At 35.5% G+C, this 58,364-nt stretch overlaps 2 protein-coding genes and 1 pseudogene across 5 annotated transcripts; 1 reads left to right on the top strand and 2 right to left on the bottom strand.

Moving 5' to 3' along the window:
- Positions 1 to 7,763: 7,763 nt before the first annotated feature.
- On the bottom strand, positions 7,764 to 15,022 carry LOC122295949 (TMV resistance protein N-like). 4 transcript variants are annotated; one of them, XM_043105236.1, is made up of 7 exons: positions 14,416 to 15,022; positions 12,483 to 13,586; positions 11,763 to 12,041; positions 10,024 to 11,663; positions 9,445 to 9,621; positions 8,815 to 9,376; positions 7,764 to 8,145 (listed from the first exon to the last, which is right to left on the bottom strand). In XM_043105236.1, exons 2-4 carry the CDS (start codon positions 12,756 to 12,758, stop codon positions 11,241 to 11,243), a joined length of 978 nt encoding a protein of 325 aa, XP_042961170.1. In that variant the 5' UTR covers positions 12,759 to 13,586; positions 14,416 to 15,022; the 3' UTR covers positions 7,764 to 8,145; positions 8,815 to 9,376; positions 9,445 to 9,621; positions 10,024 to 11,240. The 4 variants fall into 4 exon arrangements, with proteins under 4 accessions (XP_042961170.1, XP_042961171.1, XP_042961169.1 ...); XM_043105237.1 differs by having other exon boundaries at positions 8,815 to 8,905; positions 9,069 to 9,621; XM_043105235.1 differs by having other exon boundaries at positions 8,815 to 9,621.
- Positions 15,023 to 16,143: 1,121 nt separating this feature from the next.
- Positions 16,144 to 26,875, top strand: LOC122295948 (annotated as a pseudogene).
- A 15,397-nt stretch (positions 26,876 to 42,272) lies between these two features.
- LOC122297247 lies at positions 42,273 to 44,169 on the bottom strand. The gene is made up of 4 exons (XM_043107247.1): positions 44,007 to 44,169; positions 43,555 to 43,747; positions 43,349 to 43,418; positions 42,273 to 42,781 (listed from the first exon to the last, which is right to left on the bottom strand). The coding sequence occupies exons 2-4, from the start codon at positions 43,701 to 43,703 to the stop codon at positions 42,497 to 42,499; spliced, it is 504 nt and encodes a 167-aa protein (XP_042963181.1). The 5' UTR covers positions 43,704 to 43,747; positions 44,007 to 44,169; the 3' UTR covers positions 42,273 to 42,496.
- Positions 44,170 to 58,364: the final 14,195 nt, after the last annotated feature.

Here is a 58,364-nt window from a genome sequence, read left to right on the forward strand (position 1 = left end):
AAAAAAAAAAAATTCAAATTGGTGCTTCTTGTTGATATTGTTGCCCCAATTCAAATATGAAACAAGTGAAATAGAGTCTTTAGAAAGAACCAAAAAAAAAAAAAAAAAGCACAGATTAATGTTTTCACTCCATCACCATGGCATTTCCTAAGAAATAAAAGAAACAACAGCACAAACTCCTCTGTTACTCAAGCAGCTAGGCGCTTTATCAACTTGGTCTGAAGGATGGAGAAAATGTGGAAAATGCATCATGTGTTGCCCAATGATTATACTTTTGTAACTTTTTATTATATTTAAAGTGATTACTGACTTAGGCATCGGAGTCTCTCCGGCTGCCGTTATGGCTGCCGAACTTAAGAGTTTTTATTTGTGTTTGTAGGCCCAAGATCGAAGACTAGAGTTGCTCAGGGGCCGGCTTAAAGCATACAAAACATGAAATCAACAATACTTTTGTGACCTTTTTTTTTCCCCTTTAAAGTGATTGATTCGATCTAAAGTTCACACTGTAGGAAATCGATAAAGAAGAATCCAAAACTCTAAAGTTCACACTACTGGAAATTGATAATAAACCTAATGGTTTCTTGGCGAGTGTTTAATTTATGCATAAGTGATTAATTTGGTTTAAAAACCGTGTACGTTGATCCAAGTGATCCCCACGAGTTGTACGTGAGTAGTTTTATAAACATGTTTAATTGCTCTTTAACATGAGTAGTCTTGGGGTGTCACTCACTTTAAAAACAAAATATATAAAAAACTTATTTTTTAATAATAGAATTTACTATTATTTAAAAAGAGTATAAGGAGTTACACACTTTAAAATTGTATTTAGCATTATGCCGAAATAAAATATGATGTTTGACATTTAACAATAAGGAAAATATTGCTTGTATGCCCGAATGTGGTGACCCAAGCATGTGATCGAACAGTGCATTTGGCTATTTTTTTTTAATATTAAAACAACAATTAAATGTAATATTTTCTACCATATGATTAGACATGGTGAAGTTAATTATATCTTTATACTTTTTATTAGATTTATTTTTCTCTTTAAAAGAAAAGCGCTTCAAAAATTAAAAGATTACTGCTGATATTTAATTAAAAGATTAATTCAAAAATTGACACTCTCACTAAAGATGTTGGAATAGGTACTTAATGTCTTAAAGCTCATTTGGGGAATTAATTAGTGTACATGGGTACTGCAAGTTGGCTTCCCAAACATCCATGTAATGCATGTTTGTGCTTGAAGAAGATAAAAACAAGATTATAAGGTATTGATAAAGGAATTTTACAAAAATAAATCTATAAATAAATATAAATTTATATAATATGTTAAATCTACTTTACAATAAAATTAATTTTATAATTTAAAATAACATATCAATCTATGTCAGTTTATAAATTTAATTTTATAAAATTTGTTTATGGCTAAAACATTTGTCTTGACGTAACAGTTTCCAAGAAGACATATGGTATGGAGAATCTCACGGGGTTACAAGTCTAGGAGAAAGTGTTCAATATATGGGGACAGCTGCGCGATCTTCCAAAAGGGATGCACTCAATCATCGTTTGCTCCATGATCTAGCCAAGTCTTCAGACAGCAAAAAAGCCTTCCAGTTGATTCCATTGCTTTCTCACCTCCAAATTCCATGGCCTCACGGCCAGTCTGATAATATATAGCAAATCAATACAATAAAATTCATAAAGAATAGTAATTAAGAATTTTACAATTAAAAGTCATAAATCAACTCCAAATAATTCATATATTTATTAAACAATAAAGAAACTGCTTTCAAAGAGAAATAAAGAGATAAATTAGAATTCTGCCTTTTTAATTTTTTCTCAAAAATAAATATTGAAGAAATATAAAAATAATATTATAATCGTACGTCTTGTTGGATCCGGGAAAAAACCAGGTCCAATTGGTCAACCCGTGGGTCCAGATTTCACTGTGCAACCTGGTTCCAAAATGGGTCAATTATTGGGTCGGACTGTCATCATCAGATTCGTTTTTCTTCCTCCAAACGCCGGTAATAACAAAAGGAACGTCTATGGTCTCTCTACGTATTGCTCTCTCAATCGGCCATGGTCCGTGCTAAAACCCACAACATATATATGAATTTATCAAAACACGATAAAGAGGGCTAAAACTTCTGAAGAATAATATTATACATTACATTTTCATCCAACTACGTAAGATGTGACTCATTTATCATATATAATTAGATGATAAATAATCATCTAATGAATGATTATATAATAGTGATAAATATGTCACATCTTATATAATAGAATGAAAGTGAGATGATAGTATGATGTATAGAATTTTTCTAAAAAAAATTACGACACAAGATCAAGTTAAGGCAAAATTAAAGAAATCCTGCGAGATGAACAAAACATTACCACGTTCAAATTAACTCAATCTCAAATTATATTCTCATTCAAGACTTAATATCGAGAACATAGATTGTCTTTAACCATAAGCTCTCATACAACATGTAAAATATATTAACATGAAACTTTAATTTATAAAATGATCTTTGACAATCTATGGATCCACATTATTGAGTCTAATAAAATAATATGAAATAGAAAACCTACGTCTCTTGTAATTTGACCAAGAATTTATCTTAACATAAGAGAATGATCAACCTAACAATTTTATCTATGAGTATCTCCCAATGACTAGAAACACAATTATGTTGTTAGTGATGACCCTTATTCCTCTCTGTATTGAAATAAGTTTTGTCACTATCATGGAAACCCTAAAGGTATTTGTGTCTCTACTCATTAACTAATTGACTTAATTTTAGCTTGTACAAACCCATTGAGACATGGGCATGCGAGACATCTAATTTGAATAAAATTCTTACATACAGTTCTACGATAAAGTCAATGTGAGGGGAGGCCCTCCTGGGAGGGGGCCCAGGCCCAACAAGATGAGATCGCAGGAGGCAAGAAGGCCCCTAGGTCCCTCAGGCAAGAACCAAGTTAGGCCAGGGGGCCCGAACCTAGAAGCCGTGTGTCAAACCCATGAGGCATCTACCCATCTAGAGAGATTCAAGCACAGGGCCCAGCCCAGATGAAAGGCCCACCATGGGCAATGAACATCAGGGACCTCGATGGCAGACCGAGCCCTATGAAAGAGTACAAAAATAGCCGTCTGCCTAGAGCATTGGTAGTGGGCGCTCCTGGCCAACAACACGCTACATTAACTGCGTGTCAAGGGACCAGCACATGCAACGGCGTGTTGCCTGACGCGTTGTAGGACGGCACAACCTCAACTTGACACCTTGTCGTAGTAGGAGGCTGATGGCAGGTCTAACCCAAACACAACTTGACACCTCACAATCTTCCTTGGTAGCCATTTTCAAGCCAAGTATAAATAACCTGATCCCACCCAGGGGCAAGCTCTCTGAACTCTTCTTCTTCTTCTTTACTCACTTAGCTTCACCACTACTGACTTTGGCATCGGAGGGACCCCAGACACCACCGGAGCCCATTCTTCTTCCTTGCAGTAGGGTTTGGGAGTTTGTCTGTTGTGGTACTACTCGGGCCATGAAACACGACATCAATAGTAGTGCCATTTGTGGGATATTTTCCATAAAAGCGTGTACTTCACATGTCGATAACAACACGGTCCCAAACTAGGCAGAGAGAGGAGAATTGAAACGAAGCAATGGAGGCGAGACTTGCAAAAATGGAGAAGATGATAAAGAAGCGCATGGAGGTAACGAAAATGCTCTGCCAAGGGAATGACGCGTTGAGGAGGACAAACTAGTTGGAGGAGGCGACCCAATAGTAATGAGCATGTTAAGTCACGGCATGTCCCAACAAGTGCTGCAGCAGATGAAGAGAGGCACAAGATGGGCCTCAAGCACCAGGAGCTAGGGGATAAATATGTGGAGATAGCCAAGCAGATGGGTACGCCGTCCACCATGGACCAACTGCTCGTTAGTACTCATCTACCATGCAGTGCAGGAGTCATGGCAGTCCCCCTCCCGCCCAAGTTCAAAGTTCCTCAAATAGAGGTATACGAGGGGTCCAAGGATCCTTTAGAACACCTGGAAATGTTCAAGGCCCACATGACCTTGCACAGCTTCCCGGTGGAGATTGCCTACCAAGCTTTCCCTTTGACTTTGAGGGAGCTGCACGGACCTCGTTCAGATCCTTGCTATCCGGGACTGTAGGGACCTTCAACGAGCTGGCCCGCCCTTTCATGATGCAGTTCATGGCAAGCAGAATAGGAGACGACCGGCTATGTACCTCCTGACCGTGAAGCAATGGGATGGCGAGAGCCTGAAGTCGACCTCGCCCACTTCAATTTGGAACACATGACCACGGACGACCAGGAAGAGAAGATCACATTGGCAGCCCTGCTAGGGGGAGTCTACCCCCGAAACCCGTTCATGGAGAAAATAGCACGAGGACTCCCACCACACACTAAGGGAGTTTATGGATTGGATGAAAAAATTCATTAACACCGAAGACACTCTTGAGGCCCTGACGACTCCGCTACAGTCCAAGATAGAGCAAACGGATTGGAAGAAGGCCAAGCAAAGAGGAGGCCATGGCCATGAAGGGGGAAAAAGGGAACGCTAGATGTGAAGAGAAAGGGAAAAGCCCCAAGCTGGCTACGATGGGTGCCCCACGCTCACTCAAGTTTGGCAATGGAAGGGGAACGAGAATCGAGCCCATAGAGGGAGCAAGCTTGAGGCAAGGAGGCATGCCAATATTGTGAGTACCACATGACCAACCTACACATCATCGAGGATTGCTATGCCCTCAAGAGAAGAAGGGAGGAGGGAGGAACTATAAGGCAAGATGCATCAGCTAGAGGACCGACAAGACCGACGAGAAGGACAAGACGCACCTACCCATCTAGAGAGATCCAAGCGTTGGGCCCGACCTGGACGAAAGGCCTACCATGGGCATTGAACATTAGGGACCTCGATGGCAGACTGAGCCCTATAGGAGAGTACGAAAACAGTAGTCTGCCCAAAGCACAGATGGCTGGGCGTGTCCTGTAGTGGGCATGCCTGGCTAGCAACAAGCAACATTAAATGCAAGATAGGGGACTAGCACATGCAATGGCTCGCTGCCTGATGCTCTATAGGACGACACGACCTTGGCCTGACACCTTGCTATAGCAAGAGCTTAGTGGCAGGTCTGACCCAAGTAGGACCTGACACTCTATAATCTCCCTCAATAGCCATTTCCAAGCCAAGTATAAATACCCTGATCCCACCCAGGGGGAAGCTCTCAAGTTCTTCTTCTTCTTTACTCACTTAGCTTACTTCACCACTATTGATTTTGGCATCGAAGGGACCACCACCGAAGCCCATTCTTCTGCCTTGCAGCAGGGTTTGAGAGTCTGGCTACCGTAATACTGCTCAGGCCACGAAAACACAACATCAACATGCACTATGCAAGTTATGGTATCAACAATGACCAAGATGTCTCCAATAAATGAGTCAATAATGCTTGAAGCAAAGGTAATAGAAGTGAATACGTGGAGAACAAGGAGCTAAGTGCATGCTTGAGATTGCGATGGGAAGTATTGTTGATAATTTTAGGACTTATGACTTATAGTTTAATTAAAAGTTCTACTGTTAAAAGCTATATATTGTTTGGTAACCATATGCTTAAAGCACTTTCAAGCAGGTTTCAATTTGTTTGAAAAAAATTGAAAAAGTGTTTTATAAGGCATTAATGATGACTATTTGATTTTTAAAAAATTTGACCATATATTTAAAAGTTTAAAAGTTGTAATTATCTGAAAATTTTATGGTTATTTTTGCCTATTGATAGTCTTTTTAAAATTTAAATTACGTCTGCATTATCTATAAAAACACGTTTGAGGAAAATTATTAAAAAATAATACTTTTCGTGATATGCATTTTTTAGCTTATATGAGATTAACAAGTACTTTAAGATGTAACACTCAAACAACCTAATTTTTTTCTACTAAAAAAGTTTTAAAACTATTTAAGTACTTTTTTACGACTTCTAACGCAACCCCAAATAGGACGTAAGACTTAGAAAAATGCTAAACATACAGACGAAAAACGTGGACTCCTTGACATGCTGATGTGATAATGTTGTTAGCCTTTTATTTTTATTTAAAAATAAATAAAATAAAACAAGATTAGAGCCATCAAGGGATAAAAATGGAATTACAAAGTTTCTTCCTTGCACTTCATTCATCTCTCAATATCCTAATTTATTGCCTTTTCTCTTTGATCACAGACAAAGTTCTCCCTTATAAATATGATATTTCAATCTCTTGTTAAAACTCCCACCTTCTTTGCCCCTACAAGTTTACAACTATTTCTCCTTTCTAGCAAAATTCCCCTCAAAACCCATGCAGAAAAGGTAGGGAAACGGCAAGATGCAAGGGCTTTTCTTGGAGATCTATTTCGCTATGGAGCACACGAGCATGGTGCTTTCAAAATCAGGACCTTGTCCAAAACCAGATCAAGTCTTCTCTCGTCTTTCTCTCCAAGGAGTCGAGATAAGTGGTGGGGTTGAACTTGTTGACTGCCAGTTTGGGTGGGAATTAGCTAGGAAAATGATGGAGGATATTATGGAGAAATGGAGCATATTAAAGCTGATAGAGGCTGAATCCAACGTGCTGGAGTTGGATGGGGAAAGAAAGAGGGGAGAGAAAGAAAGGAAAAGAGAGAGAAGAGAAATGGGGAGAGAGAAAGGGAAAGAAAGATAAGATAAATGAAGAGGAAATTGTCATTTCACACTACTTCACCAGAAAGAAGTTTAAAGGGTCCAACTTGACGGCTCTTCATTACTGCCATGTCAGCACGTAACTCAGTCTACGTTTTTCATGCTTACAGGTAGCAGGACTCTAAGGCTTATGTCCAAAATCAGACCACCAGAAATTGATTGTGGCTAAAACATGGCAAAATCTAGGTGGAAAAAAAAAAGACACAAAGATAGATACAGGCTAATTTTGGAACATGGATACAAAAATTTAATTTTGGCAATGCAATCACATATGGCTGGAGCCACACCTGAATGGGTTAGCGGTTTCTTTTCTTTGGTATTGTAGCACAAAAGAAAAATAAGGTGAAATGTGACAGGGATAGTAGCTCTCTTTGAGGGGAGCGCCACCAGAAATTAGACGAGGAGGGAAATTAGGGTTTCTCATACATTCAAGGTGCCTCCAAAAGTTTTTCCTCATGCGTACAAATAAAAACATATACCTAAATACGCCTGCTGAGGCCATGGGCCAAACGACTAACACATACAGATAAGAGTGTAAAAAAAAAAACCGATAAACCAAACCGGACCAAAGGTGGGTTCAGTCCAGTCCCGAGTTTGATTTGGTCCAGTACCGGTTTTATTTTTCTTAAAATCGGTCCGATTCCAATTTTTCTTTTTCTAAAATCGGACCAGACTTGACCGGTTTATATATATATATTTTAATTTTTTTCTATTATATATAATATTTATATATAATATATAATTATATATAAAATATTTTTGTATTATATGATAAATTACTAATTAATATAATATTAAATTTAAAAATATTATTTCATTTTGTTTATTATATTAATAGTTATACTAATACTACATCACTATATATTATAATATACTATAATGTATAATATATATTATAATATAATTATAATAGATATTATAATATACTATAATATATTATCACTATAGTATTATCTACTATAATACACTATATTATATAATATATAATATAGTACATTAAAATCAAAAAACTGGACCGAACCGGATTGAAAACCGGTAAAACCGGAGTACCGATTTTGGAGGTTAATTGGTACATAATCGATTTTGAAAAATACAAAATCGGTGTATACCGATTCGGTCAAAAATTTTGTTCAAAATAGGACAGAACCAAACCGGTTAGACTCCTACATACAGATGAAATAAAAACAAGGAAATACTTTAAAGGCCACGGCCTTGTTACAACTAGTCTTCTTAAAATAGAAAAAGGGCCTGAGGCCCATTTAGACTTCTATGAACTATAAATGTAACAAAGTAAGAAAAGATAACTATGGGCCATGGGTGCTGGAGCCTTAACCCATCAGGATCTTCTTGAGGGCCCAGCCTGGGAACAAGTACACAGCAACTAGAAGTCCCTTCTTCACGTGTTACCTAGGGGTATCAAATTGTGTTAACGGGTCGTGTTCGTGTCGTGTCAAATCGTGTTAACGGGTCATATAGGTCAACCCTAACCCGACCCGTTAAGCTTATCGTGTCAAAATCTCAAACCCTAACACGACCCATTAACATAACGGGTCGTGTCGTGTCAACCCGTTTTGACCCATTAATAAATATTACGAAATATGTTTTTTTTATAAGTAAAAAAATAAATTAAGAAAATATTACAAAATAGGTTAATACGATACAATACAACTCATTTTAAACTATTTATGTAAATGAGTTGAATAGGCCCGAAATTAACCTTTTTAACCTGATTAAATTTAACATAATTTTATATAAATGTTAAAATTACAATATCTATAAAAATTATAAAACTAATTATAAGTCCAAAACTACAATCCAAATAATAAAAATATCGAAATTGAAATTCTAACAATTTTATTTTTAGATATAAGGGTATAATTGTAACTTTAACTTTCTTAACGTGTCATAACGGGTTATAACGGGTTAACCCGTTATCAACCCGTTAAGCAATCGTGTCTTAACGGGTCAACCCGTTTTGACCCGAACCTATTAAGGCTAAACCCTAACCCGCTATTATCGTGTCGTGTTCGTGTTGGGTTAACGGGTTGTGTGACATATTGCCACCCCTAGTGTTACCCTTGTACTTCGTTTCCTCTCGAACCATCTTCAGATCTCGATCCCTAGCAACGGTAGCCTCCCAAACTCTCACCTGTAGTTGCGTCGTCGTCTATTACAGGTATTTAGAAAGAAAGGGAAACAAATATAATACGTAGAGAGAAGGAACAATTATTAAAGGAAACAATCCCTTGAGAAGGAACAAATGCGTAGACTTCTATGAAAGGCCAGGCGATTCACAAAAGACATAGTACTAATAGGGGCAACCAACTTACTTGGGTTATCATTAATTCAAAATCGGTTTGGGAACCAATGTCTTTTTTAGTACTGATGATATGTGGTCAGTGATGGGATAAATTTACAAAATTTATGAGATGTGCAGATCTCCTTTAGTGATCACCTTATCCAGTTTTTTGTTGACTGCTTCAATGATTGCCAGGAGAGTTGGTGATTCTTCACCCTGATTTGGATGTATTGAATGGAGTCTGATGGCCCCAGAGTTGAGTTGTTTCTATTTCCCACTGCTGCAATTGTGCTTGTATGTTCTCTCACTGCTACATAAAACTTCAATATCTTTTCCTATCTGATTGATAATTGAACCCAGGTAAGAACTCGAACTAAAGGAATGGACCATATTCATGGAAATCTTACCTGAAATCAAAGGTCATCCAACGTTGGTTGCAGATGAAAGGGCAGGCAATTGGCAATCATCAGTGACCAACAAGGGCGACATGGGATGTCATTAATTCATCCATTTTTAAAAGCAGTGCGAGTCGAAATGAAGACCATTTCAGAGCTGGTTCATCCAACAATTTGTTTGGTTGTAGCCTGCATACCCATAACAAAACCGCACAATGCCTATTAGATTTCCACAGTGGCAAATATCCTTAGCTACTCTGTATTAGCAAGTTTGAAATCTTCTCAATATGAAGCTTGCTAAAACAAAAGGAAATTTGTTTATGCAGACAGTGTCTTAGTATTTTAAAATATAAATTGTAATCAACATGGTGTGAGACATCTCAAACAAAAAGTCAATATTGATTGAGCAAGGGTCATAGCTTATATCTAGAAGTGATCGATAAATGGAGTGGAACATCAGACACCAAGTTTTGGAAAATGCCACCACCGGTCACTTTCTGGCGGCCCTTTCTTCTTCTACCATTCAGAAAGAAAGGAAAACAAAGCAGAAAAAGACAGAGAGAAACAACAAAAATTCAAGGAATATATCACCTGTCATCCAAGTCGAAGCCTCTTTCTTTGAAACTTTCCATCTTCGCTGAGGATGGGTTCCATCCTCGTTTCTTTTTCTTCCTTTGCTCTCCTTTCATCCTTGTATAACACATTGGCTCCGCAACTTTTAATAAACTTACTTATATGATCATGCTCGATATAGAAATGAACTCTAAGATTGTTGATAACCTCAAGCTTAAAAGATTCTATTGATGAGTATGCCACCCACACTTTATATCTCATTGAATGACGATCAAGTTTAAGCAGTTGAACCCCTCTTTCAATGCAGCATACATGGTTTGAGATGTCACAAGATATATCAGCTCTTACCTTATTCAAAACCCAGTCATCTCGTTTAAAAAGCACAACACAATATAATGCTATCCCACTAATATTCTTCAAATAGTGTGGCCCCTCAATATCTATAACCCATGCTTTTGTTCCACTCAGTTGGACCTCATCAGGCCTCATAAAACGCCCACTATCTGATGACACTTTATGATATCCCTGTGAATCGATTGCCATCAATTTTCAGTCATACAAACTATAATGTTCAAAGGCAACCACAAGCATGTATGAGAGAGAGAGAGAGAGAGAGAGAGAGAGAGAGAGAGAGAGAGAGATACCTTCTGCATGAATAAAGGATTTGGCTTATGAAAATTCCATATATTCACGTGCATTTTGTCGCAGCCGGTCAAGTTAATCAATTGTAACGATCTGATGTCACTTCTATAGAATTGCAATATTTTTTATACTTCTGGAAATCTTTCCAATGACTTGCATCCCCAAGCACGTACTTCTTCTATATTTGGTGGAAGTTCTGGTATTTCTTTAAGTTTCTTACAATGGTTTAAGTCAAGCAAAACCAATTTGACAAATCCTTTGATGCTAGTGGGAAGGCTAACAATTGTACTCTTCGATATATCTAAGTGAAACAAAATATTGGCCAAGGACTTATACATTGTAAAGAAATCTGATAATGGAAAGAAATCTGATTCTGATTGGGAACAATTCGGAAGATTCAACACTTGTAATGCAGTGCTCCCATTGCTTGAATTTGTTGGAGGATGCAAATCATGGAGTTGGTCTTCACTTGACGATATGATCTTGTCTTCTATTGTTGTAGAGTCAATAGCTAGAACCGATTGTCTGTTATCACCCATCTTTCCAAAATTTAAATTATTTTGAAAACCATTGATGTAAACTTGGTCTAGATGCTACAATTGAAGAATGCAAGTTGGGAGATGAGTAAGATTTTGGCAGTTCATTAGACGCAAAGTCCTTAGCCCAACTAGATTCCCTATGGATAAAGGTAGTTCTTCAATTCCAGCGCCCTCTAAATATAATTGATGTAAATTTTCCATGTTACCCTCGATTTCAGGAAAATTACAAAAGCTTGGGCAACCTTCAAGAGTAAGGTAATGTAGAGATCTCAACTTGAGGCTTGTTGGAAATATCGAGAGGTTAGGGCATTCTTCAAAACCCAAATAAAAAAGATTGTCCAAGAATCCAACAGAATCATGCACTTCAACTAGACTTGCACAATATTTGACATCCAAGCTCTCCAAATTTGAAGCACTTGAAAGATCTGGAATTTTTGTTAAGAAATTACAATAGTTGAGATCCATAGTCGTCAAGTTCTGTAAAAAAACAAAAACAAAACAAAGAAAGAAAGTTTGAAGCTAGCAACCTTACTACATAGTTCAAAGAAAGAATTTGAAGATTATAATTATACATACCTTGAATCTTTGGCCTAACTCCATGATCAAGCTATTACGCATTCGAAAGACAATGAGTTTCTTTCTATTGAAATTGGGTGGTAAAGATTGCATAGGATATTCAGACCAATCGAGTACTCTTAACTCATTGGAAAGGTAATTAGGCCTTTCAGAAAAACGTGCATTACGATTTATAAAAACTCTAAGTCCTTTCATTGATACAAACGCATCAGAACCCAAGTTTATCATGTCTTCACCATCCGGCAAATCTATTACTATGCCTTCAACTCTGTCTGTTCCCTAGTAAGAGAACACAAAAAAGTGTCAGCAAAATTAGTGCATAAAGTTTCTCTTAAAACCATAATTTTTTATTTTTTAGTTGATGGGGTAAAAATGGTACTATGTTCTATCCTTACTATCTTTACATACTCTATTTTTTTGGTATGTTAAAAAGGTTTCCATCAGTTATGTATCACTTTTAACTTTTCACAAAACAATTGATTGCTAGAGAGTAGACGTAATATACATATAAATACATATATTAGAATTCTTGAAAAAAAAAAAAAAAGACATTTATACATGGCACTTTTATTGATTCATCTTAAGTAATTAAACGAAATCGATTTATAACTAAAAAAAACTCATTTTGAGATAAAGGAGATTTTGTATATATATTTTCCACACTGTTTCACTTAAAAAATGGAAATAAAGGTAAAACTACATTTTTTTTGTGACTCTTACCGTACTTTCTTCCAACACATGACGAATATCTTCATGAAACCACAATCTACTGCGTTTACCAAGTTCTTTGGGTGATTGTAGTCTAACAATTTCTTGACCCATATCTTGTAGCACGTCATGCATCCACAATGTACCTCTATTAGGTTTAACACTAATAAGACACTTGTCTATAAGCCTGTCGATACCATCATCTGGTGAAAAACCACAATTGTCAAATATTTTCATAACATTTGCCAAGAGTTCTCCTTTGAAGAAAAATGCAATATCAAGGAACATATCCTTCTCATTATCATCCAGCCCATCATAATTTGTTTGAAGTGCTTGTTGAATATTTCCGTTGGGAGTTTTTCTATACTTATCCAATGCACCTTTCCATTGATGTAAACTTCGACCTTTTAGATCTGAACCTAAAATTTTTTAAATTAGTGGAAGGCCTTGAGCATATTGCAATACTTGTTAGAGAGTTCCACATAATTTTCAATCGGTTCTTCTTTCTCAAAAGCATGCCAACTAAAGAGTCGAAGAGCTTCATTGTTGTTCAATATCTCCACCTTGTATATTGAATCAGCTTTAGGGTTATTTAGTAAATGTCGATCTCTTGTTGTTATGATAATCCTACTTCCTAAACCAAACCAGTTACGATCACCAGCTAAATTTTCTAATTGGATTAACTCATTCACATCATCAAAAATGAGGAGAACTCTTTTAGTGCAAAGTCTATGCCGAATCTCATTGACTCCTATATCAATATCACGAACATCCAAACTTATTCTTAAGATTTCATTAAGAAGTCTATTTTGCAATTGAATTAGACCACCCGCTCGCTTTGAAGTTTCTCTAACATCTTTCAAGAAACAACTCCCTTCAAATTGAGAAGAAATCATATTATAGATCTCTTTTGAAATAGTTGTCTTACCGATTCCACCAGTTCCAACAATCCCTATCATGCATGTAATATCATTCCTTCCAATACTTAAATGCTGATAAACATCTTGTGCACGAGAATCTATTCCAACTGGATACTTGGCTACGTGTAAAGATGCATGGTTTATCCTTCTTAAGTCCACCCATTGAATTATTGTTTTGATAAGTTCTGATTCATTCCTATCAATATAAAAGAAATTAAACAAAGTTAGAATTTTCACATTAAATGACATATGAATACGATATAGTTATAATATTGTTTTTCCTTTTTTTTTTCTCTGTTACAAAATGTCATCATTAGATTACGATGTCAAAGGTTGCCTTTCTCCTTCCTTAATCCGAATGTTTCAATAGATTGTGTATTTTAATATTTTCATTGTTTGTACACACACATATATATATTATAAACTTTTTATTTTTATTTATTTTTTCCCATTATCAAATCTGTCCCTCCCTCATAAGAGTATTTCTCAGTTTTTATATCTAGAAATAAATTAAAACTAAAAATCACTACTTATTCAGAGTAATTTATTTTTTCTTGTTACGGTACGTATTATTGCAAATCTTATACTTTATATAACTCAAAAAATGAACAATTCCCATTTTTTTCTTAAATATTATTTCTTTCCAACTATGATAAAGTTATTTTACGGACGAAATTCCATATATTAATTGCTCTATATATTCCTATGTTTTTGCTTGCAATTCATCAATAGATCACCACCCAAACGGGGGAAAAAAAGAAGTAGATTTTTATTTCTTTGATTCTCTTCTATTTACCCAATAAATCCCTTAATCAGAAAAGATTTCTAACTTGAGTATGTTTTGCATAAAATTCAATGCCAAAAATAATCATAAATATCCATTAGTTTTCCTTTTATATGGTATTTGATCTTCACCAGTTCTAGTCAGATGGCAGATTTGTCTCAATTTTCTCCATAAATATCTCAATAGCATCATATGCGCATATATATACACCCCACATTACATGCATATAGACAAAACTTACCGGAAGCTCGCTAACGGGAATCCAGACAAATCGGCTACTTGTTTCAAAGCTGCCTTCCACTCCAGCACCTTTACGTTATCCTTGATTCTCTCTGAAAGTTTGGTCAATACTTTTCCAAAATCTTCTTTTTGATGTCGTACTTCTGATGGATCTACGTCATAGAATATTGGGAGAACAATTTGTTTCATTTTTTCTTTGCAGTCAAGAATTTTCAATAGCTCTTCTAAACACCATCTGGATTCTGCATAGTTTTTAGATAGGATAATGATAGAAATCATTGATCCTTCAATAGCTTTGAAAAGTGCTGGCGAAATTTCTTCTCCTATTTCAAGATTGTTGTCTATGTAAGTATTGATTCCACTTTGATGCAAAGCTTGGTATAGATGGGAAATAAAGGTTTGGTGAACATCTTCACCTCTAAAACTCAAGAATACATCATGATTCCATGGTCGGAAGGAAGAAGAAGAAAAGTGTAAGGAAGAGGAAGAAGGTCGTCCTTGAAAGGCCATGGAAGATGTCATCCTCTCTAGATGCGTGATTGCTATTGATCACCAAGAGGTCCAATTATAGGTCAGAAGTGGGTGAAAGAAAGAAGATCAGAAACTTCTCGGCAACTATGTTAAATTAATTGTAATGAGAAAATGCAATTCTAACTGTGCATCACACACTTCAAAGTCTGGACAATCAGAAGTCAACTATGTGGTCTTTGGTATAATTATATTTAAGAAAATCTTTATTTAATTTTGTTAAAGGATATCTCTTTCTACAGTTTGAGTGCATAGGTAACAAAGCAACTTTTCCATCCACGTCACTAATAGTGGATACTCTTAGTCAAATTGTATTTAATATTTTGGGACGATAATAGTTTATATTATTTGCAAGAGCCATGCCATAAGGGTCTTCTTTCTCAGTCTGAGATTAGTTAAAATAACAATTTGCATCAATGAAAAGAGCACATGAAATAACAATCAAGGGACACAAACCCAAGTGCCAAATCTAATCTAATTGCTATGGATATAAATAAATAAAAAATAAAATTCTTTTTTTTCCCAATTCAGGTAGTTGAATGTGAGAAATCATAATTACACCATAGGATTTGGAAACTTCACAGAAATATTTTCCCATATTGACGCCATAGTTGGTACAAACTTGACCAACCTAAAACGGAAAGACAAGAATGATTGAAACCAATTAAAATATTTTAAACAAAAAAGAATCTGAATGCTTTACACAACATTGCATAGAAACACATACAGACTCCTCGTCTAATCATGCACGTGAATGGTGTAGGGTGCAAATGCTTTTAAATAAAATTATTCTTTTGGATTAGAGTTTCGCTACATATAAATATAATCACGTATTAATTTATATACCAATACTGATTTATTCATATTTAAAATTTAAATTAATACTATTTTTAATAAAATTTATTTTTTAACCAATCACATCATATTAATGTATAGATTAATATACAATTATGTTTGTAACTATATTTTTCCTTTTTATTGATATTTTGAACACTCCACGGTTGAAATGTTTCTCTGTCCCAACCATTGCACTCCCCAAAGGACGATGTTACACTTACCGCTGCTTGGAGCCACCGTTAGGTTTAAAAAAAGTTTTTTTTTTAATTATTTTTTAATACTTTTAAATATTTTTAAAAAATATAAAAAATTTATATTAAAATTAAATAATTTTTTCTTAAACATTAAAAGAAAAATTTTAAAAAGATTTGGCCAGCGGTGGCCTTAGTATTTTCCCTCCCCAAAATACCGTTAAGAGACCCGCCCATATTTCCTTCATTTTTTTTGTCAATCGAGCTCTACCTCGTATTTATACCTCAAAATCCGCTAAACCGACTGGTTTTGATTTCACTGCCACAACCCAAATAAAGAATTTTTTTTTTTTTTCTTGTGTATCAATTTTTGTTTTTTTCGAAATTTGAGAAATCCCTATGTTTGTTGTGGTAAATGAATATCTTGATTTGGCAGCAATGTTTGAGATAGAAATCCACGATGTTTGCATGTTTCAGGATACTGGTTTAGTGAATCACTGGAAATTCTAAGTTTTTTCTGTGTTTTCAAGCATTTCATGACGATGAGTTCCGTTACGGGGCATTCTATAAACGAGTATGAAGGATTTACCAGTACAAATGTAATTGCTAGTAGGGTTGTTTTTGAACAAATGACAAATAATAATGGCAAGGGAGCTGATTTTTCCCCTCTCGGATTGCTTCATTTGCATGCTTTTTATTTCGTAAGCTAAATTTTTTCCTACTGATTTTCCTTTTGCCAGCCAAACAGCGAGCAACGTTGGTGGAGTGGTTGAATAACACTCTCCCTGATGTTATCTTACCATCGAATGCATCGGATGAAGACTTGAGAATGTGTTTTAAAGAAACTAAAGATAATATGGTTTTGTTTACTCTGTTTTTTATTACTCGCAAGTCTTTTACATTGCGTCGTTGGTGAGCTATTTTATTTTATTTTATTTTCAATATGTTTGATTGATGGTACTATTTTGTGCCGGCTCTGTGAGTGAGGTTGTCGGAATGTTCTTGTTCTTTTCATTCTTCTCTTTTTATGGAGATTTATGATGGATGCTGGATTTTCAATCCTAACCTTCATTTTCCATTCCAGGAAGGTGACTCCAATTGTTCTTCAGTTTCCTCAGAAAATATTAAAAGATTTCTGTCTGCAATGGATGATTTGGTGATGCTCAGATTCGAGATGTCAGACATAGGTTCGGTTTGGCCACTTAAGAATTTTGAGTTTTAGATGAAAGATTAAAATATTATATTTTAATATTATTATTGTTTTGGGATTTAAAAAGGTTAAGAAAAAATTGAATTGTTTATTATATTTTGTATGAAGATTTGAGAAAGTTGTAATGATGATATGAGAATTTCATGTAGTAAAGGTACTAGTCTATTTTTCAATGATTTTTGCAAGTCCCATGCAATTATCTTGAAAATATTGTGAAAATTGTGAGACCCACCATCAAAAAGTCTATGACAGTGGATCCCATTTTTTTTTTTTCAAAAGGTTTGCACGGAACTTAAACACTTTGGATTTATATCTAGGATTCTATAGTGACCTATGTCCACTTTGTGATATCATATATACACACAAGACGGTTCTTGGTAATGGATTAACAACTCCTAATGTACATGCTCAAATTGATGTGATTTACATGTGGTAGTGAGCCTTTGCTAATTTGCTATATACGATGCTTTTATTCCTCTTTCATCCCACTACGGAAATGTGACACTTTTCATCACTCTTGCATCACCTTTATATACTTTTTTAAAAGAAAGTTCAAAAGTTGATGAACAATGTCATTTCATCATAATGGGATGAAGGTGTAGTATATGGCAATTTTCTTTTCCTTATGCATGTCTGCTTCTACTAGTTGGCCTTTGCTTCGAAATGTTCCTTTCTCTATATCTCTCACACACTAATGAGTTTTATGCAGGGATAGATGAAGAGTGTTATTGAATGCCTTGCATCCCTTAGAGCGCAATTTATGCTAAATGTTGTTGTAGACAATTTTTCTCTTACCAGTCTGATAACTAATTGCGGAAGCCCTCGTGGGGATGCATTCTCCAGTGGACATTTATGTCAATTATCTGGAGAAGAGAGGCAGAAACTTGTATCTAACTCTGATTTTCAACCTGGTTTGAGCAATCCTGTCATGTCAGGTATAGTTGTTGCTCTGTGTGCTTGTGTTTATTGCAGCTACTCAAAACTGATCATAAATAAATCCCCACCTGATTTATTTCTGTGATGCTATGATCCTTATTTCCCTATGTTTAAAATTAGCCATAACGCTGATTTTCTTTTGTTTGTTAAAGCTGACTAAATTCTGCATTCCTTTTTGTTTATCCAATTAGTTGATGTTGCATGTTTTTTCCCCTTGCACAGAGCCATCAGTTGCATTAAAGAATCAGGCTGGACAGAAGTACCACAAAGTGTTTGAACTCAAACCAGGCCGATATGAAGACCTTTCTCTTTCTAGATCTTCAGAGATGATGAAAACAAACTGTTTGGATGTAACTTCTTGAGATCTCTTTTCTTCCCAAGAAACCTTGACATTTGGTCAGGTCTTAAAATCTCTTTTCATGATCAGTGTCTGTTATTGAAGAATGCCCCAATTCAATCCCTATTAAGTATTGTGAATGGGATTTTGGATGAAAGCACTGAAAGAAAGAATGGCGAAATACCTAATGTATGTTGATGGGATGGTATATGTGTATGAATATTAGTAATGCATGCATCTTGGTGCATAAGTACATTCTTGTCATCTTGTGTATTTGCATGCATATTGTTCATATGTAGTTCTAAAACTGTGTTACGATAGTACTTTATTTTCTCAGCATACAGCATATATGTTGAGGAAAGTTGTGCAGGAGATTGAGCGCTGCATATCAACTCAAGCCGAACACTTGAGAACTGTAACATGTCTTGCAGATTTTCTTACATCTATTGTTTTTTTTTTCTGCTCTATGTTAGTCTCCTAATGTTTTGTTTGTCTGTTTTCACCTACGGCAAAGTAATTTTTTCAAGGCTCTTGAAGAGAAATATTGGTCAAGTATCGGAGTAATTGAAGCCCTAACATCAGGATCTAGTGAAGAGAGCCAGCTATGGTGAACAATACAATTCAAAAAGTTGAAACTAGACTGGTGTAGATTTATATCTCTGTTGTGTGGGATTGTGTATATTTTCTTATATTTGGTACCACATTTTCTTTACTAAATTAGAGTTTTTCATAACAAATTGTTATGGACCAACTTGAGCATATAAAGCTACAATCCATAGACAATGAATCATGTGTTCTGTAATTTTAAACTCTAAATGGCATATCCTTTGATGTACAAATTTCTAACTTATCCATAGAGGCTTTAGTAGTTTATTTGCAAAAACATGTAGAAAAGAATATGAGGTTGTCCACATCTTGCAAATAACTTCATAGAAGAGATTTCTGCAGACGGAGCAAACCAAAATGGAGGAGAGGAAGAAATTTGATGAGGAGGATTTTATAATTGAACTGATGAAAGAAACGGATCAAAAGAATCTTGAACTTTCAGCATTGAAGCAGGAACTGGAAATTACCAAAAAGACGTGTGAACTGCAATGCATGCAAGTGGAAAGAGAAGCTAAAAATTCCAAAATAAAGCTTGAGAAGAGGTTGAAAGAACTTGAGTGCTTGTCAGAAAATTCCGAAAACAAGGTGAAAGAGCTTGAGTTATATTCTGATTCAAAATATCAGATGTGGAACCAGAAGGAGCAAGTCTACCAGAGAGTAGTGAAATTTCAGCCTGATTTACTGCAGGTATGCATTTAGATGATGATCTTGTTTCATCATTGAATGTAGTAATGTGTTTTACATCAAATGTCATTGAAACAACAGGAAATGAGGTTGGCTTCAACGTCCATTAGACAAGAAATTTTGAAAGCACAAAATAGCTATTCGGAGGAATTTAATTGCTTAGGTGGGGCTAGTTAAATAGAAATTAAATATTGTATGTTGATTATGAATGGTAGGTTCTCCTAACTTAACTTCACATTGCTCAGGAGTAAAGCTTAAAGTATTAGCAGATGCAGCTGAAAACTATTACACTGTTCTTGCTGAAAATCGAAAGATGTTTAATGAGATACAAGAGTTAAAAGGTGCCACTTAATTTCATTTTGAGAAATGTTTAGCTCCCAAAAAGATTTCACAGAAGTAAAGTTCACAAACTGATGTGAGCGTAAAGCTCTTTTATCTGTAAAAATAGCTCTAAGGTTGTATATTTTGCCACATCAGTTTATAAACTTTTGTGTAATCTCTTTGTGAACTACTTCTCTTCGGCTTTAGTAGATCGAATGAATAAAATCTGATCAGATAAACTTTTCTGGACACGAAAATAAATATGAATTTTCTTTTGCCGGAAACATTACAGTGTATTGTCGGACAAGGCCTTTTCTAGATGAAAAGAGATAGAAGCGGGAAATCATAGAATCTGTTGGGGAAAATGGGGAGTTGGTCATTGCCAATCCCAAGCTGGGAAAAGAAAACCATCCTTTGTTTAAATTTGATCTGATATTTGGCCCTACTGCAACTCAAGGTTTTTATCACTCTCTCCATCTTCCTTATAATTATGAAAAATACTTTAGCCAAAGGGATTATATAAAAATAAACACACAAACTGATGTAGCTTGATGTGGTACATTAGATTGTAAAGTTACTTTTATTATAAAATAGATCTAACGGATTCTATGAAGCCACATCAATTTGTGGATTTATTTTCTGTAATCTTTTTTTGTCTGTATGTGCGGGTATTGCCTTAATTGAGTTATTCACATGGTCAGCTCAATATAAAATGAGGCTGCAAAACATTAAAAAAAACAAAAAAAAAAGCCTAGGCTTAGGGGGCAGTTGAGTTGGGCGGATTTAGGAAATCTGGGCTGAAAAGTGCTGTGGTGTTGCTTGTGTACTTGTAAAAAGCGTGGCATAGTGGTGACTCATGGGTCTCACACACAGACATGGAACCACATGAACCACACATGCAAGTCTTTTGATGGCGATGCTGGCTGTTTCTTGAAGATTAGCAGCCAGGGAGTGGCGCATTTAGGCTTAAAATGTTATGGTAGAGTAAAAAAGGAAAAGAACAGTATGGAAAATGGGTGGAAGAGGGAGGGCGAAACCTTCCTTTGGATCTCATCTCATCTCAACATTTAAATACCACAAACACAAATACTTTTCAATTTCAAATATTCAACTTTTTCATCTAATCATTACCTAATTATTATAACTTTTCCAAATTTTCAAACAAAACACAAAAAATAATTCAACTTTTTCAAAGCCTAAAATAAAAATAATATTAAAAAACTATATTTTAACAATATATTAATTTTATGATTTTTTTTTTTTTACTTTTTCTCTCTCATTTCTCAAAACTTCATAAAACATCTTAATTCAAACTATTTTACTACTATTCACAAACTATTTTATTACTATTAACAGATTATCTTGTCTCATCTGACTATCCAAACGAAGCTTAAGGCTCCCCTCCACTCCATTAAGGAATTTGGTTGGGGGAGATAATTTTGCTTTGACAGAAGGAGAAAGTTTTCTTATAGAGAGAAAATGAGGAGCTTGAAGATGATTAGTTTACATCTTTTCATTCGGCTGATTTATCATCTTTTACTTTTGAACATTCCGTATGTGTTGCTGAGGTAAGTCTTTTATTTTGACTTTTGCCGTATGCTCTGCCATCATGGCTTGCATTTTTTCTTTAGCCACGTTTGGGAATTGAGTTTCTTTTTATGCTTTTTAATCTGCCATTTGGATAATAAGTTGAAATGAGATGAGTTGAGATGAAAGTTAAAAATTAAATAAAATATTATTAGAATATTATTGTTTAATATTATTATTATTTTTATATTTGAAAATTTTGAACTATTTATTATATGTTGTATAAGAATTTGAAAAAATTATAATGATGAGATGAGATGAAACAATTCTTGTATCCAAATGAGAATATTTGATAAGTCAAAGACAATAAATGAGTTGAGATGAAAGTTAAAAATTGAATAAAATGTTATTAGAATATTATTTTTTAATATTATTATTATTTTGAGATTTGAAAAAGTTGAACTTTTATTATATTTTGTGTGAGAATTTAGAAAATAATAATGATGAGATGAGATGAAACAATTCTTGTATCCAAACGGGAATGTTTGATAAGTCAAAGACAATATTTTGATGGGCCTTAGGCTGCCTATCCCTTAAGCCGCTCCTGCCTATTCAGTTGATGTTTTTGCAATGTTTTTATATATGTAGTTTTTTTTATGATGAGCATCATTCTCTTTCAAATGATGGCAGCAAAGGTATTTTCTGATGTCCAACCCTTGATTCGGTCTGCAATTGATGGATATGATGTACTGGTATGAACTCTCACTGTAATTCACTTTTTAGATACATTACATCTTGATTCTCCCACCATTCCAATGCAAATATATGCCTTTCTTCAGACTGGTCCCAATGTGGCAACCAAAGAGAATTGGGGAGTCAATTATCGAGCTCTAAATTACCTTTTCGATATATCTCGAAGTAGAAGAAGTTCCATTACATATGAAATGGGAGTTCAAATGGTAGAAATATACAATGAACAAGTGCATGATTTACTATCAAGTGGTAGCTCTCCAAAGAAATATCCTTTTTCAATGGTAAAATATGATTCAAATATATGCAGAGTAAATTTATTTCTAATTATCTAATCACAATATGATTGGTGGTTTCCATTTTGAGTTATTTGAGTTTTGAGTAATGATATTCATGCAACTAGTTTATAACCCATTTTATAATCAGTCAATATGATCGTGCTACTTCATAACAAATGCTAAATGTTTTTAGTTGAATTACAAATTTTATCATATGTTTTTCCATCTCCATTGCTACATGTTTATTTATCTTTGCATTTACTTCCTCCATCAACGTTTTCTATTCATATGAAAAACAAATTATTCATGTGGCAAGACAACAAATCATTTGTTTCCTTGATTTGGGCACACTCGGGATTTTGACTTACTTACAACCCAATGGGTTGGCTGAACCTGATGCTAACATGCAACCTGTTAAGTCAGCCTCAGGTGTTATGGAATTAATGGACACGGGACTAAGGAACACAGCAGTTGGTTCAACTGCCCTGAATGAAAGAAGTAGCCGCTCTCACAGGTTCATCTATCTCATCTTTCGTATATGTCTCTCTACTGTCATTTTTCTAGTGTGTTATGATTATGATATTCAGTGAGATGAATCTGTACAGTGTTGTCACTATTCATGTTGGTGGGAGGGATTTGAAGACTGGGGCTGCTTTCCATGGTAATCTTCATTTGGTAGATCTTGCAGGAAGTGAAAGGGTAGATTGCTCTGAGGTAACTGGAGATAGACTCAGGGAAGCGCAGCATATAAATAAATCACTGTCTGCGCTTGGAGATGTCATTTTTGCTCTTGCTCAAAAGAGCCCTCATGTACCTTACCGAAATAGCAAGCTAACTCAACTCCTACAAAGCTCTCTGGGTAATTTTTTTTTAGCTAAGCTCTCTGGGCATTTTGTTAGTTATCTTCTTTTTGTAACAAGCCGCTTTCAATTACTCAATAGTTTCTATAAGATGCTAAAACTTCTCTTTGTCGCTCCCATTATTGAGTATATTCATGAATTGCTTTAATTCCCATGTATGAGATCATCTGAAACATATAATTGCTTCTAACATCACAGGTGGTCAAGCGAAAACCCTCATGTTTGTGCAGCTTAATCCTGATAAAAATTCATATTCTGAAAGTCTTAAGTACTTTGAAGTTTGCTGAGAGGGTCTCTGGAGTTGAGTTAGGTGCAGCATGGAGCAGCAGAGAGCTTAAAGATGTCAGGGAATTAATGGAGCAGGTGCTTAACCACCTATTTATTTGATAATGTCATTTACTAGCACTTGATTAGAATATATAAGTCAGAATGACTCTTGGAGTTAAAAGCACACCTGTTTACTTGAGAGTTGCTTTTGAAGATCAAGTTTTTATTTAACTGTGGTGTTCATCACCTAAGACTTCTAATAGGAACTCATCATTCGAAGATCTTTGGAATCACTTAACAAGAGATGAAATCCGACTAAATGAGAAAGAAAAAAGTACTTTTAAAATGTCATGAAAATGTTGATTACTAAGGCATTGACTGCATTTCGTAGAGTAGATCTGAAATTTGATAAATTGGTGCACACATATCTCAATTTACACATGAACATACAAAACAACAAAGTTTGTAGTTTTTCAAATATATATTCACAAAAATAGTAAGCTAGCTTTCTTTCTGCTGGTCAGTGTGTTGGTGTGATGTTGCAGTATGGAAAAACGAGAACATTCAGACCAATAGGAGGTTGCATGGTGATGGTAGGTGGGTAGATGGCTGCAGATCTGGGTTTTTAACTTCTGACCAAAAGGGTAGAGGAAAATGGACAATTGAATTAAAAAGGCCAAACACATTGATAACCAACCTAAAGGAGTTAAACTGCAAAATCCAATCAAGGTTTAGAAGCCAAAGGGAGGGTGGCAAGTGGCGGCTACTGACATTGGAGCCAACATTTGGCAGCTAAAGCTGGACCAACACAATTGATTTAGAAGATCTATAGGTAGTGGTTTTGACGTAGAGTGAGTGTTGGCTGGTTTTGGGCGGAGCAGACTGATCTAACCTCCAAAGATTGAGACAAAAGGGGACAAACCTAGGAAAATAAGAAAAAGAAAATTAGGAAGAAAGGAAAAGGTGAGCTCCTTGGTGTCCTCTTCAATTATTAGTTATTAAATTTTACCCCAAGTTTTAACTGTATAATATTGGTGTCCCAGTGTTGATAGCTATGGGAGTAGTATCACCATTATGACTTGATTTGCATATATTTTGCACAAACTTGAAAAGTGAATTGGATAAAATATATAGTTTGTATACTATGCATGATATTTTTATGTGTTGGTCTGTCCTACTAAAAAACATTTAGGTATTTAAATTAATATCAATCATGAACAATGATCCTTTCTATTCTGAAAAATTATGACTTGTTCCTCAGATATTCCCAAATAAGTCATCCTCTTATCTTCCCTGCAGTGTGCTGCTCGCCGAAAAAGTTACCATTTGCAGTGTGAACAAATTGATCGTAAAAGGTTATATTTGTTGTAGTGATTGATCCTTAATTAATTTAAATTTAAGTTTATATAAGGAATCATGCCAATATGGTGTGCGCGTGTTTTGCTAATGCTATAGTTAGAAAGAAAATTTCCTGAAGTGTAAACTACAATTTGTCTCCACAAGACTCATTCTAATGGGTACTGCTAAATAAGAATGAACTGAAGAGGTTGTAGAGGCTAGAAGGGAAGTTGCAGAGACCAATGATTTTGGGACACCGGGGGGTGGGGGCTTTGATGTTGATTTAGAGCTTCTTTTGGTAAACAATTCTTGCTTCTTAGAGCTGCAGAGTCATCAGAGCCAAAAGCCAAAAGGTACGGAATTGACTATGAAACTCCTTAATTCAAAGTGGGAAATACTGAGAATTAGAGTGACGGTATTGAGGGGCACTTCCAAGATTCTTAACTATAGTTAGCCAATGTGAATAATTTTGGTGCATATGGGTTCAGATGTAGCCACAAGATCCCCATATACATTGGTTCATGTTTTTACATAGGTGCTCACTGCAATCCTAGTTAAAGGTCACTTAAACATATCATATTATGTAGAAAGCAGATTCAGGATGTTGTTTTTATGCTTTCGTTGACCTTTCAGGTAGCTTCTCTCAAAGAGACTATTGCAAAAAAAGATGGGGAGATTGAGCGGTTGCAATTACTTAAAGATCTCAAAAATGTGCATCCTGGCAGCAATGGCGAGAAGCGTGGAACTCCACAGCAAAGCCAAAAACCAACAGGTGGGAAAGGCTTAGTTACTGAAAAATCCGCTTCCGATCATGACAATAGTTCAGAGCTCAAGCATTCTGAAGCTGATTCCCAGCAGTCCGTGGATGACCTTAAGTGCCAAAATGAACTTCTCAGGCAATCAAAGGTCACTGGAGGGGACATAGGGTAGAAAGTTCCTGCAGATGCTGAGATTTTAGTATTTTGGGTTGCAGACTACGAGAGCTTTGAGTGACATATCTGATGGTGGTCTTTCTATGGAAACAGACACTGACGGATCTGCAGAAAATGCTGAAGGCAGAAAATCGTCAGATCATCTGGAGAAGTGAGTATTCCTTACCGTTTCACTGCTCTGGTTGCTGTCCTTAAAATTTTATAGATATAAATTCAGTTTGATGTCCAGAAGAATGTTAGAAAAAAATCACTGCCTTTTCTCTCTCTGCAAAATTCTTTTCATCTTTTCTAGCATCTCTCTCTCTCTCTCTCTCTCTCTCAAACTCTCCATTGTTTTGACTATGTTGGGATTGGAGATGTTCTTTAAAGTTTATAAAATTATAGAGAAAATTATTTAATATTTTTTTTTAAAAATATTTGTGGAAGGTGAGGGACCATAGAAAACATACGTTGAAGCTTCCTAACAGCCTACATGAAAGATTGCTTCTCTTAGCTTTTCTTCACCGACTTTATAGGCCTGTAAAAGGGAGCCCATGACTCCAAGGGCAGCAAACTAGAGTAGATCGGGGTGTTTTGAAGCTGCGAGTCTCCTCACTATGTGCATCAAAAAGTGAAGCCACGAGCCTCTTGAGTGAAGTGTGGAGCACTTCAAGTGTTACAGGTGCACCTTGAATCAATTGCGAGTGTTTATCTATAGGTCTATTGTACTTCGTTGGTTGGCAAATTTGTATGGAGTCCACAGGGAATATATTTTTGGGAGATTGTTGGTGATACTGACACTTTACCACCTCCTACAGAGAACATCCTCTGAAAGTGGCAAACTATGGCCGGAAAATCAATGTTTGTGATCAGGACAACATCAACATATCACCTCACCTAAGGAAGCATGATACACTCGAGCTTGTTTCTCAAGGAAAAACTATATGAGACTTCGTTAGCTAATGTCTAATGTGCAACAAGAGTTCACAATTAATCAGTAAATTACTGAAGTAAAGTTTCTCTGTTGCAAAATCTTTGAATTAGATCTTTCAGCTAACGGTAATGAACGCTGTATTGAGGAGGATCGTTATCCACGGTTGGGTTGAGACCTAAATATATGGGCTTTATTCCTTCAGTTCAAGGTTCGCCCCTTCTCTAAATGTTTTGGAAAATCTATTGGCCAAGAGGTTGGTCTGTGTCTCACTAAAAAGCAAATAGGAACAACTCTTTAGTGACAATAAGAGAAGTTGGCCCAAAGGATTGAAGGGCTTTAAGTCAAAGAAAGAAGGAAAGAGGAAAATGGGAGGAGCTCAAAATATAAAGTTGCACGAGTTCGGTACAATGAATTAAAATCACAATGAATTAATCTATGAATACTCATACTTTTATGCAGAAACTAGTATCCAAAGTTGCTAGAGCCATACAGAAGGCAGGGAAAACTGCATTAACTACAGTGTCAATGTCAAAGGACTCATTGAAGATGTCATGAAGTAGGTGAAGTTAGAGCTTAATGTTGCTACGATCAAAATCAGTAAAAATGTGTAGTCTTCTAATAATTTTCCTTGGAAAATAGCTTAACATTCTATTCAATTGCTCCTTTCAGCTCTCATAAGTTCTTCCCTCAAGCCTCCCAAACGATGGGTGTAAACCATTAAGTAGAAGACACTCACAGCATTCTCTCTCTCTCTCTCTCTCTCTCTCTCTCTCTCTCTCTCTCTCTCTCTCTCTCTCTCTCTACATGCATAGATATCTAATAGTACGTTCTGTTTAGTGGTTTTTCCATGCCACATAGTTTTGTAATTATAAATGTTCTGAGGCTTTCTGCCTATTTTAGTCACTTTTCTTATACTACAGATCTGGTTCGCATGGGAGCCATTTTTTATACCCAAAGAAAACAGATTTCTACTTTGCAATACTTATATTCCAGTTGGAAGTAAAATTTCAGTTTATGGCTGACTTCTTGGACTGTGTATAGATGCATCGATTACTCGCCATGATCCACTGCAAAATCAGAAGACACTTCCTCTTGAAGATTTTGTACATGAGATATACATAGAAAGTCCAACTATCATCTGTGTATCTTTTCATGATTTCCTTTATTTCTCATAACATTTTCTCATGTCAAGCATCTTGTAGAAACTCATCAAATGGGATAAATACACTGTAAAGTTATGTATTTAAGAAATAAAATTATAATTTCTCTCTGTCTCATCTCTGTGATATATAGAATTTCTCAGAATTCGTTTAGTAGTTGAACATGATGCCTGAGGAATGAGGACATTCATTGCGTTCATTGATGTCCTACCAAATCAGAGTGATCCATGTCTCCATATGACCGAAAAGTTTACAACTTGGAGTTAGAATATAATTTTAAATTTTAAATTTATCTCTTCCCATCAACTTAAATTTTTGGGACAGGTGGTGATTTAACATAGTATGAAAACAGGTAATTTCATTTAATCAATTATTCCATGTATTAAGTCCACTTATTGAGAATGGACCTACAAAACTACTACGTTCAAATGCAAGTATTGATGATCTAAATTAAACACTAAGATTCCAACGTAATTGTGATGATTGAATAGCATTTATTTGGTTTGGACTTAGGAGGTTGAATACTCAATCAGAAATAGACTGTTAGAAAATAATTTTTGTAAATTTTATTCTCCATGACCTTGGTGCATATTCCTCATTTTCCTCCAGTTGACACCATGACCTTGTCTTGTTACGTACTAATGTACACATGTTTGTGAAATGTGTATCATAATAGGATCTTAGAAACCCAATTCTTGAACATTAGAGCTTGCACAATTATTCTTCTGAGGGAAGAAGAAACTGAAGTCAATTTTCATCTAGTATCTAATTCTGGTATGGCAGGAGTGGGAAAGACAACACTAGTTCACCTTGCGTCCAATGCTGTTGCAGCTGAACATTTCAATCCAAAGGCTTGGGTCTGCATTTCCGATGACTTTGATGTTGCTAGAACAACAAAAGCGATTCTTGAATCAGTCACTTCCCAACCCTGTGACCTAAAGGGGTTGAACCAAGTTCAGGCCAGGCTGACAAATGGAATTAGACAGCAAAATCTTCTTGCTTGTTTTAGACAATCTTTGGAATGGGAGTTTTGGCCTGTGAAAAATTCTGCAAGCTCTATTTAGGTTTGGAGCAATGGGGAGTCGAATTACAGTGACAACACTCAATGCAAATGTTGGGAAGATGACGGGAGCAATTCACTCTTATAATCTGGAGTTCATATCAAATGATGATTGTTAGGCCATATTTGTGCAGCATTCTTTGATGGACAGAAGTATTGATAGTCCTGCAAACTTTAGATTAATGTGCGAGAAAATTGTGAAAAGGTGCAATGGCTTGCCTTTGGCAGCAAGGACTCTTGGTGTCCTTTTACGTGGTAAAAAGCTACATGTGGAAACATACTGTATAGAAAAATGCGGACTACACATAGGGGGATCAAAGCGACATTCTGCCTGTGTTAAAATTGAGCTACCAGCCTACCACCATCCCCCTCGTCATCTAAAGAGGTACTTTGCCGACTGTTCAGTCATCAATATTCCCAAAGGATTAAGAATTTGAGGAGAATCAAGTAATCCTTTTATGGATGGCATGGAAGGTTTGACTCATCATACAGAGAGCAGCAGTAGGTGGATGGAACATTTTGGTAGAGAGTAGTATTTTCATGATCTGCTATCAAGTTCATTTTTCCAGCAATCCAACCATGATCAATCACGATTTCTGATGCACGTCCTCATTAGTGATCTAGCTCAATGGTGGCAGGTAAAAGCCAATTCAGGTTGGAGACTAACCCCTTCTGGTTGGAGGGCAACAAGATATGGCAAATCTCCCAAAAAAAAACACGCCATTTGTCTTTATGTTATTAGCAGATATGATGTCTTGAGAAAGTATGAGATGATATTTGAATTCAAGGGTTTGAGGACCTTCCTACCACTAATGCCACGATATCTTGCGCAGTACTGTTACTTGTCTGATGACATTCTTGGTGTGGCTACCACATACTTGAACTACCAAGTACCCTCAAGAATTCAGATGTTTGCCTGTATCAATATGCTATCTCTACAATCTACAAACACTGCTATTAGAAGATTGCTCTTTTCTAAAGAGCTTGCCTGCAGAATTTAGGAACCTTATCAACCTGCGTCATTTGAATACATCTGGATCGAAAGTATTGGAAGGAATGCCTATTTAAGGATAAGCAATTTGACTAGTCTCCAAACAATGAGCAATTTTATTGTGGGGGAATGCAGTACTTTCTCTTTAATAAGAGAGCTAGGGCCCTCGAGGGACCCTCTGCATCTCAAAATTGGAGAATGTAATTGAATGTTTGAAACACAAGATGCCAAAGTTCCTAACTTGACTGGCAAGCAAGTTCTCAGTAAGCTTTCAATGGAATGGAGTTGCAATTCTGATGAATATCATCAAGATGAGAAAACTCGAGAGGAAGTACTTCATATGCTAAAGCCTAATGCGAATTTTAAAGAGCTTATAGTTAAGTGCTTTGGTGGAACAAATTTTCCAACTTTAATAGGAGATCCTTCATTTTCTAATTTAGTGTTCCTAAGCTTAGAAACCTGTGTGAACTGCATTTCCTTGCCACCAGTCGAGCAACTGTCCTTTTTTTTCTAAGAAAAAGAACAAGATTCCAATTTTATTGAAACCCTCACTTATAGTTGAGGAATACCGTAAAAATAAACCTCAACCTAAAAAAAAAACATATATGAAAAACAAGGCCTATTACTTACAACGTATCATGAGTTATCCTATCCTATCCAGTCTCAACAAACATGTTCTCTCCTTTGGGGCCATCTCAAAATTCTTCGTATGTCCCTTGCACCTTTTTCGGCAAAAAAATCAGCAACTTGGTTTATTTCTCTATGCATTTGTCTAACTAGTAGGGCAACTACCCTTGCTCATAGATCTTCTTATTAAAAGAAGAAAAAATCTAGTTACAAGTATAACTGTGTACTAATATGTACACCAATCTAATGTGATTAATCAAAAAATAGATTTTATTAAAAATATTGTTAATTTAAATTTTAAATATGAATGAATTAGTATTGGTACGCAGATTAGTACGTAATTTTACTTATACGTAACAAAACTCTTAAAGGAATGACAGGTGTGAAGAGTATTGGCTCGGAGTTTTATGGAGAAAGTTTGTTAAGACCTTTTCAATGCTTAGAGAGTACTCTGTGAGATAAAACAGAAATGTAAAGAATTCTTCCTGATTTGTTATTGAATAGTGTTGTCCTTATATACATGGAAAATGGAATAATAGTTTGTTACAAAAAATTGTAGAGAAGAATAAGAATCATCTAGAGTATTTCTATCTACGGTTCCTGTCCAGTGCGCATATTAGCAATTTATGCATTGTGTCTGCTTGTCACGTTGCTTGGGTATACTCTTGGGTGATTCTGAGTTATGTATCTTGATACACCCCCTTGAGTCCAAAGGAGTATCAACAACTTTGAGACTCGTTCTGAGATGAGAAAATTTATCAGCAATAAGAGGTTTTGTCAATATGTCTGCAATCTGATCTTTGGAGCTGATAAAAGAAACTTTGAGTGTATGAGCAGCCACTTTGTCTCTTACAAAATGATAATCAATATCCATGTGTTTTGTTTTTGAATGATAAACAGGATTGGCCAAGAGGTATGTAGCTCCTAAGTTGTCACACCACAAGGTAGGAGCTTGAGATAATGGAATAGCAAGCTCTCTAAGAACAGTTTGTAGCCATGTGACTTCAGCTGCAGAGGAAGCAATAGCCTTATATTCGGCTTCAGTGGAGGAGCGTGCAACTGTTTGCTGTTTCTTGGAGCTCCAAGAGATAAGGTGTTTGCCCAGAAATATACAAGTGCCACTAGTTGATCTGTGACCATCGGGACAACCTCCCCAATCAGCATCTGAATATACTTGAAGAGTAAGACTAGAGTTGGAGGAGAAAAGTAGACCATGATTGATAGTGGCTTTTAAGTATCTTAGAATGCGTTTTACAGCACTCCAATGAGGAACTTTGGGAGAGTACATAAATTGGCAAACCTTATTAACTGAAAAGGAAATATCAGGTCTGGTCATGGAAAGATATTGTAGACCTCCTACAATGCTACGATAGAGTGTAGCATTATCAAAGTCAGGCATGTCATGCTTAGAGAGTTTTAGAGATGCTGCCATGGGAGAGGACATTGGATTGGCAGTAAGCATTTGAGTACGGGCTAAGAGACTATTGATGTATTTCCTTTGAGATAGAACAAGGCCACTAGGAGTGTAATCAACCTCTATTCCTAAGAAGAAAGAAAGAGGGCCAAGGTCCTTGACAGGAAAAACAATGCCAAGATCATGAATTAAATTTGAGATAGCTGATGGCTGTGAGGCAGTGATCACTATATCGTCCACATAGACGAGCAGATAAATTTTAGTGGCATTGTAATTCAGGATAAACAGAGATGGGTCAGCTCAAGAGGCAACAAATCCATAATTGAGGAGCCAAGAACTTAACTGATGAAACCAAGCCCTTGGATCTTGTTTGAGACTGTAGATGGCTTTATTGAGTTTGCAAACATGCTGTGGTCGGGTTTTATCAATAAAACCCTGAGGTTGTTGCATGTACACATCTTCAGTCAGTAGGCCATGCAAAAAAGCATTCTGAATGTCTATTTGACGTAAGGGCCAACCATGAGAAACAGCAAGTGAAACAATAAGCCGAATGGTAGAGGCTTACACAACCGGACTGAAAGTGTCCAGATAATCAATACCAAATTGTTGATGGTATCCTTTTGCAACAAGACGGGCCTTTCTCCTTTCAAAGGACCTGTCGGCATGGGTTTTTGTACGAAAAACCCATCTACAACCAAGTATATTAGTTTGAGAGATAGGGGGTACTAGAGTCCACGTTTGATTGTGGACAAGTGCAGCGTACTCAGCCTTCATCGCATCCTGCCATTCGGTATACTTGTTTGCATCAGAGAAACTCGAAGGCTCATCTAGAACAGCTGCAGAGACAGTGAGACAATGTCGAGTAGGATACAGCATAGTACCATCAGTGAGTTTTCGAGGACAAGAAGAACCTATGAAGGAACGAGTAATAATGGGGGAACGTGGAGGGATGAGCTGAGGAAGAGGCGAATTGACAGGGGACTGGACAGAGGGATGTTGTAGTGGGTCAGGAGGGTGGGAAAGGACTGGCAGAGAAGAGATTTGGGAGATTTGTAGAGGGGATGATTGTGAGTGTTCGGATGATCGATTCGTATGAGGTAGCGAGGAGGAATGTTGCAAGGGGGCTGATGAATCGAAAACATGTTGCAGAGAAGGGGTTCGGTGAGACGATGGTTCTGGAGATTGAGAGGGATGAGATGAATCGGAGTTGGTGGATGTAATATTGGTGGACCTGGGCCGAGAAGTGAAGTGGGTTGTTGAGTTTGTGATGGGGAGCCCAGAAGTGATGGTAAAAGGGGTAAAAGGGCCGGTTGAGATATAAGGGAAAATTTATTGGGCTTGGGCTGAGCTTTGGACATGGGAAAGGAATATTCATTAAAAACAACATCCCTTGAAATATACAACCGATTGTTTTAAACATCCAAGCATTTGTAACCTTTATGAACCATGCTATATCCAATAAATAGACAAGGAGTGGATCGGTATTGAAGTTTATGGGAAATGTAATGGCGTAAATTTGGCCAACACTCACATCCAAATACTTTGAGAAAATTATAATCGGGTTCTTTTTGATAGACCAAATTGTATGAGGATTTGTTACCAAGAACCGGGGTGGGTAACAGATTGATAAGAAAAACCAATGTTTCAAAAGCTTCAGCCCAATATGAAAAAGGAAGTGAAGAGTGGGCTAAGAGTGCAAGGCCCATTTCAACTATATGACGGTGTTTTCTTTCAATTAATCCATTTTGTTGATGAGTGCGAGGGCATGAGAAGCGATGGAAAATACCAAGTTTGTTACACATAGTAGTGATAGGTTTGAACTCACCACCACCATCCGTTTGAAGAGTAAGTAACTTGGTATTAAAAAGTCTTTCAACAAAGGGTAAAAAGGATGAAAAAATTTCAGTAGCATCAGATTTGAGCTTGATGGGAAATAACCACGTAAACCGGGTGTAAGCATCTATGAAAGAAATATAATATTTATGACCATTTCTTGAGATATGATAGGCTGGACCCCATAAGTCTGCACACAACAATTGTAAAGGCCGTGTATATTGGGCCTGTTTTGAAGGAAACGGAAATTGATGTGATTTAGCTAGAGGACATTGAGAACACTTGAACTTGGACGCATTGGGAGAAAGAGGCAAGCACTTGGTGTGCAGTACATGAGCGACTAAAGAGAGTGATGGATGTCCAAGTCGCTGGTTCCATTGATCGAGAGTGGTTCTTTCACCGATGTGAGCTGAAGGAGAAGATGAAGCGGACACAGCAGAGGGAAAGACGTAAAGACCATCACGCGTCGGACCGGTGAGGAGGATTTTCCCAGTCGGTTTGTCCTTCACAGCACAATGAGTTGAGTGAAATTCAAAGTAACAATCATTATCTATGCAGAATTGAAGTACAGAAACAAGGTTTTTAGTGATGGAGGGAACATGTAGGAGATTGCGTAGATGAAAAGAAGAATTATTAAGAGTAATGGAAGAGTCACCGAAAGACAGTATTGGAAGACCAGTGTCGTTGCCCACTTTAATGGTCTCACCTCCTACATATGCTTCAGAAGAAACATTCAAGTTAGAAAAATCATTAGTGATATGATGGGTTGCTGCTGAGTCAGGATACCAAACCGAGTCAGATGATGGAGTTTGAGCTGAGTAATTTGTAGAGAAAATTTTCGGGGCTTCATATTGATATGAGTGATTGAATCGCTGATGACATTGTAAGGCAACGTGACCAGCCTTATTGCATACTTGGCAAACTGGGCAGTGCGTATTGTACCGCTGTGATGTATTTGGAGCAGGGGGTAATCGACCAGAACGGCCATTGTGGGAATAATAACCACGGCTACGTCCATGTCGACCTCCTCGTGAGTAACCACGACCACGTTGATCGCGGGTTACAGAAGAAAAATTGACAGATGGGTCAAAGAGAATAGAGGAGGATTTGGTTTGATCAAGTCGGGTTTCATGGATTAGAAGAAGTTGGTAAAGCTCATGAAAGGAAAGTGGGGCCGATCGGGTAGTAATGGAAGTGACAAAAGACTCATACGAGGGCCCGAGTTCATTGAGAACAAAAGTAATCAAATCTTTGTCTAAGAGAGGAGAACCAGAGTTAGCAAGAGTATCAGTAAGAAATCTGACCTTGCCAAAGTAATCGGAAATATTTTGATCACCTCGTTTGAGGTTTGTAAGTTTAAATCTAACTTGAAAGTCTTTGGCCTGGGAATGAGAAGAAAACATGGAGGAAATAGAAGACCAGAGTTGATGAGCCGAAGTGGAGGATAAGACATGATTGAGAATGGATTCAAAAATGGAGGAGAAGAGGATACTGAGAACAAGCTGATCAGTTCTACGCCATTTTTGAAAAGCCGGATTGGGGGTTGAATCTTCAAGAAATTTGGGTGGAGGAGGAAAGGAACCATCGACAAAAGAAAAAAGATCCTGGCCAGTGAGGTAGGCAGTGATTTGCACTTTCCATAGTAGAAAATTATCGGAGGAGAATTTGGTAGTGACAAGATGAGTGGAGGAAGGGATGGGTGGGAAAGAAGAGGAAGCCATGGATCTGACGTTTAGTCGAGAGGCTCTGATGCCATGTGAGATAAAACAGAAATGTAAAGAATTCTTCCTGATTTGTTATTGAATAGTGTTGTCCTTATATAGATGGAAAATGGAATAATAGTTTGTTACAAAAAACTGTAAAGAAGAATAAGAATCATCTAGAGTATTTCTATCTATGGTTCCTGTCCAGTGTGCATATTAGCAATTTATGCATTGTCTGCTTGTCACCCCGCTTGGGTATACTCTTGGATGATTCTGAGTTATGTATCTTGATATACTCTACGATTTGAAAATCTACAGCAATGGGAAAGCTGGACTCCTCTTGGAATTTGTGAAGAATTTGTTTGCTTGCGTGAGTTTTCAATCATAAGATGCCCCAAACTGGTGAGACAATTGCCAGGCCATCTACCGAATGTAGAGAAGGCTGTGATTCGTGGATGTGGGAAGTCGGTGGTTTCTGTTTCGGACTTTCCAAGAATGTGCATATGAATGCTCATGGAATGCAGAAGAATGGGGTCCGGTGTTTCTGATAACATCAGCTCACCAAAATTCGTAATTCTTTCAAAGATTCCAGAGTTCAGAATTGTAACAACTTGGGCTAATGCGTGGACTAAGAACAGTAAAACATTTGAAGATGGTTGGTTGTGAAAAGAGCACAACTTTGTTGGAGAATCTCAAGGGTTGCAAAGGCTCGGATTCCTGAGAGAGCTATGTATTGAAGACTGCATGCTCAACTCTTGTTTCATTTCCCGAGTCTGGTTTTCCATCCACGTAAAGAGTGATTCGAACAAACAAGTAGGAAGTAATGATGCACAACAGGAGCAATAATAATGCTTGTCTTGAGGCCTGAGCATATGTCGATTGTTGGTTGTGAATCTATAAAGTCCATTGTTAAAGGACAAGTACCACCGATCCTTAAAGATTCGAGATATCTGATTGTATGAATCTACAGTGTTTGCTAGACAAGGGAGAAGAGCCTTCCTGTTCGACAATATATATTGCATGATCAGGATATCAACACAATGGGTAGAACCATTCTTCTCCAGCATTTCACTTGGATATTGAACTATGCCCATCTCTCACCTTGTTGTCTTCAACTGGCGAGTTACCTGACATGCATACACGCCTCCATATTAAGGAAAGCTCAGAGCTCTTGTGCTTATCTTCAAGTGGGAAATTGCCCAAAGAATTTGAGCACCTTCAGATTCATTCTAATGAAAAGCTGGAGTCAATTGCGGATCGAGGAGCTACACCATAACACGTGATCTCTTGAACGCATCAAGATTTGGAATTGCCAGAACCTTAAATCCTTACCTGAGGCCCTTTACAGCCTCACCCAACTTCACCAAATTCAAGTTTGTACAAGCATTTCTTCCTTCCCAGAAGGAGGATTGCCTACCAACCTCGAGTTCTTCGCATTTACCTCCGTAAGAATCTCATGTTCTTGCCTAACCGCATGCACTGTGTCTCACATTTCTTCAAGAGCAAGTTATAAAATGTTGTCAAGTATTCCATCTGTTATTTCTGAAAGTGGGTTTTCCCACCAACCTGACAATGCTTTGTGATGGAGGGCTTGAAGATCTATAGGCCAGTGTTTGACTGGGGGCTGCAACGACTCACCTCCTTAGCAGAACTCTTCATTCATTGTGGATGTCTGAATCTTGTCTCCTCTCTGGAGAACGATTCGGATGATAATGTAATAATTTTATGAGAAATGACGTGTAAAAGTTCTAAAATAAATTAGTTTTACATAAGAGAAATAATATTTGCAGTCGTAGTTGTGCAAGCGGCGTGCAATCGTTTTGAAAAAAATAAATTAATATGAGACCTACATGAAAAAAAAAAAAAAACTAACTTTTTAATCGTAGACCCTATTCTTTTTCAAAACGATTGTGCGGAGTTTGTAATTCCACCACTGAATGAAGAATTGCTGTTTATATAAGGATTTATAAAAAAGTAGACCTATCTAAAAAAATATTTAAAAAAACTATTATTTATTAATAGAATCTATTTTTTTTATAAATGGATTATATGAAATTTGTCTATTTAAAATTTATACTTAATATTACTTTAATTTTATAAGAGTTATGCTACAGGATCGATAACTAGAGTTTATTTTTTTTTTTTTTTTTACCAATTTTTTAAATATTTTTAAATAATTTTTTTTTTAAATACACAAATTTACTAATAATCACTTTATTGATCATTAAAAAAAATAAAATTAAAAAGGTCAACTTAGCATTTCTTGTGTTTTTTATAAATTCTATTGGGTGTCGACGCACACATCATATTTTAATATTTTTAATGGATTTATGCTAGTCTATTTAAATTAATTAATTTATGAGTTATAATAAAATACAAATATCTCTAAATTGATCCATAATGATCAGGAAACTTATTTAAATGCTGAGAAAGTTAAAGTTCTTATTTATAATATAATTGTGTCACTAATCATTGAGAGACATCAGAGAAAAGTTATTAAGATGATCATTCACTCATAATCATATCAGATCTTTATCAAATTATCAAAAAATATATACATTTTATATTTTATATTTTTTTCATGAGATTCAATATCGCCAAGTATAGATTGGCAAAAAAATTTAAAAAAAAATTAGAATTTCGTGTAAAAATATAGATAATGCTGCTCTAATCTCTTTTAATATAGTCATTTTTACGTACTCTTTACATATTTTATTAATATATTTGATTGAATTATTTTTTTTAATATATAATTAATTATATTATTAGAATGCATAAAAAAATATATAAAAATTACTGTACATATAATTTTTATTATTTTAAAGCCTTGACCACCGACCTTGATATAATGCTGAGAAGCGTATTCAACTTCCATGCGACCGACCTTGATATTTCCCAACGGCAAGATAAACCCAGGAGATACTTTGGTGTGCAATGCTTTTCTGACGCGTGCCCTAAAGCGATAGCCTAAACTAATACGGCCGCCGGGCGCTTCCGTCAGCCCCAGGATAGGATTCATATCCTCAATAATTTCTTTTTTAAAAGAAAAAAATCAAAAGACCTTTTAGGATTTGAAAGAAGATAAATAACGAATGGGTCATAATAATAATAATTTATATAAATTTTAGGTATGTAAATTTAAAATTAATATTTAAAATTAAAAAAACAATATTATTATTTCACTCTTATGTCATCGTTATTTTTTAAAAAAAAAATTGAGAAATGATGATGAAAAATATCACATTTGCAAACTAGGATGAAAGTAAAATAAAAATATAATATATAGTAATATAACATTATTTTGGATTTTAATATCTAAGACTTATTCGTTACGTTACTCTAATATTAGACGCTATTTTTAGATGATCCTTCATATTTATGAGAAATGACGTGTAAAAGTTAAAATAGATAAGTTTTGTATAAGAATTTGTAAAAAAGTAGACTATTTAAAAAAAATATTTAAAAAATTATTATTATTTATTGATAGAATCTACTTTTTTCTACAATAGTTTATATGAAATTTGTCTATTTGAGATTTGTATCTAACATTATTCTAATTTTATAAGAGTCATACTACAGGATCGATAACTAGAGTTTATTTTTATTTTATTTTACCTATTTTCAAATCTTTTTTTTTAAATACACAAATTTATTAATAATCACTTTCTTAAATATTAAAAAAATAAAAATAAAAAGGTCAGAGCATCAGTTCACTTAGCATTTCTCATTTTTTTTAATAAATTCTATTCGGTGTCGACCCACACATCATATTTTAATATTTTTAATGGATTTATACTAGTCTATTTAAATTAATTAATTTATGAGTTATAATGAAACACAAATACCTCTAAGTTGATCCACGACGATCAAAAAACTTATTTAAATGCTAAGAAAGTTAAAAGCTCTTACTTACAATATAATTGCGTCACTAATCCTTGAGAGACACTTAGAAAAAAGTTATTAAGATAATCATTCTCTCATAATTATATTAGATTTTCATCAAATTATCAGAAAATATATACACTTTATATTTTATATTTTTTTTATTATATTCAATATCGTGAAGTATAGATTGGCAAAAAAAATTTTAAAAATTAGAATTTCGTGTAAAAATACAGATAATGCTGCTCTAATCTCTTTAATAGGGATTTTACAAAACTACCTTATCCTCCAAGAGCTTTGAAAACCTCACTTTCTTTTAAACCATCTAAAGATCTCTAATTGCGCTAAGATCATGTCATTCCCAAAGAAAGGCCTACTTATCTTACTTTTTGTAGTTTTAACTTTTAAGTTACTTCAAGTTATTGTTGTATGATTTTTATGTATTCTTTATGCACTATACTGATATGATTAGTTATATTAAATTTTTTATTACGAAATCAATCATATCAATAGAATGTATAAAAGACTACATAAAAGTGATTGCACATAAAGAGAAGTGTTATGTACACAAAGAGAATACATAAAAATAAATTTACAAACTGATGTGGCGTCTTGTGATTCGTTAAATTTACTTTATAATAAAAATAACTTTACAATCTGATATACTGTATCATGCTATATAAGTTTATGAATTTATTTTTATATAATCTCTTTGTAATTAAATTATTTATCTATTATATATATAAACGTGAATGGTGGATCAACAATGTTTTGTTTGATACATTTGTATTCCAATTTTACCCCTACTTTTACACTTTTGATTCTAATTTTCTCCCTTATTTGTCACTTTTCTTTCTACTTTTATCCCTATTTGTCTGGTTAAATTCTCATTTTTTTCAAGTTTCCAATTTTGTCCCTCTTTGACTGATTAAATTCTGAGTCGTGTCTATTTTTAAAGATGAGATAAGATGAGTTGATATTAAAGTTAAAAATTGAATAACATATTATTAAAATATATTATTTTTATATTAAAACTTGAAAAAGTTGAATTATTTTTTTATTTTATATAAAAATTTGTAAAAATTATAATGATTAGCAAATAAATTAAAAAAATTAAACAGAAAAATAAATAATGAGAGAGACGTAAGTTTCAACTTTGTGAGAAACGTTGATTAGCCGTTACTGGTATTATTTTAAAGCCTGTTCACTTTGCATGACCGACCTTGATCTAAGGCTGAGAAGCGTATTCAACTTCCATGCGACCGACCTTGATATTTCCCAACGACAAGATAAACCCAGGAGACGGTTTGGTGTGCAATGCTTTTCTGACGCATGCCCTAAAGCGATAGCCTAAACTAATGCGGCCGCCGGGCCCTTCCGTCAGCCCCAGTCCGCGCCAGCAGTTTTCCAACCAATCGGACCCATAGGATAGGATTCATATCCTCAATAATTTCTTTTTTAAAAGAAAAAAATCAAAAGACCTTTTAGAATTTGAAAGAAGATAAATAACGAGTGGGTCACAATAATAATAATTTATATAAATTTTAGGTATGTAAGTTTAAAATTAATATTTAAAATTAAAAAAATTAATATATAATATTATTATTTCACTCTAATATTAGATGCCAGTTTTAGAGAATAGGCTTTAATATTGACAATGTTTGTCAATCAACAATTAAAATCTTACAGATAAATCTACAGGGATGAACCTTCGTCGTCCCTATTCTTGTGGAGTAAATCTCGATTCCGTACACCACACCCTCAAACACTCTTCTTATAATTCATATTTTTCATATCCTTAATACTACCAAACTTGATTTGTACAAAAAAATTAAATCTCTTTCCAGTCTTAAACGTGTCAAATTTTCTAAAGTTGTGTCTCTAAAAATATTTTAGTTAATATTTGAGTGAGTCAGAAATCCTATCCCCGACTTTTTTTTATACATGGACAACATGGCCCTTATCGAAAAGACCCAGTCAGCCTACTTGTCGCTTTGTCAGCCTTGTGCTCCAATCCTCTTCCTTTCAACCCTTGAGATGATGCCCTCAATGCAATGCACATCTCCTCACACTTTGACGTCAAAAGCTCTATACAAGACAAAACAAACAGAGAGAGCCACGCCATTCAACTTGCTCCTAAAGAATATCGCCCCCTCCATCTTCTGCCTTTTGGTTCGGGTAATTGAATTGAATTATAACTACTTTGAGGTTGCTGTGCTTTGACAGCTCAGCTGTTGCTTGATTTTATTTATTCATTTATGGCTTTGGGACCAACTGCAAGTAAGAGTGTGGGCATCAATCATGAAGGGGCCTGCAATTAAAAAATAAAAATTTTATGTGCAATCATTTTTATGCACTTTTTTATACACTCCAGTAATATGATTGATTAGATATTAAAAAAAAATTAATCCAGCCAATCATATCAGTAGAATGTGCAGGGAGTACGCAAAAATAACTGTATGTAGCATTGTTTATTAGAAAAATATGCAAGAAAGAAACAAAAAATTCCAATTGACTTTTTATCATCTCAAATCCTTCAACTTACAATTACAAAGAGGATTTAGAGTGACAAAACAGACAAAATTACAGACTCCAAAGAAACTTCCCAAGAGGGGGCCAAGACTTTCCAACTCTTTCTTCTGATGTACCAAAAAGAAAAGAAAAAAGAAAACCTTGACCAAAGAGAAAGGAATTGCTCTCTTTCTCTAATTTTATTCCTCAATATGAAACAGTCTCTCCCATTCACCATAATTTACATGATACAACTCCTTTCACCCTTATAACACAAAACCTCAACAAGAACAAGAAAACATAACAGTGACCTCTGTATATACAAACATTTTCATCAGAACATTAGCTCTCACCTCTCTCCCAAAATCTCCTCTGCTCTATTTTGTTTATGCCACAGCAGAGATGCTGCGGTTTCGCCTATCAGAGTTGAGGCAATCAAAGCCTTCGATTCGAACTGCAGCGGGTTTGTGCCCAGATGAAATTGGGGCACATCCTCTCACTTTCCGGGCGGAGGGCGAGGGTGGTGCAACAGGAGGAAATGCAGTGATATTCTCATTGCCAAAGTGCTCATCTTGGACTACAGGATTTGAAGCCCTACTTGGTGGAGATCCACTAAAAAATGGTGGCGATGAAGCTACTTGGTTGCAGTAGGGCCTCTCAGAACAATTTCCCTATTACAACAGCATGGAAAAACAAATAAGTCAGATATAGTTTACAGGAAAGGTAGATCAGAGATGAAAATCCTTGTCAGAAAAATTCTGAGACTTCATAAGTTCACAAAAAATGACAGGAATTAAACTAATCTGCTAAAAAATTCCGTGAGATAAATCTATCTTTAGTTAATAAGCAGCATATATCTCTGTGTGTGCGCGAGACTAGACAAGCTACACACCACACAATATCTAAGACATGTCCTGACTCCTGGCTAATCTGAAACTTCCAGCTATGAACTATTTTTCCTATCGTTTGGGTCAACAGAAGGAAAACAAAACAAAACAAACACACACAATTACCATCGGTTCGGTATCCAAGGAAAATGAGAAAATTGAAAAAGAAAAACTAAGGAAATGAATATAAAAAATTCCTAGGAAAATCGGACTACTCAAAAGAAAGAAAAACTATAAACATGTAAGGAAAAATAGAACTACAGAGATCGAACACGAGATAAATACGATCAGAAAGTTGTAAGCTCACATAGAGAGAGAGAGAGAGAGAGAGAGAGAGAGAGAGAGAGTAACCTTGGCGAGAATGATATCCAAAAGCTCCGTCCCTGCTTTTGAATCTCCGATCTCGGTCCGGTGATTATTACTGCAGCAGAAAAATATAACCGAAAATTCAAAACATAATTTAACAAATAAAACTAAAGAAAACGATTTTTTATTTTTTAGTTTTTAGGGTGTCGAATGAAAAAAAAAAAAACGAATTGAGTGGTAGAGAGCATTACTTGATGGGCCATCTAAAGGAGGAGGGTCTGAAGTGGTGGTGGTCGTGGAAGGTGGAGTCAAAGAGCCCCAAATCCAATCGACGAGGCTTGGGACACACCACCGAACATCCCTCCATCCTCATCCTCACCTCCTCCTTGCAGCCGGCCATGGCGTCCTTCTCCACCAAATATCTAAGATCTGCACCAACCACGCCTGCAAATACACAACAACAAAAAAAAAATGTCTTAATCTGTTCAGCTTAGTAAAGTTTCTTTCCTTCCGCTACTATAGATACCCAAAATAAAAACAAATACAAAAACTTGATATTCCTTCTCTCCTCCTAAAGTCCTACGCACACCTTGAACTTGTCCCCACCGAAAAATAAAAAGTCTTTGTCCTAAAGAAAATAACATATGCAGATTTAACCCAGAAGCAGACGCCGAGAGAGAGAGAGAGAGAGAGGCAGACTGACCTGCGCAGCGTCAGAGGCGCTCCTCCCAGAAAAGGAGGAGGAATTCTAACGAGGAGAACTATAAAAGAGGGAGAGGAAAAGAGTGAAAGGAGATCAGGGAGAGAGAAAGATCAGGAGAGAAAAGGATAAGAGGACGAGACGGCCGGCCGAGTATTCAAAAAAGGCTGGCTGAAATTAGCTACTGTATACGAAGCGTAGGTATACGTTACGCAATCGGGTTGCTTTGAACCGTTGGATTTGGGCACATATGCTTCTTTGGGTGAAAAATGAGAATCTCAATGATCAGATATGGCGAATCTTTCGCCTTTATTTGTTTTGATTTTGTTGATGGAGGATAAAGTGAAGTGGCCTGGTTTTGTCCACATGATGTATCCCTGTCTCTTATTTATTATTATTTTATTTTTTGATAATATTTTTTTGAGATCTGAGCCCCTCTTTAATAAATATTTAACATGATTTTATAATTTAAATACAATGTTATAATTAATTTACTCTATATTTTTATTATTTAAAAAATATAAGATTTATTATTAAAAAAATAATATTCATATTTATTCATTTTTTTAAAATAATTATACGACATTTACTCACTCACGATTGTAAGTATCATTTTTTAGGGATGAAAACCGATTATTCGGATCAAAATTGAAACGAATCGATATCTTTAAAATCATGTAAATCTTAACCGAAACCAATTGTTGAAAGGGGAGAAAACCGTCTACATCGGTCTTGGCGTCACTTAAGTGGGTTCGTCGGCATCTTCAGTAGCGATGGAGGCTATTTTAAGGCGATGACGTCGCAGTGACTGGGTGAGAAACAAAAAGAGAAAACGATGTCAAAAGGTGCGATTTAACAGTGAGAGAGAGAGGCCCTGCATGGCCACGTGTGCCGTGAGAGAGAGAGGGGGGGCGTAGAGATGAAAACTGAGAACTAAGAAGAATAATCGAGGAAGAAAAAGTGTCGATGAGGGAGTTTAAACCCTAGAGTGAAACGAAACCGTTCAACTTAAGCCAAACGGCTCCATTTCATTTAGTTTTCTTTTTTAACTTCAGATGTAAAACGACGTCGTTTCACTTATTTAAGTGAAACAACGTCGTTTAAGTAAGATATAAATAAAAAATATATATAACTTATTACGTCAGCCGGTTCAACAGTTTGAACTGGAGTCAAACTGCTGCCGAACCGACGTAGATTGGTTTTGAAGAAATTCTACCGTACGTCGACCAGTTCACCGATGGTTCCGGCAGGTTTCTGACACGGTCGGTCGGTTCCTGTCGATATCTATACACCCCTATCATTTCCCTTATAAAATTTATCAGACTATTAACATTTAAACTATATTAAAAAAGCATAATAAATCTTGTTTAAGTAAAATGATGGGTGTTAGACGTATACTTCTATGAAAATTTATTTAAATAGAAGGAATTTAAAGAAAAGTTGGATACGTGCATTTTTAAATCTTAGAAAGGTCGTCTACGATAAATTTGGCAATACATGAAGGCTAGTATAGAAAGTTAGAAACACACGTCAATTCTGGTGTACTACAGAAAGAAGCATATATAGGTCTCCTTTCTTTTATTTTCTAAGCTATTATTCCTTTTATTTTCTTTAAGCATATCTACGTGCCTTTCCTTTTATTTCTTTCTTAACTTTTTCCTTTTAGGTTGAAAATATTAGGTTATCGCTTTTCTAGTCAGGTGCATGCAACTCGTCAGAAGATTTTGGCTGTGTTTTAGTAAGTGAATTAATACGAGATAATCTCAATATCCAAACACAGCCTTAGTAATTGTCGATCTAGAATCTAACCTAGCAGTGATTAAGGGGAGGCGCATTTCAGATTTGGTTCACTCACATGTCGCACTGTTTAACTTTCGGGCCTCATATCTTTTAAAAAAAAAAAAAAAAAAATACATCTTAACCACCCGTCCACACTGCCACACACACTGATCAATTCTATTGAAATAATTTTACTTATCATCTTTATATATTACACTTATTTTATTTTATTTTTTATATAACAAATATATAATTTATGAATAATAAGTAAAACAACTTAATTAATTTAACAAGATTAAAATAAAAAAATAATAATTTTAAAATATATAATATAAAATAATGAGTAATATCTCCCAACCCAGCTTGCCCTCGACCTTGCCCTTTTAACTCTAGATTTTCTATTATATTCCTATTTCTCCCAAATGAAAACATGGAGTTGGTATAAATGGAATGGAAAAATCTAGTTGCAAACATAATTGTATACTAATCTAATGTGATTGATCAAAAAGTAAATTTTATTGAAAATAGTAATAATTTAAATTTTGAATATGAATGAATCAATATTGATATGCAGATGAGTGTGCGACTTTACTTATATATAGTAATACTCAATAGGAATATATATCAAAAGAGAAATGGTTAAAACAGTTGTTTGTAGTTCCCTTATTATGACCTTCGACCACGACCTTTCAGTCCACCTACTGGATTACAGTAAACTGCTTAGGAAATAGGGTTCAAACCATTAAAGCCATTGCCCTTTTTTCTTTATTTTTAATCTTCTTTTAAATACTCATATTCCTCCATTGTTGACTCTTTTGTTTTCTCTCTCGTTATCATATTTTATGTAATTTGTTATTTAATAAAATGTGGGCGAAATAATCTATATGATATATTTTGCAATCTTGACAAGTAAAATCATAAAATTAAAAATATAAGTCCCGTTTGGATTGTAAGATGGTCTCATTCATTTCATTTAATTACTTCTTATCTTAATATTTAAATATCATAAATACAAACACTTTTTCAATTTTAAATCTTTAAATTTTTTATCTAAACATTACAACTTTCCTAAACTTCTAAATAAAATAAAATAAACTTTTAATTTTTTCAAATCTCAAAATAAAAATTATATTATAATAATATTTTAATTTTATAATTTTTTTATTTAATTTTTTTTCTTTTATTTTTCAAAATTACATAAAATATCCCAACTCAAATAATTTTATTACTATTTACAAACTATTTTATTACTATTTACAAATTCATCAACTCGTCTAATTTCAACATCTAAACAAGGCTTAAGAAGAATATTGAAAATAACAAAAAACAAAATCTAAGAATTACTTTACTACTCAAGTCAAAAGTTTACATAAAACTTCACAAATAAAAGGCTTTTTATTTATATCTCATCTAATTCCCATAAGCCTTTTTCTCTAGGATGTGGATAACTCATTCGCCAATAAAATCTTTTTCGTTTCAACTCTTGCTCCGTCCAATGCAAGACCCATATTAGTGCTTCCACATATGGTAGAGTTTCTTGAATATGTAGTGAGTAATATTAGATACAGTCTTAAAATATACAAATTTCACACTCCTTGTGAAAAAAGTAGAGTCCACCATTATGAAAATAATTTTTCATATGAGTTACATATTTTTCCACTATTTTCAAAACGAGTGCGATGGATTTGTTTATCGTAAAATTGTAAATATCATTTCTCATATGTAATAGTCACAAAACACGTTGATTGGTACTATGGATGTACCCAAAGTTAAGCTTTCAATAAAGCATTTTATCTATACTGCATTACTCATTATAGTACTACAAGCAATATGTTCTGCATTACTCATTTCATATCCATTTTCAAAATGACTTGGTGAAACTTCAAGTACCATTGCTTTGAAGATTGCTTAAGTCCATATAATGACTTCTTCAACCTATCGACTTTTTATTTATGTCCCTCAATTTAGAATCATTCTGGTTAGATCATAAAGATGTACTCTTTTGATTCACCATTAAGAAAATTCGTCTTTATATCTAGCTGATGCAACTCCAAATTCATTTTGGCAATAATAGACATGATAATCTTTAAGAATATGAACTTCACCACAGGCAAAAAAGTACCCACAAAGTCTACACACGGTTGTTAAGTATATCCCTTGGCTACTAGTTTTGCTTTATACCTTTCAAACTTCCATCAACTTTAGATTTTTTCTAAGAATCCACTTGCAACTAATAGTTTTTTTTTATCTTTTAGAAGATCTATTAACTCCCAAACATTATTTTTATTTATCGATTCTAATTCATCTCTCATGCCCTCAAGCTATTTGTCTTAATCAATACTATTGATTGTCTTAGAAATATTTTCAAGATCATTTTCTAAATTTTTTATATTAGTATTTAGAGCGTATAATGATCTTGAAATAATATTAATGGCCATCTGGTTCTTTTACTCTCACTGTTCTCAATATCAATATGTGAAGATTGATTTTTTTTTTCTAACTTTCTTTTATTTCCATTACTCTGTATCTAAGTAATGTTAGGATTTTTTTCGTCAAGTTCTATAGAGATCTGTTAATTTTTAAGATTATTTAATAAACCTATCTGACCAACTAGAGTAATCAGGTTTTTATTTTTCAAGAAAATGATATCTCTACTTTCTATAATCCTCTTTCAAGAAGATAAAATCTGTAGACACTTCTGTTATCTACATACTCAATAAGCTTGCATTTCTATGTTATATTTTTTAATTTATCTCTTAATAGACTTGGGATGAACACTTGTGCCTTACAACCCCGCATTTTGAGTATACTTAAGTCTGGTTTATGTCTCATCCATATCTAGTAAGGTGTTAGAGGTTTCGTTTTGGTCTTAACTCTATTTAATATGTATGCCACAGTCGATAATGCTTCACCCAAAAAATATGTTGGCAAATCAATATATGTCATCATTGATCTCGTCATATCTAACAGAGTTTTATTTCTTCTTCCTATAATGTTATTTTGTTAATGCTTATATGACATTGTATAAATGTCTTATACCGTTAAATTTGTAGAAATTATACAAAACTTCAAACTCACATCCTTTATCACTATTCAAAGCTTTAATCGGCCTACCCAATTAAGTTTCTACTTCTTTATATTATTTAAATTTCTCAATTGTCTTATATTTAAATCTTAGTAAGTAGATATACTCATATCTTGAATAGTTCTTAGTGAAAGTAATAAAGTACTACATTCCTCGATGAGGTTTTTTTTTTTTTTTTTTTTTTAAAGTTCACAAATATCAGAATGCATAATTTCAAGTAAATCTGTAGATTTCCTACTTTTGAAAAAATATTTACTACTTACTTTTCCTTTGATACGTGGTTTACATATATCAAAATTATTTAAGTTTATTTGTGGTATTAACCCACTATTATATATTATGATCATCTTATTTTTGTTTCTATAGCCTAATCTCAAATGACATAAGTTTGCACAATCAGTAGACACATTCAAATAATCATAAATAAATATTTTATTTATATCAATATTCAGTACATGCATATTGTGGCTTTTCATGTCCTTCACTAATACATCACCATTACTGATAATAAACGATTTCAAACTTAAATTCAACTATGTAGCCTTTCTAATCTAGTACAAGCACTGATACTAAATTCTTACGAATACAAGGTACATATAATACATTACTAAGTAAAATAATAGAACCATGTATTTTAAATTTACATGTATACTGTCCCAAGACGTCATAGTATATGTTGTTGCCCATATACACTTTGTGCTCACCTGTTTGCTTCTTTCCAAGATTGACAAACAACTCTCTGTTTCTACGTATATGTCTTATTGTAATAAAGTCAAACCACTATGAACCTGACGCTAGTTCCATGAGCATTACTTTCAATATTGTCATTGCAATTTTCTTTTTTTCTTTTTCTTTTTCCTTATTAGGATATAGTGATTTGTAATGATATTCTTCCCACATTTGAACCAGTTCTTGGTAAATGGTCTACTTTACCTCTTTTTTGACTATTTCTTTTCCATAAATTGTTTTGGCTTCATTTTGTTCTGTATAGAACATTTGTCCTGAGCCATCAATGAATTGAATAATTTACACTCTCTATTCTTTTTATTCATCATTTCTCTTTCAAGTGTAACAAGTACTGAAAGCGATGTTTTTGCTATTTCATTTCCACTATGTGTTAAAGAAATAACTCTATAATCTCAATATGAAGGAAGACTATTCAGTATGATTGTAATTTGTATTTTATCAATGAGATGATGACTAGCATCGTATAATTCTTTTGTAATCAATTGCATTTGGAATACATGATTGCTTATGTCATTATTCTCTTTCATGCATGTTCGGTTTTATTTATCTAATAATAACTGCATGTAAGTATCGGACCTTAAACCATACTTTGACCCAACTGCATCCATAATTTTTTTGACAATTTCATAATCTTCAAAGAGAGGAATGATATTATCATTCATACACTGCAAAATTAAATCTTTTGTCCATGCATTATGTTATTTTCTCTTGTCTCTAGTTCGTGCGCTGCTTCCACTTCCATTCGAGCCATTTTTTACATTTTATGATGGTTTTGGCATTGTTAATGTATAAAGGGTCTATTCATGTGTTAGAAGCAAATTTATATGCTCTTTTTAAGCCCGAAAATGTACTCCATTTAATTTTTCTATCATTCCATTTAATTTTTCTATCCCTAAAGGATCAATACTTTTCTTCGGCGCCATAAATAATAAACCAAAAAAAAATTAACAATAAAAATGTGGAAACAATAAATGTGTTCTATTGTAAATAAAATAAATACAATAGTTCAAACTGTGAAAAAATAACATTATTACTAACTTAATAATAATAATAATAGTCATTAGATTTAATCCAAGGTGGTAGATTTGGAATCCTTTTATTATATTTTAAATAAGGAGAATAATGAAAGTGATGTTCCGATCGAATATTGCCACAAACTTTTCTTGATTTTTCTCACATTTCAAGAAATGTTTTATAATATTTTAGACCAATAGGTTCCCTATAGTGATTTGGCACAAAATTAGAAGCGCAATAGCTTTTGAACGGACCAAAATTGGGCTTGAAATGATCCAGAATGGCCAAAAACACCAAAATAAGTATGAACCGGTCTAGAGAACCGAGTCAAGAGGTTTTGGCGGTTCGGGTGGTTTAGACCGGGTTCAGGCACAAAATCCGAAGGTCAATGGCATGGTCAATGGTGCAGGGAGCGACTCGTTCCTTCTCTCTACTCATGGCTCTGCTCAGGGCGAGGCTTACGGCTCTAGATGGTAGGTCGGCTTGTGGGCTTATGACTTGGACTTGGGCTTGCTTCTGAGTCCAGTCTGTTACAAGTCCATGGGCCTTAATGAAGTGGGTTGAAGGCAAAGCTCTAATGTGAGCCATTTGGTGAAGGCTCGGTCTAGATGAATCAACATCGTTTAGTTTGTCTAAAATGACATCATGCTACTTCTTTTGAGCGACATCCAAAGTCCTCAAAATGATGTCTTACATGTCCTTTGGTGAAATGCCGTAATATGCTATGGGATCTGATTTCTCAGCAGAGCTTAAAATGACAATGTCATTTTCTTCCTCACTAGACTGAACAACAATGTCATCTAGCCAAAAGTGATTTGAACTCTCTTGACCGTTGGTTGAAACAGTGTTGTTTTGACCAATATGGTCTTCTTCTTCCTCACACTGGGTGGTTGATTTAAAATTTGAAAATGTTGAATCTATGCTTCCCTTGGTAAGTTAGACAATGCCAGCCTAATATCCGACGTGTCCCCAACACTCTCAAGCCCCTATGGTGGTGAGTAACTCCAACGATCAGCCGAAACTGTGTTCTAAAAACTTTATTCCTCTGTTTCGGTTAGTGCTTTTTTGCCCATTTGGGTACAAATTTTCCAGCAATTCTCTTCAAAATAGTAACTAATTACCAGATTTTATAGATTTTCAGTATACTCGAGGCCTCCCACAGTGATTTGGAAAAGTTTTCCCTCGGATCTAAGAGCCTTCAGAAATGATTGTAATATGTAAGTGTGGCTACCAAACCAAATACTTGCCTATTACTTATCTTCTCAATGCGTGAAAATAATCCATTTGTTGTGACAAGGCTCTTGATACCACTGTAGAATTATATAGAATGAAAATGAACATTGTTTCAACAAAATGGTGATACCCCCTAAAGGGTATTTGTCCCACAAGTTAGTGATTGCCAGATGATTTTTTCAAGTGCTATAATTGTGCACAAATGGTCCATATTTAGAGATCATGAGGAACTGGTTTGGTAACTAAATCAAATGGTTGTATCTCTTGATACTTTCTCAACCATCACTCCTATAAGAACCATCACTATGAAGAGTGTATCTTCCTAGAGATACATTTTTTTAGTGTGATAACACCTCTTAGAATTACAATATCAAGATGCTCAATCAAAACTTTTCAAAGACATTAGTTGAAAACGATCTATCCTTGCTAACACGTGAGACACACGAGCCGCAACATAGGGCGCCCATGAGTCTCACACACCTCTCTACCCCGCCATCTAACCATCTCTTCCATCATGACTTTATCCCTTGTTCTTTATTTTTAACCATACTTTGCTTTGCTTTTGGTTATCTTGTTTACTTTTCATGTACTTTGGAACTTAGATGCCATTATCGAAAAATATCCCAAGAGCTGTTCAATGAGATTACTGGCACCTTACTCCACCAATGACCCTAGTCCAATGCCTATTTTGACGGGCGTGTAGGACACATGCATGCCAGTGAGCTCCTCCCCTCTCCAATGACCTTTTGTCTTATTTTTCTAAAAGCTTAATGCTTCTCTCTTTTAATAATCTGAGTTTGGTGTTTAACATCATTTGCTTTAATTCAGATCTTAAAAACAAACTTTGCAATAATCTAGATCTTACGTTGTATTGCGATTTAGATAGTGAGATGAGAAGAGATGCTTTATATTAAAATTGAAAATCGAATAAAATATTATTAAAATAATATTTTTTAATATTTTTATTATTTTAGAATTTAAAAAGTTGAATTGTTTATTATATTTTATATGTGAATTTAAAAAAATTATAATAATGAGATGAGATCAATGGAAACCATCTTTAGATCCAAACTTATAGATGTAGTGACATCTTCTTGATTTCATGCCAAGAAACATAAGAATGGCTTTAGTGGCCATTTGATTTTATGTTTTTTGCTTTGTACGTACTGCTTGGAGTGTTTTTTGAAGTCCCTCTCCCCACAATTTGTACTAACTTTTATTGATGTTGTTAATGCAAATTTTCGGCATGGTCGGAATCCAATAATACAATTAAATAACTCGCGATGATGACTTGTGCATCGATATGATGTTTGGACACCCATTTATGAAATGTACAATAAATAAAGTATATCTTTTTTTTTAATCAAAGAACCTCAATTTCATTTATGAATTCAAATTCTTACATCTCCTTTCCATATCCAGACTATGAATAATGCAGTCTGGTACCTCCTCTATCCAAATTTTTTCCTCTTCTAAACTTAAAGCAAATTTTGCCAAATTATGTGCAACTTTATTCCTTTCTCTATAAGCAAACTGTAAACTCCACCCTTTCCTATTACTTAGCACATCCCTAATGTCATCAACTAAGAGACCTATGACAGACAAATTGTCTTCTTCACTCTGCACAGCTGTTATGACTCCTTTAGCATCTCCTTCAAAAATCACCTTCTACACATTCAAATCGCTGCACACCTTCAGAGCCTTCCAAAGAGCATAGCATTCTGCCACTTCTGCTGATTGAACATTGAACTTTCTGTCACATGCTGCAAGCAAAGCCTCTCCATTAACATCTCTCATTATCACCCCCATTCCCATATTCCCCCTCTTGATATCAAAGGAGGCATCCCAATTCACCTTTACAAAGTCTTCTGTAGGCCTAATCCAGATTGCATTATGAACTGGCCTAATCCTTGGTTGAATCCCTGCATTTTTCCATCTGTTAGCCTGCTTAAAATCCTCCAGTACCTGTGCAGCTGATAAGAGCAATCTGTTTGGGCATGAGAGTCTGTTTTCAAACACGAAAATATTTCTTCTCAGCCAAACCTTCCTCATCTGTATAGTTACAACTTCTAGCTTTTCTCTATCAAGCCCTTCCATCAATTTTTCCCATAAAACCATAAAGTTCCTTTCAGTCCTTTGCCATTTCTGTAGTACACTCAAGCTGTTTGCCCATACATCATTTGCTGCTTTGCATTCCCATAGTACATGCATCACAGACTCCTCTTCACTATGGCATATAGGACAGCTGGGATCTTTCACTATCTTTTTTTGGTACAGGTTTTTCTTTGTAGCTAGTAAGTCATTAGCTGCCTTCCACAAGAATACCTTCACCATATTTGGCACTTCGAGCTCCCATATCTTCTTCCAACCATGATCAACCTGTTTTTCCAAGGAAGACTCCCCTCTGCTCCTTCTTATTTTATCCCTCTGCAGGTAATAGGCACTTCTCACTGAAAAAAGCCTTTTCTTGGATGGCCCCCAAACAACCTTATCTTCAGTTCTACCTTTGCTTAGTGGGATGCTTAGAATCTGTTTTGCCTCTTCTACATGAAAGATAGCTTGAATCCTTTCTACATTCCACTCTCCCTTGTTTTCCCCCATTAATTCATCAATTGTTGTATTTGCTCTTAGCACTGCTACTGGTGACTGAACTGCATAGGAAGTAGGTGTATTCAGCCACTTATGACCCCATATTCGAATCTTCTTGCCATCACCAACCCTCCACCTCATTCCCTCCTTGATCAAATCACGAGCATTCCAAATGCTTCTCCATATCAGAGAAGGTTTAGAGCCCAATTTTCCATCCATGAAGCTAGAATGTTTGAAGTACTTCTCTCTATAGATAGCTGAGACTAGAGAGTTAGGGGACTGAATGAATCTCCAACCTTGTTTAGCTAATAAGGCTAGATTGAAGCTATTCAGGTCCCTAAACCCCATTCCACCCTTCCCTTTTTGCCCTGCCATCGTTTCCCACTTCCTCCATTGAATTCCCCCTTCCTTCTGGTACTTGCCCCACCAAAACTTTGATAACATGTTGTTTATCTCATTACAAAGCTTCATAGGTATCTTGAAAACACTCATTGTATATGTGGGCAAGGCTTGCAAAACAGCTTTTATTAGAACTTCCTTACCAGCCTGAGATAGAAAGTTGTTTTTCCAGCTAGTGATTTTGTGCCAAATCTTCTCTTTTAGTACTCTGAATGTATTGAACTTTGATCTACCTACAACTGTAGGCAGGCCAAGGTATCTTTCATAGCTTCCACATGCTACTGACCCACTTGCTTGCAAAATTCTGTTCTTAGTAACTAAAGAGGTATTAGTACTAAAGAAAATAGAAGTCTTATCCTTGTTAAGGAATTGACCCGAGGCCTTTTCATATGTCTTCAATATCTCTTGCAACTTATACCACTCCTCAATAGAAGCTCTACCAAACAGAATGCAGTCATCTGCGAACAACAGGTGATTTATAGAGAGGCCTCCTCTTGTCACTTGAAAACCTTTGCTTATCCCCTTCCTTTCTGACTGGTTTAGCAGACAACTCAGTCCCTCTACACATAATATAAAAAGGTAGGGTGATAAAGGGTCACCCTGCCTTAAACCTCTTGAAGGTTTAATAACTTGCCCCGGCTTCCCATTGACCAGTACAGAATAGGTTACTGAGGTTACACACCTCATTATCAAAGCAATCCATTTCTCACTAAAACCGAGTTTCTTCATAACAGCCTCCAAGAAAAGCCATTCAATGCGATCATAGGCTTTAGACATATCCAATTTTACTGCCATATTTCCTTCTTTCCCTCTCTTTCTGGTCTTCATAGAGTGAATCATCTCATATGCTAACATGATATTATCTGAGATAAGCCTCCCTGGAAGAAAGGCACACTGAGTTGGGGCAATTATCTTAGACAAAACTTTCTTGAATCTGTTTATAATGGTTTTTGAAATTAGTTTGTACAAAACATTGCACAAACTAATAGGTCTGAAATCCCTCACATGCTTAGGCTCTTTCAGCTTAGGAATAAGGGCAATAAACGTGTGATTCAGCTTAGGAAGCCATGAATTGCCATTGAGAGCAGACAACACAGCAACACACACCTCATCTGCTACTTGGTTCCAATGACTTTGGTAGAAACAAGCACCAAAGCCATCAGGGCCAGGTGACTTCAAATGAGCCATTTGACTCAATGCCTCCTCAACTTCTGCTCTAGAAAAATTCTTTAAAAGCCTGTCATTCATGTCTTGAGTCACCTTTGGCTCCATGCTACTCAGACAGCCTTCCAAGTCCTCTCTAGTGGGCTCAGTAGACCTGAACAGATCCTCAAAATAATAGCCAAAAGCTCTTTCAATATCCTCACTTCCACTCACCATTCTGTTATGCTCATTTATAACTTGCTTTATAGTATTTCTTTTCCTTCTTTGGTTAGCACAAGCATGAAAATACTTAGTATTTCTGTCTTCATGCCTGTACCAGTTTACCTTTGCTCTTTGTCTCCATCTTAAATCCTCTTTTTCCAATAGCAAGCTTATTTCTTCCTGTACTTTTCTGATCTCAGCAACATTTTGTCTACACTCAATCTGTTGCAATTGTTTTAACCTTGTTGTAAGGACTTCTAGTTCACTTTCTCCCCCCCTCTTGTTTTTCCTGCTCCATTGCTGCAAGGCTGTCTTACTTCTGGTCAATAAATTTTCTACTTTCTCCAAGGGATTCCTTCTACCATCTTCCTTAATCCGGGCTCTCTTAACCACCTTAGAACACTCTTCCTCTAGATCCCAGCTTGCTTCATATTTGAACCCATGTTTCCTCACCCACCTCCTCCTATCTCCTTGCAAGACATAAATCAGTAAAGGCTTGTGGTCTGAAGTTCTAGCAGGTAGTACTTCCACCCAAACATCCTTATACTTCTCTAACCATTTTGTGTTTGCAACAGCTCTATCCAATCTCTCCCGAGTGAAGGTTTCATCTGCATGCCTATTGCTCCAGGTAAATTTCTCACCCTTCCATCCTAAGTCATGCAAACTTTTTCTTGAAATAACCTCTCGGAAGTCCTCCATCTGTTTTTCAGGCCTTGCTCTCCCCCCCTCTTTTTCATCATTAGTCAATATTTCATTAAAGTCCCCTGCAATGCACCATCCCACCCTTCCATTTGGTTCCAAAGCATCTAGAAGGTCCCAAGATTCCTTTCTTTTTGCCACCTCAGGTTGCCCATAAAAACCAGTGAACAACCACTTCTCCTCTGACCCTTCACCTTGAATCCATGCATTTATGTGCCTTTGAGAGTAATTCTCTATAACTATATTAACCTTGTCATTCCATAGAAGTACCAATCCACCTCCTTTCCCCATAGGATCCACTGTGAAACAGCCTTCAAACCCGAGCCTCCTTTTCAAACTGTCAAACTTCACCCTACTACTTTTAGTCTCCATAAGAAAAATCACATTGGGTTTATTACTCTCTGCTAGGTTGCAGAGATCTTGAACTGTCCGAGGGTTCCCCAACCCTCGGCAGTTCCAACATAAGATTTTCATAATATATGGCGGGGTTGGTTTCCAGCCTCCGCCACACCTTCTAAACCATCAAGTAACACATTCCCTTCCTCACTCCTTACTTTTTTTCCAACTACTGTTTTTTGTTCCCCCACATTCTCTTCATAACTCCTCTTCTTACCATATAGTTCCTTGCTCTCTCCCTCCATTCTCATCCCCTTTCCTCTTGCTCTCCTCTTCCACGACCCTTTCTTTAATAAACCTCCTTTCTCAGCCTCTAACACATTTTCCTCCTCAGCCTCTTCCAATCTAACCTGACCACCTAGACTCTTTACCACCTCTATCTCTTTCTCTTTGGCTTTCTCACATTCCCATTCTCTTCTCTCTTCACCTTGCAGTGAGCTAAACCTATCCCCCTTCCTCCCTTCACTTTCTTTTTCTTGTATGTCATTCATTGTGTGATCATCTGTTACCCCCTATCAACCAAACAGTTTACTCCTCCCGAGCTTCCCATGATCATCACAGTCTTTTCTCCCATTCCCTCACTCATTTTGTCTGACTGAACTTCACTAGTCTCATAAGTGTTTTTTTTGTAACTCTTCGCCCTCCCACCTTGATTAGCCCTCATCCACACACCAAACTGACCCTCCCCTTCATTAGTTTTTTCTTGCCTTGTGCACCCTGCATCACCATGCATTATGCAACCACACTCAAAACATATCTTAGGAAGCTTCTCAGAACTAAAAGGGATCCAAATACTCTCCCCTTTCACCTTTATAGTTCTTCCCCTCGGTAGAGGCTCCATGATTTTCATCTGAATTTGAACTCTCATGAATTGACCCCATCCACTTCCATCTTCTAACGTGTCCACCTTCTCCACTAACCCCACTGTTCCTCCTATTTGTTCTCCTCTGGTTTTGTTCATGCAAGCCAAAGGTAAATTATGCATCCTTACCCAAAGACTCTCAGTTTCAAAGACCATTCAATGAGGGGGAGTGAAGCCATCAAATCTTTTCATA

Source organism: Carya illinoinensis, chromosome 15 (genome assembly GCF_018687715.1).
Source record: "Carya illinoinensis cultivar Pawnee chromosome 15, C.illinoinensisPawnee_v1, whole genome shotgun sequence".
Taxonomy (NCBI): domain Eukaryota; kingdom Viridiplantae; phylum Streptophyta; class Magnoliopsida; order Fagales; family Juglandaceae; genus Carya; species Carya illinoinensis.

What these genes read in the sequence shown, in the direction of transcription:
- LOC122297247 (XM_043107247.1), bottom strand. Translation starts at nt 43,703, where the DNA reads ATGGCCGGCTGCAAGGAGGAGGTGAGGATGAGGATGGAGGGATGTTCG. An exon ending in TCCTTTAGATGGCCCATCAA is followed by an intron (nt 43,419 to 43,554) that starts GTAATGCTCTCT and finishes TTTCTGCTGCAG; the next exon opens with TAATAATCACCGGACCGAGA. An exon ending in TGGATATCATTCTCGCCAAG is followed by an intron (nt 42,782 to 43,348) that starts GTTACTCTCTCT and finishes CTGTTGTAATAG; the next exon opens with GGAAATTGTTCTGAGAGGCC.
- LOC122295949 (XM_043105234.1), bottom strand. Translation starts at nt 14,936, where the DNA reads ATGACATCTTCCATGGCCTTTCAAGGACGACCTTCTTCCTCTTCCTTA. An exon ending in TTCCCGTTAGCGAGCTTCCG is followed by an intron (nt 13,587 to 14,415) that starts GTAAGTTTTGTC and finishes TTATATTGATAG; the next exon opens with GAATGAATCAGAACTTATCA.